This window comes from Anopheles nili, chromosome 3, assembly GCF_943737925.1.
Source record: "Anopheles nili chromosome 3, idAnoNiliSN_F5_01, whole genome shotgun sequence".
Taxonomy (NCBI): domain Eukaryota; kingdom Metazoa; phylum Arthropoda; class Insecta; order Diptera; family Culicidae; genus Anopheles; species Anopheles nili.
This window is the reverse complement of record NC_071292.1, coordinates 33,893,317-33,954,633: the sequence shown is the minus strand read 5'-3', so window position 1 is coordinate 33,954,633 and position 61,317 is coordinate 33,893,317. Positions and strand designations below refer to the sequence as shown.

The 61,317-nt window shown below is 49.8% G+C and overlaps 1 protein-coding gene across 1 annotated transcript; it reads left to right on the top strand.

Annotated features, from left to right (window-relative positions):
- The first annotated feature begins 7,270 nt into the window (after positions 1–7,270).
- On the top strand, positions 7,271–58,605 carry LOC128723442 (metallo-beta-lactamase domain-containing protein 1). The gene is made up of 3 exons (XM_053817184.1): positions 7,271–8,633; positions 13,599–13,766; positions 52,514–58,605. The coding sequence occupies exons 1-3, from the start codon at positions 8,450–8,452 to the stop codon at positions 52,855–52,857; spliced, it is 696 nt and encodes a 231-aa protein (XP_053673159.1). The 5' UTR covers positions 7,271–8,449; the 3' UTR covers positions 52,858–58,605.
- Positions 58,606–61,317: the final 2,712 nt, after the last annotated feature.

Here is a 61,317-nt window from a genome sequence, read left to right as displayed (position 1 = left end):
AAAACGGGGAGCTTTTGCACATCTGTTTTTGGTTCACCACCCACGGTGGTGGCCTCGCATTGAGGGTTTTGTTTTCTGGGTAGTTTCTCGTCGCGGGTGCATCTTGTGGAAATATGTGCAATATGTCCATCGAGAAGCGGTTCCGGAACCAATGACGCACTGATTAACGTGCATTTCATCATCGATAAGAAAGCGCACAAGCGGCGCAAACATATCATGAGCGATAATTTGATTCGGTTTGCGGATTCACGAAAAGCGAGATCGCGTGACAGATGTTTGTCCTTTCATCCCCTAACAGGCGGCCAGATGTTCGTGATCGTTTTTGGCTAATTTGCACCCGATAGCAGCACGTGACCGGACGTAAATGCTCGAGCAATTAATTTCCCTGTTTGTGGTGTGATGTCGATGGTTTGTGAAATTTGTTTTTGTAACAGGCAACCAATTCGATTTGTGTGCAGACCGAAAACAGTTCAAACAGTTCTAACAGCAGCAATACGTTGACTGCCAAGCTTATTAAAAAAAATCGATGAAGTGAGTTATCAGCGATAGCGGCCCTTTTGTGTGGCTGTTGTATGATAAAACAAACTTATGCGGTTTTTACTATTTTCGCTCGTAGTTATATGTGTGCGTATCAGGAATGAGAGGAAAATACGACTGTTTTTTAGATCCCTTTATAGACCAGCAGAATATTTTCGAGAATTCAATTCAGTGTTTTGTACAATGCTTATTGATGTTTGATTCTGTGATATTCTGAAACATTCATTTTACTTTTACGCATTCCGTATATCATATTTGATTGTGAAATTATTTATTTTTTATTTATTATACTTATTTATTTTTTATTATTTACCGCTAGGGTTTTGATAGAAAGTAGTTTTTTTTGTCAATTTTAGTTGTAGTATTTTTTGCGAAATGCAACAACGATGCCAAAAGGTATCAAATGGAGTATTAAACATCTATTTTGTATACCAGTTGTAAACATATTTGATCTTTCTTAAATAGCACATAAATAGCAAATAGCATTGTAAACGGTGAATAAAACAAACAAAAAAATAAATTAATAGCTAATTATAGTCAAGTTGCTAGGGATTCATCTCGAACACGCAATTAAAATCTACAAAAAAGCCTGATATTGAATTTAATTTACTACTTATTTATATTTTAAAATACAATTGGTTTATTGAATTACTTAACCAAATTCGATGACATGGCAAACAACATGTTAAGAGGGCAGATCGCGAGCATTATCATCCCGTTGATGTAACGCGATCACCAGATGAAAGTGTGTGCTGTTGCGTTTCACTTACCGGGACGCGATAATTCGCTCATCATGGCAAATCTCAAACAACGTAGAAAGTACGTGGCTCCCTTTTCGCCTGCGATTCAGCAATTAGTACCTTAAAAGCCCCAAAAAATCATCATCGCTTTCTGTCTCGCGAGTAGTACAGTCTCCACCGTTACGATGATCGATCGACATTCCTCGATTGACTTTTGAGATGGTAAAAATGTGTGTTACACCAACTCTTCAAATTGAAATGAGCTTCTCCATCCGGTAGTAGCTGCAAAAATGCACCCATCGCCATCGTTTCCCACACATATTCCGCAGTGCTTCTTCACCGACTACGGGCGTCCTTTCGATCGAGTGTCAACATAATTTGTTGATGATCGCGCGCGTCTCACCGTCTTGACTGAGCGCTTCCGTCGAGTGTTTGGTGAAATAATTTTAACTCGCAAACTAATGATGCTGCACGGAAAAAAAGGGAAATCTAGCAACGATTCCAACCCCATCCGAAAGAGGAAACTCGCGTAGGCAGCGTGTTTGACGAAGTAAATGCATGTTTTCTGTGAAATCGTTTGCTTTGGCTTGGTGGAAACGCAGCGTCCGTAGAGTGATCGAGCGCGTATTGGAGGGAAATACACGCAAACAAAGCATAAGCCCACCGGAGGCTTGACTATTAGCCCCGAGTGGCTCTTTCGTCACTTTATCGAGGTGCGCATCTTCTGGTGGCTAGCGTTGCACTTGTATGCTCGATCGAGCATATAACCACCCTGTTTTAAGCTTGGGAGGCCTCCATTTCTGTGTCACCGTGACTTGGTTTTTGGTGGAGACTCTCAGCCCCTCGAGGCATTCCACAGAAGCCAGCCTCCCGGTGGAACGTGAAGACAACAACACACCACCGCAAGTAATTGCTGCTTGTTGCTGCTGCTGCGGCGGCTGTTTAACCTTACGGGAGGCTTTTTGCTTTCTTCTGCGGTCGTGTTTTGTTTCTAACCATGCTGAGATATGCTGTGTGAGGTTTTTTTTCTTCTCTCTCTCTCTCACTGCCATCTCTTGTCGGGTTAAGCGCCGGGTTGAACTTTATCTCCCGACGCTTAACCGGCGCTAGATGGCACCTTGATGGGGAGACACTTCGAAGGGGTGGAGGGTGGGGGAAAAGGCCCTCCCCAGGTGCCCCGAGGGTGGCCTCTTCGTACCGGGCGGAAGGTGATGAGGTTATGTGATTTAGAAATGTCATAATCAGCGCGCGAGTGGCACGCGGGTTGCATAATCGTCGGCTCCTCGAGAGTTCGTTTTTTTTGTGTGTGCCCTGTATTTCGGGGATCGCGGGAAGTGCGCGCTTTCTGGAGCTGCTGGTGCGCGATCGACCCCCAAAGAGGCTAGACCTTTCGCTGGGGGACAGAGCGTAAACCAAAAAAAAAAACACACACACACACACCCGGGGGGAAGGTGTCCTTTCCTTTTGCCAGAGCCCATTTGCATTCGTTCGAGCGGTGAGATTTATTCCCGCGGTGCGTTTGGTGGGTATTTTTTTTTGGCGTTTCGTCTCGTTTCGTTTTCATTTTCCTAAACAAGGGCCAGCTGGCATGGGGGATTGCGATCGAAAAGGTCACAAAACCGTCCAGATCGTCACGTCACATCTCTCGACGGTGTGTACTCGCGATAATCGCGAATTGTGCACCGTAATTGCTTGTTTGCGCGCGTTAACATACGACTGATCCAATTTCCCGGCACGGTGTCGAGAGCACGGGTGCCACTACTAACCCGTAATTGATGGTGCAACAAAGTACCCGACCCTTGGGCAGGCTCCATTGGACCGGATTTTCTGTTGCACTCAGCACGCTGGGGATGAAGATCCGGGCGCCAGCACCGAGACGGTGTGCGCTGGAAATTAACACGTTTGATGGTGCGAGCCGCAGAGCTTTCTCGAGCCGAGCTTCCGATGCACGTAATAATTTAGACATCGTTTGCGGGGTACGTTTTAGCACATTTGAGCGAGTGAATCCCACACGACGCGTTAACACTTGGGGTGTCCTTTATTGACACGGGTGCGGTGTTAATGATGTACAAGCCAGGGTGGTTTTGCAGGCAGTAAAAGCACAGTCCAAGGTCGGTCGAAAATGCGTTGAATTTGCGATGAAAATGTCTCAGACGGGTGAATCCCTAAAAAGGCGGGTGAGAATGAGCGATCGCGAACACACCGGTTTGATTAGCGGCTCGCCAGTGAAGAAGTCATCAGTGCGATGTTGCGTCATGTGGCGCCATTTCCGGTTTGATAAACAAATCATCAATTCCCCAAGAAGTGCTCTCGATATTGCTCGCAAAACAACCTGGGATGATCCTGGGAAGATCTGGTTTAAAATACCGAAACCGAAACCACCGGAGAACGCCGGGAAAACGATTATGCATCATTATGCCGTTGCCTAGGAGAAATTAATTCGTTAAATCAATCACGCGTGACCGGAGCGCGGCCAATAGCTAATGCCTGCGCGCCTCCGAAGTATAGCCGAGCCTAGATTGGCCCCCGGTGTCGGACATTTCTCTAGCCACGACGCAAGAGGTTCAGTCACTGAATCGACTGACAAACCTACTGACTGAGTAACATAACAGGGGGTGACCAAACGAGGGCCAACCGAGGGAATCACACCGGAGAAAGGCGCGCATTCCACACACACACACACACACGCATGAAGGCGAAGAGATCCGGAGCAGCACCGGGAAGGGAACCACTTCCCGTGCGCTTCCGTCGCGCTCTCCTCGGCTTTTGCAGCCTTTGCAGCGAGGGCAAAATCGAAAAAGGCCAGCAAAATGAAAGTGATCAACAATTTATGTAACAGGTGGCGGTGTGGTTCGGGGGACCAGCCTTGCGGGACAGGGTGGCTGCGATGGGGCTGAAGCACAGCCACCGCGTCTCATTATCACTCTCCCGGTGATGACGTTTTTGGATCGGGACCGTTTGGATTATCGCACCCGTAACCGAAACCACGCCGGGTGATGGGTTTTCTTTTGCGGTGCTGAAACTGGTTTTGGTCAACTTTCGAGGGATGAAATTTTGCCGGTTGTGGGGATGGTTGATTTTTCTCTCTCTCTCTCTCTCTCTCTCACTCTGTCATTTTCGTGACATCCAACCGACGACGATCGTGTGGTGATCGCATCCGATTACGGAGGCTGCTGTGTGATCGTTCGCGAGGCGTGAACATCTGCCTTTTCAGCTCGTGAGTGTTCTTTTATCAGTTGTTATACGTTGTGTTTCGTTGGTTCCGTTTTAGGCTAGTGTCTTTCGTCCCACGCCAAATTTCGAGTGCATCAAGCTGCATCAGCAATAGACGGGTACGTAGAGAAAAGGGCTACAGATTCGTCCTCTTCCCGGTTTCAACACAAGGAATCACGATTTGATCATGTCACAGCGCGATCACTTCAGCGCAGGATTGTGCAACCATCAATCGGCCAGCGGTTCTGTCCGTAAACGCCGTAAACGCCATAACGCCCAGGCACACCGAGGACGAACTGAGGGCGACTGCAATGCGTACAGGAAATAGCTGCACGATTGCGCGATGAAGCCCTGCGATCCGAGAAGCCCACCGGTGGTGACTCCGTGGCATCGATCGATTGCGAAAGCGGTTCTCCCCCTCGAGTGGCCACACACGGCTGGCTCGCAAGCGCACAAACGCCGCGCACGTACGTTAATTCTATGCGGCGTCCATTACACGGCGCCCAGTGCGCATTGCGCGTTGCACCTTATCGGTCTCTCGACACGGCGCGTCATGAACCCGGACCAAACCATAACCACCCTGGGCCCTGGTCGTGAGGCTCATCCTCGCATAATGTGACGCCGCCGACGACGTGCATATGCAGGCCGTCGTAATCGTGCGCCCTGGCGGCCATGATCCCAAAAATGTGCAGCACCACCGATGGATGGATGCACGATTCGTGCGGGTGTTCAACGGAGCGAAATTATAATTAAAAATTGTTCCATCCTGCAGCTCTCTTGAGTGCTGGTTGCGTAGAAAAAGCCTTGCTTGCGCATCTCTTAAGATGGCGGCCCTGTTGCTTGTGATATGGCCGGGTTTGAAGAGGGTTAAAAATAATTGACTACTTGCCAGAAACAGCAGCAGGTTGTCTATTGAATTTCAATCGCCGTATTGAACCCGCCCGGGACAAGGGCGCGATGTAAAAGCTCACCTTGGGGCGATGGTGTAATCGAGCGTGCTCGCGAGCGTACGTTGTCGCTTGTTGAACTTCAATCGTGACGATGTTTGGGGGGAGGGGGGTCTAAACGGTCAAAAAGCTGATAACCCAAGGACTCTCGGAACGTTCGAGAGCCATCGGTTTTGGGGTGCGTTGCGTTGGAAGTTGGTTCTTTGCTCGGGGTTTTTCGTTGGGAATGTCGCATGTGTGTGATTTGTTTGTGCAGGGGATGGTCGGTTTGTTTGAGATTGAGAATGATAACATCCCGTGGTTGCAGCTAGCGGTTGGTTTAAGGCAAGATTTACGTTGATGTTGGGTTCAGCTTCAGAATGTACAAAGAAGGCTATTTTTGCTAGATGCTTACTACCTGTTGGAAGTATTTTTCCCCATATCAGCAATGTCTGATTGGTGAAATGTTTATCAAAACATGAAATAAGACGGAACATGTTAAACGAATCGTCTCGTCTCCCAAACGTCTTGCGTGCAATTTTAACAGCTTGCACGCAACACTCACTAGCGTGACAGCGTGAGCTTTGCATACGACTGAGCTTCTCACTTTCATCTCACTTGATGAGTGATGAGTAGCCGTGATTCGTAACGAACTGGATAAACTATACTTGATTGTCGTATTTAGCAGCATCTCTGTGTTGAAATAATCATCCATAATGAATCTTTAGGAGTATCTGTGAATGTTATTTCGATTATCATTACGATAAACTTCTGAGAGATGTGCTTTTAAGCGTGAGAAGCATAGCTCATCACAGCGAGCAGCACATGGTACGGTTCGTTCCACTGAACTCAAGCACACATCTCTTGCTCCCCAGTGGCGGTCGGAAAAGTTCGGAAAATTATGCCTACTTCGGATTATGAAGCACCAACGAAAGAGACAACTCGAGGGCTCCATTTCGCATCGGAAAAACATCGCAAAATCTGCGTGGAGGCAGCTCACAAACAAAAAAAAATATGCCAACAATATTAGGCAACAAAAACGAACCAATAAAACGCTTTATTTATGTTTTTTTTTTCGGCGCATGCAAACAACGATGCCACCCGGTGTGCTTGAATAATGCACACCCGCGGCTTCGATGAGGCAGGAAGGGGGGGAAATGTCCTTTTTTCCCTAGCTGCGGAAGACCTCTCTCCAAGCGAACTGGCGAGAGGCGCAAAACAAAAGCCTACTTTTCCGGAAAGCTGCAGTTGCAAATTAATCTGCATTCCATCGCCGCTCGCATTCGAGCAGAAACCAACCCGGTAGAAACCCGCCGCAAACAGCTGTGTTTGTAATTTTAAACCATATTGAACTGTTTTCGCGGCACCGCGTCCCACACACACACACACACACCCCCACACATACGCACATACTCACGCCCGCCCGCTCTGCTTTCCGTTGCAGATTTTCCGTCAACAATCACCGCGCGAGAAATCGCAACCGATCGGGTCCGATAAAACACCGCCCGTCTGCGTCGGCAGTTAACCCTCAAGCAAGGAAGGACGAAAGCACTGCACGCTGAGGTGAGCGATAGATAGAGATAGAAAAGGTGTGGGTGTGCGAAAGAGAACAAACCATGCGTCCATGGCCGGTGCGAGCGGTGAGTGAATCCTCGCTGCGGGAAACTAAAAACCCCCACACGGACGAGCGAGAAAACCGACCCCCGTGTCGACGCTGTGTGCGACGATTTTCCACCTCCTGCGCGCGGGTGGCGAACGCCAACGACGACGACGACGACGACGATGACGACGGAATCGCCGATGCGCCGCCCGTGGCAGGCAGAATTTTCCTTCATTTTCCAGTCAAGGTTGATCACTCGGCAGGAGCGAACGGAGCGACTTGACCCGGAAAACAACCCCGGACCGGGACGCGTCGAACGTTCCGTAGTACGCGTAGCTTGTGCTTGTTTCCCACCCACCACCCACCCACTGGGAGGGAGGCTGCAACACGCAAAAAGAGAGAAAAAAAAGGCAGCAGTGTGAGCGGTTTTTTTTTTGGCGTTCGTCTCGTTTTGCGGCGTGTTTATGTGCGTGACCGGCCATTAGCAAAACTCCGCTAACCGCGAGGGGAAGTGACAACCGCTATCGATGCGGGTGCGGAGGAAAATCATCGCCCCGTGGCCGGGTTTTCGTGAAAATGTGTGTGCGTGTGTGTATATGCGCGCGCTAGAGTGAAAAGCCCCTGTTGGTGCTGGTGCGCCGGCGGGATGAAGGCGAACCTGAACGGCTGGTGTTGAAGGAAACACGCACAAACCCACACACACACGCATGCACACGCACACACACACATACAGAGAGGCTGGCCCAAAACGCCAAAACAGCTGGAACGGAAATGCCTCCCCCCGTCAACTTGGGTTTGCGGAAAATGGTTGTTTTCCGTTGTGAAGTCCGTTGGAAAGTTGAAAAGTGAGCGAGAACGAAGGCTGCAGCACAGTGCGATGTAGTGACAAAAGGAAAACGGAAAGGAGGAGGAGGTGGAGGAGAAGGGGCCACCGGGCCGGGCAGGACCGGGCCCGGACCGGAGGTCACAAGCTACGCGTACTGCGTCACTTGCGTCGTGTCCTTTTCCGTCGGGTCGTCGCTGCGTTTTCGCTCCTGCCGTGGTTATCTTCCTTGAAAACAAAAAAATGGGAGAAAGATTTGTGGAAATGAAGTGGAAAAGATCCCGATACCGGTGGTCGGATTAGCGTTCCCCGTTTCGGTTGGCCCCAACCCACCCCCGGCCACAGCATCCGGTGGGACACCAGCGCCATCAAGGATACGCTTTGATTTGGCGTTTTCGTATCGCGATTCGTGTGATTCGTGTTTCGTTGAGATGTGTTTTTTTTGGCGTTAAAAGAAAAACTCGTTCCCCGGTTGCCACCGTCGTGGTGCAAAATCCCAGCTTCGCCTTACCTTGCTTGTCTTGTTGTTCTATCTCCCCACCGGTTCGACCCCCGGTTTCGGTCGGTTGCGATTGGCCCTTCTTCGTTCGAGTAAGTCGTAAGCAATTAAATGAACGAAATCGTCATCCTAAGCGAGGGCTACTCCCGGTGGGACGAACCGGAACCGGAACTGGAACCAAAACCGACCGGCACGATGATGCTGGCCAACTGCACCTGCACGCTGATCAAAGGCCCCGATTGCAACGTCATCGTCGACACGATGACCCCGTGGGATGGCGATCTGCTTTTGCGGCGTAAGTATATCGTGCTTTAATGCTTCCCTTTTTTACAGCTTTTTTGCAGCCGCATGGGGTGCTCGGTGAAAAGGATACACTCGGGAGCGCTGTTTGCGAAAGTGAAAGAACGGCTCATTATCCTGCCGGTGTCGGGGGAGTGGCCCACTGAACGATATATCCTTTGTGGCGTGTGCCACCGTGCGAGGCAGAAAAAAAAACCCTTTTTGGCACCACACACACCACATTCGGGCTGCAAATTTTCACTTTCCACCGCTGGATGCGCTCCAACTCTGGGCGATCACTTTCCTCGAACCCGACGAACCCGAGAAAGAAGACTTTTCCACGATGTCCTTACCAGGGGGTATCTAATTCCGCTTCTTTCTCTCCTCACACATGGACCGCCAGAAATGGCTCAATATATGCGGCGCGTTTTCCACCATTCCGAAAGCGCATTTACTACGTCCATTGACTCGCTGTTTGGAACACACAGCCATGTGCCATGTATGCTTCTCAAGCGGATCCTTTTCTAAAACGGTTAGCATGCCGTGGCAAGTTGTGCGATGTTCGACGTGACGACGTGTTCAGTTCGTGACGGCACCGTCGGCAAATCGAGCCTTTTAGGAATAGTTTCTCCCCCCCCCCCCGGTGGGCGCAGAATGGGGTGTTCCTTTCGCACAAATCAACCCGCGGCGCAAACATTCCACCATGGCAAGTGCGAACGTTTTCCTTCGTCCGTGGGTTTCGTGTGTTATTGTGTGTGTGGCTCCCGCAAAACCAATCAATTGCCTGTCGTTTTCAGCGGTGGAGCGACGGGAATGGCAACCCCAAAACCGGACGGAAGGAACCCCAGAAAATCCTCCCTCCCAAACGAGAGGGGATGGCAACTAAAACGACGGTGTGTGTGTGCGTGTGTGTCGGCGAGCTTGCGAACATTTCCGGAACGAGGTGAAACACCGCCCAGGCACGCAATGACGAGCAAGTTGTGCTGCCGGAAAAGAACAAGGAAACGATTGCCCGATTGTGGCACGCATTCACCCGACCCCCAGACCCAGCGGTTCTGCTTTAGAACCACCCTGTGACCACCTCGCTCTCTCTCGCACACACTGGGGGTTGAACTTTTGATTAAGCTTTTGTCGTTTTGCAGCACCAGTTCCCGGGCCGGGTACCGCACAGTCCTTGCGGAAGGTCGCGTTTGCGTTTCGTGCGGGTCATTTGCGAAGCGGTTCGCTTCGGACCCTGCCGGTGGTGCCGTTGTGCGAAGGAAATAACAAGCGCACGGAACGTGTGCCGCAAGCAGCGGAAAAAAACGACTGGATTTGGAGAAAATCCGATTCTCCGCGACGTTGAGGAATCGATCGGAAATCAAGTCAACTTGAACGATGGCGGCAACCACCACCGAAAACAATTCCATTCAGTTCATTTAGTGCGGCGAGTTAAAAGGAAAAAGCGGAAAAAAAGGAAAACCGGAAAAAAGCGAAGGAAAATCGAGTGGGCAAACATCCGGCCAGGACGGAAACCTTCGAGAGAGAGAGATGGCGCGCGAAAGAAGAAAAAGTGTAGCATCCCCATCGTCCTGCCCAGTGCTGAAACTAATTTAGAAAGTTTTTCCATTTCCAGCCCAACTAAACCGGATGCTGGAACTGGGGGGAGGCAATGCTGGCACTGCGTTTGAGCGGGCCAATTGATTGTGCGATATTTTCGCGCAACTCCACCGCGACCGGAGTACGATGATTTTCAATTTCAACCGCACCCGAACGGAGCAAAGAAAGAAGGAAAACCCTAGTCTGACGTGGTTTTCGATTGCCACTGTGTGCGCGGTTATGATGAATTAATGGTTCACTGCTCAGAAGGACATCATCAATCACGCGGAAGAACACTGGTTGGTGTAAAAGCCCCGTCGAAAATCAGTCGCTAAAATGTGCGACTCCACCGATCGTATCGTTGATGATGCGATTGTGTGTGGAAAAAACTCCCCTTTGCCCGAAGGGTGGTGCAAAAATTATCTTCAAATTTCGACCACACGCTTCGATTGCTTCGGGCGAGGTCCTGCCCAACCGACTGGCGCAACTTCGTAACGACGCCAATCAAAACCAAACGAGAATCAACTTCCCAAATCTCGCAGGCACGCTGGTCCACAATTAACCAACCAAACGGAACCTTTCGGTCGTTTCGGTTCGCCTTCCGGGTCGGCGGTGGAAGCGAGAGTTTGCGGGTCCGGCGAGTAGTTTTCATAAAGTGGTTTCACCAAACGATGGTGCGCGTTTCGGGGCAGCCAAAAGTTTTCCTGGCACACGCAAAAGTTCTCATCCGGCCATCTAATCTGTTGTACTAACGCGTGCACCGGGAGGTGGGCCAACCCACTACATCCGTTCTTCTCTCGCTTTCTCCATTTTGCCACCCTTGTGCGGAAGATCCAGCAGACCACCGCACCAACGCCATTGGCGCACCCGGGAATGGCGATTTGAATAATCTAACCAAAGGGCCGAGACGACGGGCCGGTCGGTTGGGAACTTTTCCCAGCAACGTTCGGTTTCTTCGGGTTTCAACTGTACCTCACGTTTGGTGATGAGTGGCGTTTTGTTTTTCCCACCAGTCGGTGAGGAGGAGGAGTAAAAGTATGAAATGTTGATGAATATTCATCGTGGGATTCACCTTCACTCGGCGAAACTCGACTGGCGGGCTGTTGCAGGTCGACAGGGTCCACGAGGCGCTAAATTCATTCGGAATCAACGCGCCAAAAGCGCATCTCCTCGGAAGCCGCGACCACCGTCGTATGAATATTTTCGTTCATATCGCACGCCCCGACAATGGCGGCGTGTAATGATGGTGGCCAAGAAACACGCGGCCAAGTCCATTGAACCGTGTCGCAAGTGCCGATCGTTATCCTTTAAAGACCTTTTGCGTTGGTGCCCTGCGGCGCCTGAAGGTATGCTAATTTCCAGAGGCCAGTGTTTCTCAACGCGAGTAAAACGCCTCGCGAAAGCTCGAAGGAACGTCACCGCACTGGACCTTTCTGGCAGACCTCTGCGAGAAGCGGGGTTTTGATCGATAATTTTAATTTACCGCTGGCCCACCGACGTTGCCCTGCGTTACGCTGAAGGAATGCTGGACTAGCTTTCTAATTCGAAATGTGCGGCCCTCTCTCGTCGAAACGCTACACCCGCTTTTCCGTCGATTGAGGCAAATGAAAAGGCAGCTTTGGGCAAGGAGGTTTTTTCCCATCCCATCATTGGCCGGCACACAACATTGACTTACCAGCTAGACATCATCTAATCTCTTTTGATGTCCGATTATCAGGATTTGTGGAGCTTACGTTTTCATTTCTATATCTTCATTCAATTTGGGACCGAGCCGAGCGTTTGGGGCTGCTGTGGGTGTATATCCCCGGAAAATGGTGGCTGTGTGAGAGACCGAGAGAGAGAGAGAGAGAGTCCCGGATTCAGCCAGCCGTGAAAGCGGTCCATCTAGCGCGCCCATACCTGGTCGAGTTTCGGATTTAAGGATCAGTGTGTGTGTGTGTGCACGCTCGTCCATTCCAAGCGTTTGCGATAAAAGGTAGTTTATTGGCTCGAAGCATATTAGAAACCTCGGGGTATGTCTCTCGTTGCATTCGGCAGGGCATTCGCTTGAAATACTAGGTTCCCCGTGACCCAGTCGGTCGCATTCGTGGGCATTTCCGGTGGATACATCCCAAGAAGAACCTAACCACTGTTGGCGCTGTTGTGGAGCTGCTTGTTGGTGGCCATCAATTGACTTCCAACCGCTAAGCTAAGGAGCGTAAACGAGGAAGGTGGTTCTACCTGCGGAGAAAATCGCGTTCCCCGTAAAGGAAGCTAAAAATTCCTGCCCGGAAACGAGTTCCGCACTGATTCGGTGGCTGGCAGATCCCGGGAGATCCTTGGAACACCCGAATGTACCGGTTATTGATTGCCAGCTGGGTGTAGCAGGCAGCCTCCGTGTTCCGGGACTACGTCGAGTCGTTTTTAACCGGTTCACGCGGTGCGGTAACTGAACCGTGAGTTGGACCGTGATGCTGGCCGTAAATTTGCTGCGAACGAACGAAACGTAAAAGCCGCCCGAACGGGGGAAAAACGTGACCCAACCCGGGGGGGGGGTTGAAGATTCGCTCGCTCTCTCTCTCGGAACACAAGGAATGCCGTATGTGGCCCCTCGTTCGGCGAAGGTAAGCTGACGTGGTGGGAGCGACCCAAAAACCCCAAGCAAGCCATTGTGCGATTTATGCGCTTTTGTTGTTTGTTTCCCCGACACCTACCGGAAAAAAAGGGAACGCCGACGAAGACGACGATGATGGCACCCAGCTCTGGGCAAAACACGTGGTACACACTGTGGTGATCGGAACACACACACACACGCGGAGGTCGGGAAAAGCGATAAAAACCACCTTCACCACCAGCAGCAGCAGCGATCCCCAAAAGCAGCGTTTAAAACGCATGCGGAAGCTAAAACAGGCCTCGAAACGAGGAAAATCAATAGCAAAACCCCACCCCGCTTGCGTGCGTGTGTGTGTGGGTGGGTGGGTGGGTGAATTCCCAACGATTGCTGCTGCTGCGGTCGTTTTGTTTCGAAGCGCAGAAAACACTTCCGGCAGGGCGAAGGAAATCCGGCCACCAAGCTTCGCATGATGATGATGCATCATCAAAAGGATCCTCGCCTACCGACGAGCAATTACTGGGCCTGGGTTTCTGGCTGGTCGTTGTAGGGCTGACACACACACACACACACACGCAGACGGAACACAAAACGTACGCCCCCGCACAAGCAGTCCCAATAAAGTGTATCACATTGCGCTCATCGTTTTCATCTGTCAGAGGAGACGGAGACCGCCGAGACGGAGCGTCCAATTTCTTTTGCTACAGATTTCCGCCTTCGCTTTGCCCAGGCCACCTTTCTATTCCATGTTTTGTTGACGCGTTTTGCTTCTGTTTCGTTTCTTTTCTCGCTTTCTCGGTGGGCATGCCGCAGGACTGCAGGAGCATCAGCTGCATCCGGACGACATCGGCTACGTCGTGAGCACACACGGACATTCCGACCATCTGGGGAATAATAACCTCTTCCTGCGGGCGAAGCGGCACATCGTTGGCACTAATATTTCCCACCGGAATCGTTACTACGTCCATGATTTCGACGCCGGTAAGTAGCCACCGGGAGCCGCCGGGAACCACACACGGAGTAGCCAATTCACCACCGTAAACGTGTGTCGCTCGCGTCGGTTGTGTTTTTTCATCTGCCATTTTGCCGCGCGCCCGGTGGGTGGTTGATTTTGGGGAAGATTTTTTGGGGACGATTGGTCCGGATGGTCCAGATTGTGCGCCATTAACACCATGAACCATGCCGCGTCACCCAAAAGCAGTGGGTGACGGGAAAAGCATTTGATATAAACATTGCAATATTTGAACATTTAGAACAGCTGTTATTATATCAAATTTATGATCAAACAGAATGAACGAGTGAACGTAAAGAAAGCCAAAAATTCATCACAAACGTAGAATGTGAAGAATTAGAGCCCGTGCAACCGTGGCTATGAGATATGAGCAAGAACCGCTTAAATCGTGGCATTTTGTGGAATTTCTTAAAAAAAAAACGCTTGACTCTCGAGGTGTTAAGAAGACGTTGGACAACCACAGACACACACACTTTCAGAACGGTTTAAGGATGATGATTTTTATTCCAGCAAAGCGCTCCTTTTGTCTGTCATCGTTATCCGAAATGGATACCGTTTTAGCTAAATTTTTCGCCTCCCCTCGGCCAGAACGCAGCGTATAATGATGGATTTATTTTTTTGCTTCTTTTCCTTCGACGTGTCCACTTTCCTGACCAGCCCTCGTGGGAGGGAGGTGGGTAAACTTATTTACCGAAATAAATAAACAGAAAATTGACACGTCACGGGTGGACCGTACAGATGTCCTGGCGTGTGTCCTGGCCCGTTGTCCTGGCTCGTTGTCCTTCCCTCGCTCGGGCTAACGAATGCGAAAAATCAAGCACCGAAATTAGATCGCCTCCGTGGCGGGGAGCGAACGTGCCTTTTGCCCTGTGTGTGGGCCGTTCCGTGCGGGGGATGGATTTTTCCGCCAGTTTTTCTTTTCGGGGGTTGGGGTGGCCCAAGACCGATGTATCATTCCCAGCTCCCAGAGGGCTGGCCACCCCACGACGGGGAATTGGAATTTTATTTTCTTCGCCTCATTTCGCCCGGTGACATTCTTGAGCGGCTGCCAGTTTTGGGTGCTTTTTCCCATATTTTTCTTTTCTTTCACTCTCTCTCTCTCTCTCTCTCTCTCTCTCTCTCTCTCTCTCTCTCTCTCTCTCTTTCGCTCACCGGATCGCTTTTTTTCGTCTCAGTGGAATGTCTTCCCGATCGTGGCTGGCCAATTCGCTTCACCACAAGACCTGCGGATGGCATTTCCACTCGACGGCGGCGACGCCTGACCCGGCGAGCTTACTTTTCTCGCTTGGCTGACGATTCCCTGGCCCCATTCCCACCCATCATCAAGTGGCAAAGCGGCGTTTGATTGGGCACCGGAAAAATGCCTCCGGATGTCGGAAGATGCCGGATTCGTGCGGGTTCGCTCACGTTCCGGTTCACGAAGTTCCTCCTAAACCCACTTCTCTTGGGTAGGCAAAAATATCACCTTCTTTTCCACACACACACACACGCGCAAGTGCCACATATCTGTGTGGACAAATTTTTTGCAAACTCACAAGCATGTTTTTTTTCTCGAGTGTGTGTGTGCGTGTGTTTGTAACCGGGCGTGGTGGGCGAAATTTTTTACAAAAATCGATAATTTTAATTCAACCCTGATAACTGGCGCCATTCCCTTACCGTCGGGTTTTTAAGCGATGCGCGAGTGCCCTCACTGCGTCAGATAGTGCGGTTGTGTGCTTGCGTAAAATTGCGGCCAGGTAAAACACGAAAGCGGCCCCGTAAAATGCGCCCAAATTAATGGTGCGATTTTGTGCCTCGCCGAGGTTTTTTTTTTTGGTGATTTTGTTTGCTTTATGTGGGTGGAAGCGGTTGCCGAAGACTTTTCAATTACGTTCGCATTTTCGGTTCGCAAGGGGAGGGCGGCTTTTGCTTGCCTTTTGTTTGACGTTGGTGCTTGTGTGTGTGTGTATGGTTGTTTTTTTTTTCATTCTCAGTGACGCTACCGAGCAAAGCTCTTTACCGTTTTCCACTCTTCGGTGGGTTTTTCCACGTGTGCGCGAAAAAAAAAAACGGATGCGCCACGATCGTTCTGCAAACGAACGCGACCGTGACTGACTGCACACTGCGTTTATTAACTTTACCCGACCGGGGGCGCGCGCGCAGTTATCGACGTGCCATCATGCACGTCGAGGCGGCCCGGTCGAGTTTACAGCACGCGGCACGATAAACATCCTGCGGGAAAACCATCCTGCCGTGCGCGAAAAACAATGCCGAAAAGGAAAAATAAACCGCCGGACGATTTTTACGGCACGCCGGCACGAGGATTTAGATAAAATTTTATGAAAACATTCAAGCGGGTGGCTTTGTGTTCCACTTCCTCTTCCTAGCTGCAAAGCTCGCCAGGATATTATTGGCGTTTGACAGGTCGCGTGACACTTTGGGGCGCAAGTTTTTGCGCATTGAAAAGGAGGAGAACTTTCGCACCGCAACGTTCCATATGCTCTCGGTGGGTGGGAGTTTAAAACCACCCAAACACACACGCACACACACACACAGCCAGGACAACCGGGGTGTGATTGTGAGAAGCGCCTGTTTTTGTTTTGTTTTACTTTCGCCGGCGATATTGGGTGCGCGATACCGTCGTTTCCAATTTTTTGGCGTTTAAAAAAATGATTGCGAAACCCCCCAATGTGCGAACCTTTTCTTTCCACGGACGGCGGCACCCTCCCCGAAGAATGGCGAGGCCACAGCGTCAAGTGTCCTCCCCCCCCCCCCCCCCCCCCCCGTGTCAGGATGCAATTTCGTTCGAGTGTGTTGTTTGCGCGCAACAATGTACCAAACCACCGCGCATTCCACCGCGTGAAAAAGGGGTTTTCTTTTTGTTAGCTCGTGCCTTTGTTCGTGCCCACCACAATCGTCAACCCTCCTGTTGCCCTGGGAAACGGACGGTCTGTGGTTAAGGGAAGCGATTTTTCCCAACATCCTAGATGGCGCGCATCCTTCGCCTGCTACGGAGTGACGACGTCGCTTCGCTGTCATGTCAAAAATCACGCAGTTGCCAGGGATTCGGTGTAATTTTATCTCCCGGTGTGTCCCGTATCAATCCCCCATGGCATGTGTGTGTGTGTGTGATTGGCACGTACTCGTCACCCACCATGCCGGTTCCGTGCCAAACACGACGGGTGGGATTTTGATTTCCTGCTACGCCGCCACCGACAGAACCGCTTCGGAAGAGGAAAATTTGAGCGAACAGCAGCATAATGATAGTAGGTACTTTTGCAAGCACACCGACGGCTTAAGACGCCATTTTTTGTCGTGGGAAGGGGGTGGGAGCACACGATTAGGCGACACACGGCGTGCTATCAGAAACAGTGTGAAATTCCACACCTTTTCCCAACACGGTGTGGGGGTGGGTTTTTCCTTCTTTTTTACTCCCCCCCCCCCCCTTCATTCGACGAAATCCATATCACGCTCCGTGTGTGTGTGTGTGTGTGTACCGCACGACGTGACATTTCCATAATCGAGTTGCCTTAACCGAGAGCCGCGATGGCGGCACAGTTGACGGATATGTTCCGCTTGTTTCCGTCGTCCCAATCACCCGGTGGATCGGGGAGGGGGGGGGGAGGGGAAGATGGGGTGTGGGGTGGGTTTTCCACGTACACATAAGTGTGCTTCACCGAGGACGTCGTCGCCGGGTTTTCCGGGAAAACTTTTATTCATTGTGCTGGGCCGTTTTGCGTCACGGATCGATGTTGTGTCCGTGTGCATGTGTGTGTGTGCGTGTATGTGTGTGTGTGTGCCGACTGTGATTCCGTTTGCATCGCACGGACCCGAAGGATGCGCCACGGCACCGCGCGGAAGAAAACGGCAACTGAAAATTCAATTTCGCACGAATGCCCCGGCTTTTGCGGCTGCGATAATATCCTGTGTCGTTTGGTGCGCGTGTGTGTGCGGTTGGCGAACAAATGAACCGATTTGCTCAGTCGATCAACTTCCCCAAAGCGACCAAGGGACGCGCGCGAACCGCGTTGTTACCGAAACTTTCCTCAAGACGGTTATGAGACTCGCCTTGTTGACTCGCGTGTTCTTTTCGTGCTTTTGCTGCAGCCCACCGCCGGGAGCTTTTGTTAGCCATTTGTTACGGGCCACAAAACGGACGTTTCCTTTTGTCGGTGGGGGGGGGGGGGGAGATGAAAAACCGGGCCCGGAAGTGCTCCGGCTGGGCAGCAAAGTTCTGCCGGACGTGGGTTCGTTATCGTCCGGTGACCGGATCCTCATTTCAAGTGGGCTCCCGCTGGTGCTCCCTCGGGGCAATTTTAATGTCACCCAAATTCACTCCCCAGCGCACGTGTGTGTGTGTGTGGGTGTTCTTTCCCTTTTTCTTTTGCCCATCTCTCACCCCCCCCCCCCATTGCAAGAATCTCCCGCTGGCGGGCTCGAGATCGAGCCCATCGAGGTTAGGTACGAAGCACTTCCCGGGCGGAAATTCGATTTCAACTGCGAACGTATCACAGCCTCCGGTGTCGTTAAGGCGAGACATGTGTCTCCGGTTGGCACACACACACACACACACATACACACACACGCGCACATACACGCCCACACACCGAGTCACGCGAGGACCATCTTCGCTGCGTGGCGTATTTTGTTCGCGAATTTTCCCCGGCACCACCTGGCGAGTGGGAGGAATGGGTTTTAGCTGTGCGTGTGTGTGGGTGTGCAAAGTGAAAGATAAAATATAGGTAGCCCTTTTTTTGCTTTTTGCCTGCCCCCGCACTCCCGAACCGGTGCAATAACTGTCACGCTGGCGAATGATAATTGTCGGACCGACGAGTGAGTGGCTTCTTTTTTAACCGTTGGCGGGTGCCCACGCGTGCAAAAAGGCAAAACCTCCATCTGGGGCCATTTTCTTCATTGCCACTTGCGCGCTTGTGAATGGTTTGTGAGGAGGCAGAAGAAAAACAACATAAATGTGGGGGAGCGTGGTGGAGAAAATCCATTTTCCATTTCGCTGATCGAAACCGGCTGACGGAAAAGCGTCCTCTCTCTCTCTCTCTCTCTCTCTTTCTCTCTCTCCCAGCGCCATTCGCCACGGAATCGTTTCCATTTTGTGAAAATATTTATGGACTTTCCGGGAAATTAACTTTTATCAGTCGATTAACGAATTGGCACACGCCCCTCGGCCCCGGCACTGGGCGGCTTCCGGTGAGCGATTTGGGATTAATGCCACCCCCCCCACCTTGGCTGGCACTCGCTTTTCCTTTCGCGTTTTTTTTTCCCCGTTTTGATCATTAAATTTCACGTCGCGGGCGTCGCAAACCGACCATCCACCCGCCACGGCCTAATGCCACATGCCCGGCCGTTATCAAAACCCGTGAATTACCTGATATATTTTGGATCGGCTTCCGCCGCTGTGGCTTCGGAAATTTTCCATTTCCCTGAGCGAGAGCGAGTTGGGGGGGGGGGGAGACGGGGTATGGCTTCTTTCGTATTGGGAAATCTCATTTAATGCCTGCGAAATAAAAGCGAGCATTAAAATCATCGTTTATGCCTCGCCGCCGGCGCATAATGCGATATTCGGTTTCTTTCGCGCTTCCCGCTGGTGAGATTTTCCGAGTGGGGTTTTCCTTTTGCTTTTTTTTTGTTTGCCGGTGTGCTTTCTTTTCAGCGCAACACCTGCACTACCGCACACACACATCCACACACGGGCACACGCACAATAGCTGTTCACATAATGATTTGCGGTCGGTTTGCGGACGTGCGGCTGAGGGTTTTTCTTTTGCGCACTGGGCGGAATTTATTTCCTTTGGCAATTTATATCTCACCGCCACCGCAAAAGTGGCTCGCGGTGTTTTTCTCTCTCACTCTTCCCGTTTCGATTGGTAAACGGGCGTAAATGGGGCCTTCGTCAAGGAGCGTACCACTTCAGACAGCACGACGTCGCCAACCACCCGCCGAGCAGGATTCAAAACGGGCTCAAATGTGACTTTATGAATTTTCCCCAGCCCATATTTCAAAAGCGCTACAAAACGGGACGATCCCCACCTGCTGCGGTTTTGCTGCTGCTGCTCCTTTTGACAACGACAACGACGACGGGGGACGACGTTCTTCGCTTGCGCGTCCTCTCAAGAAGAGGGCTATTTTACCTTTTCCCGGGCACAATTGTCTGCGTTTCGTGTTGTGGTTTTTTTCCCCTTTTTTTCAAGCCATATCTTCCCCCAAAAACACAATGGTTTCGTTGCGCTTGTCACCTAACGTGGGAGAAGTATTTCTTTCCCGATGACAGCTACCTTAATTAGGCGCGAGCGCAATCGCGCAAGTGTCGCGCGCGTTTTCGTTGTCACGGAGCGAGAAACAAAAAAAAAAGGGGGCAGCCCAAGGAGTCGCGCCTGCTGCGATGAAATGGTTGCGCCATTTTCACGGCACCAGGCATGGCGTAGCAGGCGCGGCTTTTGAGGCTTCTGAAGATGGGCAGACCGTCTTTTCTCTGTGTGATTGGGGAAGACGGTTTTGAATTAAGATTCTTTTCCATTTCCACTCTCGGGGTGTGGGATTTTTTATTCGCTATTGGTACTCCTTTTGAAGCTCCTTGAAAAATGGTTCCCTTCTGTAGGTGTGTGTGTGTGTGTGTGCGCTCAGCTTTGTTCGCAGTCGTTGTACGCGCTTCGCCTTAGTGGAAAAAGGTCACGAACCCAGAAACCGGGTGGCTCTAGTGCAACCTGGAATCCTTTCGGAATCCGCTGCCGAGCGCCGCACAACGCACAAAAACCAAACAGCGTCCGCAAACTGTTGCGAGACAACGATGAATAATGGATTTTCTGTGGTGGGTGGGTGCGTGGGTGGAAATATTGGGGAAGCTTCCGTACAAAGTTGCGTTTTGTGCGGATTAGCCGTCGGTGTGGGTGTGCGCGCGAGCTCACGTTCCGGCCCGGTGGTCATGATTAATTATTCAATGGCAAGGGGGCCTATACAAACTCACGGTTTTTGGCGCAAAGTGCACAAAGGGGGGTGGATGGGAAAACCCAACCCAAGAGCGGATAAAGTGGCCCATATGGTTGGTACTTCGCTTGCTCAGGGTCTTACGAATCTACATGTGTGTGTGTGTGCGTGCGTGAGTGTCTATTTATCCTTTCGCGCTCGGCGTGCGCCGCCTTTGCCGGGGTACATTCGGAAGCATTTACTTTCGATTTAGCGTATGTATTTTTCTCTCTCTCTCTTTCGCATTTTGCTCCCCCATTTAGCTGCCACTTCAGGACGAGAACGAGGGATTAAAATAATAATGAAAAGAACCGAAAAGTACATCCCGAGAAAGCTATAAGCCCGCTCCTCCCGGTGTGCCAGATGGAGCAGGTCCTTCTTTGCGCGCGCCTGCTTGATTGAGCTGCCTAATTTCTATGTTTGACTTATGGTTCTCGGTCCCGTTCGCTCTGTTCGAGCTAATTTTTTTTTCTCTTTTGCCGATGGATGTCGGCTTTACGGCTTAGAAATGGAAATGGATTTCCTTTTCCAGGGCGCGCAGCAGACAGGCAGGCAGGCTTACTTAGGCGGGGCCCGTGTGTTTGATTTTGCCGTGCAGCACCAGCAGCCGCGTGGGTGGGAGGATTAGAAAGGACTTGGTGAAGCATCAACAAAAAAAAGTCGAGAAAAAAAGGACACTCCGGTTCCCCGGTAATCGTGTCCTGCAGCAGCGCGTGTACGACGACGTCACAAGAGGAAAATTGATTACCAAACAGGCGAAAGAGAAGGAGTGTGTGTGTGGCTTTATTTATTCGCCTTTTTCCGGGTTTTCTCTGCTCGTTTTAAATAATGTTGCATTTTGTGTGTGTGTGTGTGTGTGTGTGTGTAAGTGTATATCCCCCCTCCCCCCATCCACTCCGGGTTTCCTGTTCGCGGTACGATGGGATTTATTGGCCCCTCAGCGCGTGCTCCAATAAAGCTCAAATTGCCGTCTTCAAGGACGGCAAACACTTACGCACTCGAACCGAAAGCGAGAGAAAGAAAAAAAAACACACACACACAACTTTTTGCCGGTTGTTGTTGTGGAATAACAACTTTTTAAAATTCATTTTTTTTTCTCGTTGTTCTATCGCGCTTATGGATGTTCCCGAGGGGAGGGAAGTTTTAAGATCGAGAGAGAGAGAGAGAGAGAAGGAGAGAGAGAGAGAGAGAGAGAGAGAGAGAGAGGGCTGAGTGAACCAACCCGAACTCAACGACGATGCACTTCCCATCAGGAATGGCACTCAGCGAGATGGTCGTGGAGGGCCCTCGAAGTGTACTTCCGTTCCAATTTGCCGTGGGGGTGGGTTTCTTCTTCGTCTTCTTCTTCGTTCTTCTCCGTTCTTCGTCCTTCTAATAGCCGAATAGGACGACGGGAGTGAAACGAAACATTTTCGCAAGAATCGCAATCACAATGTAACAAGCGCAATAAAGCAAACGAGAGCGCGACCCACCTACACCACCAACTTGTTGGTGTTGTTTTGCCTCTTTGTGTCCTTCGTCCGCCTCCCAGCCCCCCAGCCCCCCCAGGAAGGGGTTGTTATTTTTGCCGGAGGATCGGAAAATTCGTCCACTCAAAATGGAGCCTCTCTCTTGAGCCGGCGAGTGAGTGTAAGCGGCCCCGAAATGGGGTTTTACGGCGGCTTGATTGTGCGAGATTGTGCACAATCGTCAGGATTCGAGTGGTTTCGAGGGACCACAACCCGGGGGTCCTTACATCCTTAACCCCGAATGTGGCTCGATTTTCTTCCGCCCGTTCGGCCACGTCAGCATCGCCACGAAAACTCCCTCACTGCTCACCTAGCCGGGAAAACGGATGGTCTCAATCAGGTGGCCAGGGCCAGGTTTCAGTCATCAACCGCAGCAGTAAAGAGTGTTGTGGGTGCGAGTGAGAGAGAGAGAGAGAGCGAGTGATGGGATGAACAAAGAAGAAGAAGCAACGAATGCCGCGTGGCATGGAAAATTAATTTGTATCCATTTCTCAGCGCTTTCGGACGTTTTGTCTTCGGGGTGCTGACGTTGCGCCAAATTCCCCCGTGGTTCCAGCGGAGGGTTGGAAATGTTTTTTGGCACCATTCTTGCTCTTGTGCTTCCCTTTTTTCTTTTGCTTTCCCACTCCCAACTCAGGTGGGATCACGAAACGATGGACGGTGATGGACGGCCGGTTCGCGCGTTCACTTGACGAATGAGCGAATCCTGAGCCAGCCTAAGGTTGGAAAATGCTGCACGGTGCTCACACCGGGAACCGAGCACCAGGGGCTAAGAGGATTGGAACAAAAAAAAAGCAGATGGCGAAAGGGAAAGCGAAAGCAAAAGGAAAAGCAAAAAAACACACCAACCAACCCACTACCATATCTGGGCCAGGTCCTTGCAGCAGCACTTTGTTCGCCGGGGATTTTGGCTTGGGAAATATTTGAGCAGCAGCAACAAACAAACGCGCCTGGCCAGGTGTAATTGTTTGTGTGCGTCCGCAGCGGGCGTGTGCAAGAGAGATTGAGTTTTGGCCGCAGGCAACAAAGTGCGAAAACGGTGTATGGTCAAGGTGGGGTGAAAAAAAAAAAAAGAAACCGGGCCAAACGTTTAGAGCGAGAATGGCGGCGCGCCCCATTCGGGAACTAGTTAAAGCTTTCGAGCCTGGGCAAAAAGGCATTTGAATCAATGATACCGCACGGGAGTAGCTGATGATGCTGATGCCAGACCCCCCCACAAGGAGAAGGTGACCGAGATGTGGGTGTGGGTGGGTGTGTGTGTGGCAAAGAGTGTTTTTTTTTCTCGTTCGCCATTCGTCGCGATTCGTTCGTCTGCTTGGGTTGGGCTCAGTGCCAGCGACGTTAGTCACTGCTGTTGCTGCTGCTCTTGAGGTGGTGGTGGTTTTTTTTTACTCTCCCTCCTATTTTTTTGTCTCCTTTACCCCTCTTAATGCTTTTTCTTTATTCCCATACGCGCGTGGCCCCTTTTCGGACGCGATTATTATGCGAAGGAGCATTTTCATCATCATCATTCATTCTTGGGTGGGGGCGAAGCTCTTTTTTCATTCTTTCTTTCTTTCTTTCTCCGTGGAAAGTCCCTTAATCTTTCTCTTCCCTTTGCGCGTCTGGTGGTCGCAAAAAAAGTAGAAACAATCACCGCACGCCGCGCGTGCAAGGATTCGCGTGGTAAAATTAATTTAAATTCCCACGACACGGTGGGGTGTTTTTTCTGGGTGTGTGTGTTCCCATCACGACACGCGTATGTCACCCCGCGCAAATCCAATACAAATAGGGACATTCATTATGGTTGACGACTACCTCGGGCCCGCCTTTTTTTGTCTCTCGATTCACCTCGCGGTCGTTTCATTTGTGCTTTATTTCAGGCGTGGTAAAGTGTCGTCTTCGAAAGTAAAAAAAAAAAACGAAACGCCCAAAATTTAGCCCCCCGGAAAGGGGATGCAAAACGCAATCTCTTCGACCCGGGGGTTGGGCTTTTTTTTTCCGGCCGCGAGGTGAACTCATTTTTTATTTCACCGCAGCCTCGTAAAGATGCTGGGGTCGGGGGGTGGATACCTCTCTCATTCTCTCGTTCTCTTTATCTCGCTGCTTTCGCTCGTTCACATTTGCACGGCTGCTTACGAATGCTTGCGAACCCATGGTGCGACCTCAAATCGTGGTTTTATGTGTGCTTTCCAGTGCTCATGGCCCCTCCCGGGCTTACGATGGAGGCGCCTGGTGCCTTTGGGAGTACACGAGGGCGAAAATCGCGCCACCGGGTGGGTTCGTTTTTTTTTTGGGGGAAGACCGCTGGGCTTAAATTGACGCTGATCAAATAAATTTTAGCAGCTTCCACCTTCCAGCTCGTGTGCGAATGTGGTGGGTTTGATACGCGAAGGCGCGTACAGACCCGGCAGGGCCTGGAGCCATCGGCGCACGATCCATTACGGTCACTGCGCCAGTGGCACCCGGTAGGGGTGGGATGTTTTTTTTTTCTTTCTCCCCCTTTCTCGAGGGCACGAGGGATGTTAATGGGCGATGTTCGTTCGCGTGTCGGCGAAAAGCGCCCCGAGAGATGCGATGGGAAATTGTAATAGCTAAAAGTATGCTGATGGCGTGGAGTCATTGTCGTCGTCGTCGTCCTGATCGTCCTCCCGGGCCGTGGTCGTGGTCCTATCTCGCCCACATTCGAGTGTCATCAACTCCGGGAAGGTCTCCTGGAAAAGGAGTCTGCCGTGACACACAACCAACGCCCACCGAAAAAAAAGAAAGCATCCCCGCGCTCGTATTTTGTTCCCTTTTTGTCCCTTTGCGTAACGATCCTTCGCCGTGGCCTTCGTGACTGTTTTTTTTTTGCCAGGCCTTCAAAAACGGCTAGAGGATGTTTTCTGTCCGGCCCTTTTAGTCCGGCCGTGAAGGATGTTACCGTGAGGTTGATTTTGCGTCGTGTCTTCTTCCATCCCGTGCCATGGCAGCAGCTTCTTTTTGTTTTCTTCATCCCACCCCCCAATACCGTCGTGGAAAAAGCTTCCACGCTTGCCTCATTTAAGAGAGCGGATCTTTATCGCGCTGGGCTCGGCTCTTCCATTAGGGAGTGGAAATGCGCTAAATTGTTTTCGAAACAAACATTTCGAGATGGATGGATCTTCGCGTTTCGTGTGTCTGAGTATTGCCCTCGGATCGGTCTACGAAGGTGAGTTTGAGTTCATTTGCCGTGGTGTAAAAAAGTGAAAAAAAACCAGCGCCAGAAAATGTCAACGTTCCCACGCGCGAAAGTGTCTTTCAGACTCGGCAGATGGCAAATAAATGCAAATGTGATTCACGATGGGCGCTTGGGCGCTTCCGGCGGAGGTCCTTTTCTCGAAAGCCCAACGCCAAAGTGGCTGCGAGCGAAGAACTTTCCAGAAAAGGACGCTTGTAATTTACGAGCCGGCACGCTGCGTGCGCTGCGATTGTCTCCAGATAATTGCGTTTGTGGTGGGCTTGATTGACTCCATCAGGCTCCCATTAACTCGTTTTGGTTCGGGTTGAAAGCCAACTGGCGTGTGGCGCACCCAGAGTGCGGGTTGTCCAGGCCGTCCACTCGATGAGCCTCATAAAAATAATGATCGTTTTGTAAGCTCATATTTCATACGCACTTTCGAAGGATCGCCCGCCGTCCCGATCGTGGTGGTGTCGGTGCCCCATGAATGCATATGAGGCCGGGACCGGAACCCTTGGACCGATGTTTTTGGGGTTTTGGGTTTCGATTTTTATCGCTTTTCCAGCTGCGCGTGCAAACCCAAATCAAAATAACGGTTCCTTTCGTGACAAGTGCGAGACGTGTGGCAGTTGATTAATACGCATTTCGGCACCCATCGGTCGTAAAGGACGAACGCCCCGGCGATCGGCGATGGGTTGCTTCTGGCTTGCCCGGGTGTCGACGTCGTCGCCAAGTCCCCGATGGGTATCGGGAAAGAAAATTCATAACCCACCCGACGGCGACACACCTCTTTTTTTATGACCCCCGGGACGCTTATCGGGGCGGCTCAGCCCAATTCCGGAAAGGCATGTTCGCCTTGTAGCGTGTGTGAGTGTGTCCTTTTCCCGGTTCGACCCATCTCGCACAACGTTTGGGGTTTTGACCGGCTGATTTAATCATCGGCAACATCCGGCAACTTAAATCTGCCCAAGCACCCCCTTCAGCATGCGTTCATGCCAGAGAGTTGAAAACTTCGCATCCATTTCGCTCCCGCTGACAGCAAGGCGCCAAATGTCACCGTTTCGTGGCTTTTCCTGCATCAAAGGAAGCCATGGTGAAGTAATCGGAGACTTTTGAATCATCCGATCTCGTGCACACACTAACAACGCGGCAGTGCGTTGGTATCGATTACCTGATCAAAGGAGGCGTTGGGAAGGAGAACCTCCGGAATAGCCGGAAAAACCGGCGTTCGCCCAACACACAACCCACAACCGCACGAATGTATCGAAAAACTCCACCGCACATCGCACAGACCGCGGGGTGAAAACTGTGGGAAATGGAACATGGCGTGGTGTTTGCTTCGGGCGGGGTGTACTTGTGTCCTATCAGTTGCACACCAGCAGGAGTAGCAGCAGCAGCAGTAGCTTTTAATTTCATTCGTCTTCACCGTCGTCGCCATCGTCGTCGTCGTCGTCGTTTCGGTGAATAGAAAAGTTTGTGACGTGTGTCAAGAGGCAACACTCATACTAATTTGTTGGCAGTTCTTTATTCCTTCCGCTGAGGTGGGGTGGCCCATGGGTTGAGGGAGAGGCCGGTTGGCTTTTCGACTGCGCCCGACTTTCCATCGCTGGACTTTTGCGAACAAGTTTCACGGTTGCTTTCGTTTGGCGCCCATGCGAAACAAATTACTTTCCCGGGGCGGTTTTCTGGGTAACTTTGTGCGAATGTTATAATGTACTTTTCGTGTTTTTTACCGGTTTGATTGACTTGATGGGACCGTTTTTTTTATTTATTCTAGTGGAGTCTTTACCGCACCATCATGCTGAGACGATGCCGTCGGCGTATCAGTGACACGTGAGACGTCCACCGAGTGAAAGTGCCATTAATTACGGGTATTTGAATCTCTGCCGCTGTGATTCTTTTGGCAGGCAGTTGGCAAGATAAAAGCAAACCATCACAATGGGGGATCCTCACGTGTGTTGCGGATGTGTGGGAACGCTTTATCTGTTATACCCGGCAAAGCGATCAGACTCACCAATCATCCACAAACGACCATGGGCGAGAATTTGCAAAGTTTTAAACATTATTTGTCCATGCACGTGCCCACGTGCACTGCATAGTAATGCGGTCGTGCATCATCGTTAATAGTAACTATTAGCACGTCCCGGAATTTGTCCCTTCCGGGGGCTGTGTGCGTGTGTGTGTGTGATGAGCACTGGGCGTGTCAAGCTTAATTGATACCATTAGCAAAACACGTCAGTCCGTTCGCAAAACGGTGCGCAATTTAACTTCATCCCTTCGTGGGACGATTTCGGGTTGGGGGTACGGATTTTTTGTGTTCGTTGTTTTCGCTGCAGCGTTTCACCTTAATGGGTCCGTTCCATGCAGCGAGTTTGTACCCGTTTGCCGCTGGCGGGAGTTGAAAATGGCGCGTTTGACAGAACGCTTTTTTTCCCCCGAATTTTCCTCGAACAGTTCCCCCCTGGGGGACGGAGAAATTTTGCATCCTTCGTTACCTTTCGGACAGTGGCGCCGGTGTTTTTGAGAGGTTATGTTTCAACACACAAACGGAGATAAACAACATCAAAAACAAAATAGCTTCCCCAAACAGTGACTTTCATTTGTGGCCCCCAGGCTTCGGCCGCTGTCGAATGCAAGCCACAAAAAGCGGAGACACGGGACAAAACGCATGAGAAATTAGACTTTATCAAATTTGCCACCGAGCAAACAACACCACCAAACAACGGTTCACATTCACCAGGGAAACCAGGTGGGTCGGGTTGTTTGTTTTTGATTTTTTGTGTGTATGTTTTGTTGGTTCGGTATGTTTTGCTGCCGTGAACCTCGGCACGGGACACGCTGTTCGGTTAAAAGGTTAGATTCGAGCTTTCGAGCCCACTAGTGTCCCCTACGGGTAGGCCAATGGTAGGACGGTTGAGACGAGGATGTTTAGGAAATCGCGTCGGAATAACGGTCTTGGCTTGGTGGGTACCCAGGGAAACGTAAAACCAGGAAAAAATGTGGAAATTTGGTGCGATATATCGTATTCAATAGAGGCCCCCTCCGGCAGGCACATGAAAATGCACAGTGTGTGCCAAGAGATTGGTAATTCAATTTGTGTTTGGTGTCCTGCCAAACAGCACGTGAGCAACATGCCAATGTATTGAGGAAGACTTCAACTAGTGAATGTAAACCGAATTGCACGGGAGAATGTCATTTTTAAATACTGTTGGCGTTAGTGCATCCTTGAATTGTTATTGTTTTACTCGTTTTTTAGTTTTCCTATAATTCGAATCACATCAAAGGGCATCGCTATCCGCCCAGCTTGGATTGCATTTTGGGAAACAGCTTAAATTTCACCGTAAATCACAGCTTCATACTTTCGGAACATCAAAATCTGTGGCTGACAGTGTACAGAGGCTCGCGATAGCCTCGAACTGACCAACGTCGTCATCCACGTTTCGCGCGTTTGTAGAACGCCAATGGTACCGTTACCTGGGTTTTCCGTGATCACATTTCCTCCCCAAATCACCTCTCGTTTCATCCTTCTAGCCGGCCTCAGGGAATTCGGTCCACAAAGGTTCACATCCGTGGTCGTAGGAAACTGACGGACGCCGGAGCTGGTCGGTGCAGCATTGTTGCCCCAATTTTTGCGTCCCAACCAGACGTGGCCTGAAACTCATCAGCAAGAGCATTTCACTGTACTCGAGTGTACTGGGGCAGGAGAAAAGGACGCAGGACGCCACCGGAAGAAGGATACGAAGAGTGGCTCATGCAGCGTTTAGCACCGATGTGCAGACTCCGGGAACGGACTCTGGGGCGGCTCAGATTGCTTTTAATGAATGACGAGTGCTGTACCGAGAGGGTGGAGAGGGGACACACAGCAGGACACCGGATGCCGGAAGCGCGCCCGGTTGTCCTGCGGGAGTGACCGGAGTCTGGGAGGCGAGAAACTCGCTGCAAAACAAGCGCATCAACGGCGACTAAAATGGAGCACACACACACATTTGTACCGACTTCCCGTGCCCGATGCCGTGGGACACAAGTGGCCCGGAATTGGACTGATGTTGGGAAGGCTTTTTTGCTGTTGCCGTTGCTGTGTTGCATCACGAGCGTTTGTATTTTTTTTTAGCCAACCCACTTTTAGAGGACCTCCTACACAGCTTCCCGTTCTACGTACGCCGTGGTTCGAGATGGGAAGTTGCCTCATTTCGGAGTTGCCGTATTAGTGGGGCCGTGTGTTTACGTGAGTGTATGTGTTGGTGGTCCTCTGCTCCAACGAGCGCATGTGGATAATTCGCGCAAGGACACCATCCACCGTACGGTCGATCGGGTCAGAGTGAGGCGATTTCCCAGCACCCCCAGGGCCGCCATTGCCGTTGATGACTACGGAACCGAAACAATAAAGTTGACGTCCGGCGATGGGACACGGAGAAGGGTCCTTTTTATATGACCACCCGAACCCGGCTAGCGGCCATCGCACGAGGTACAGAAAAAATCAATTAAAACCAAGTCACCTAATGAAGCGGCTTATCTATTACAGCTAGCCCACTCGCCGGGCGGCCAGGAATGGCCAGCAAACGGGCACACGAAAATGACACCCCAGAGAGGCCCAAACGTGCCGGTTGCCGGTCGGTTTGATTGGCGGTTGTGATGCACTGGCTGGCTGGCTGCCCGGGAGCTCGAATGTGAGCTCGCGCCCCGATGGAATGGACACGTGTTTTGCGAGCTTTCACGGTCGAATGGCCGCGATAAGACACCACCCCTCGGTGCAGCTCACCAACGAAGAGTCCTCGCGATGGAGGCGCATACGAGTGGCAAACACCGCAACATGGCCACGACCGAGGTTCGACAGAAAACGACCAGGGTTCGACTTTATTGGCACGGATCAAGCCCGAACCCGCCGGGCCGGGTCGTTTGTGGTTCGGTGAGATAATACGGACACCCTTGCGAGTTGCGAGTTGCGGGCGATGTTTATCGTGACCGGCCCGGTCGAAATGATTTATTTTTAGTTTGCCAAAAGCCGAACGGAAACTTAATCCCCCCGTCGAGGCCTCTACGCCTGGTGGGTGGGAAGATTTTCCGTCCACTCGCCGTTCCGCACCCGGGTGGCAGGCTTAAGAAGCTTTTAATTGATTGCGGCACCACCGAAGCGCCCGGTTCTGACCTTCTATTGCCTCGGGCACGAAAAAGGAGTGCCGCCGCATGCCTCCGAGTGAGGTGAGTCAGATAAAAGAAATCGACCGTTCGCGTGACCCGCAAGATCGAGGCCGCGAGGCCGTTTTTCGCAAGCATCGTGAACGAAATGGACTGCGCAACAGCACCGAACTGGTGTTGCGGGTTCTAGGATGATGCGCGAAACACAACGACGTCGTACAAGCCGCGGGTTTTCGAACCCGACCCAGCGGGCCAGGAAGTGAACGTCCGTCGTTCCAGGACGAAGCGAAAATCAATCGTGTCAAAACGTAATTCCGGACGAAACATTTCTCGCTCGTTCGCGCGCACCCAGCCGGCCAAATATCTGTATGTGTGAATGTATTTTGATGTTTTGTACGGCACACGAGAGTGAGAGACGGCCACCGAGTAAATATTGATATTCCATGCGAACACACAACGACCCCGCGTGAAAGCTCATTGATTGGATCGAGCGTGAGGAGTCCTTTTGGGTTGTGTCCTCGTCGCGGTGTCCTGGATGTGCGTGTTTTTTAGCCACCAAAACCGCCGTGGACGATGTGGTTGATGGAGCTCGACGGATCTGATGAAATAAACCGCACTAGGAGGATATTGCATTTGTGGGTATTATTTTATTTTGTGGCTTCCTGTCGATTGTTTGATCTTAATATAGGTTCGTTTCGCGCGATGGGTTGTGACATCGAACCTGTCGAACAGGTGAACTGTTGCCATGTTTGATGCTTTTTATTCCACCTTGTAGGTGGCATGGATTAGGGTGCATTCGTTGATGCATTTGTGTTGGGAAATTTGTAGCTTTTTTAATCAAGTTTTCATCTGCTTCCTAGCTATAAAAAATCGACGATTATTTGAGTGGAAAAACGACCAAACATTTGCTGATTCGTTTAGCTCATCGATATAAGATTATGTGTTTTCTTCCATTACTCGTTTTTTATCGGTTCTTGTTGCAAAGTCAAGCAGATGAAACTGAAGCCACTGTTGTGTTTAACGAAAGCTTTCAAAAGCGACAGCCACAAACGGATATCAGCCGCATCACAGATGATCAAATAGCCATCAGTTTGAAAAGGATGCCGTAAAAAGATGTCGGAGTAGCTCGCAGTTCGCTTCGATTTCTGTGGCCCCGTTGATTACTTCCGCTGACAAATGTGCACTGTGAAACAGGCGCACCACCAATCATCATACCAGCCACCCCGAGGGGGGAACCATTAGACTGGGCCGGAAGATAAATTTGCTGTCCGTTAAAGGAACCGCCTTTCGAAAGCGGCAAGACGCGGCAGGTAATAAAGGACAGCCGTGTCCAGTTCATTACGCTTTTGATGAGGCATAACGCATGCTAATCGATCAGCATAACCGAAACCGGTCCCTTCTCGGTGGGTGCGGATGAGAGTTCGGCGCTTGCAGCAGAACCGGAAGGACCGAAAAAAAGCTGGTATAAAATGGAAGAAAATATGTGCCGGCCGTGATTACGGAAGGAGGCCCAAACCGTAGCATAACGAACTTGTCGAAGAAGTTCGCCATTGTTGAAGGATGTCCTTCCTTATCCTGATGCGAAAGTTTTCGCTTCAGGAGTTTCCGGTCCTCGGGTCGTGGTCCGTTATACATATATTTTTTTTTTCGTTCGTTCGTTCGTTTTGTTCGTCCGTTTCGTTTCGCTCCCTCGTGCCGTCTGCCCCTTTTCGGTGCCGTTATTTATCTACGGACATAAATTATCATGAAAGACGAGTCGAATGATTGCGGTGGCCGGCAATAAAGTTAGGAAACAAATTAAGGAACAGCCCCTCGGAAGGTCGCATGGCCGGGATGGGACCGTGTGACAAATATATATATCGTTCGGGACGGTGGAGCAGGGTGCCAAAAAAGGGCAGCTGAAAGTGAAGTGAAAAAAATGAGCATCCTGGAACTGTGAAACAAACACAGCAAAACGTCAAGTCTGTTCTGTGTGTTTTTTTATGTTGTATCTATCCCCACTTCACGTGCCATCCGATGCTGATGATGCATTGCAGGGACAGATATTTAGGGTTTGAGGGTTTTCCGATGACGTCAACAGGCTGCTTTCCCCCCTCCAAACTCTTCTTCCTTTCCGCTTCCTTTATTTGAATCGCTCAACCCACTCGAGAAGAGAATTAAGTTTCGCCGGTTTCCGGGATCTTTTAGCGACCTCCGGTGAAGGCGAGAAAGCTTGCGGGAAAAGTTTGGAGGAAGAAAATTGTATTTGAATTGCAGATAAAAGCGACCGTGTGCAGCTGAGGGCAAAATGAACCGACGAATGGTGACACCGGGTCTCGGTTGATGATGCGCCCGTGAAAGGCGTTGCATCGCGTAGAAAATGAACCTCCCCTTGGCGGGTGGGTGCATTAGTGCAGTTAGAAGTGCATCGTTTTGCATGCTCATTGCTCGGAGTCGGGGGATAGCTAAGATTGCGATCGCACGGTGCCGTGGATGTATGATTCTCTCGAGGATTAAATTAGTCATTAGCATGAGGCTAACGAATGCGTCGCGAGGGAGTTAGCGTTCGCTTTGGAGTGCATTTAAAATAGCAAAGCATCAGTTGGGTAAAGCGTGCTGCAAGCAAAACAGCACGCTTAATTAAAGCAAATATATGTATTTATTTCAAATAATAATTTATGGTAAATATTCTTATTAAATTTTAAGTCCATTTTTTCATCAATATATGTATTGAGCTATTGATATTGGTTTTCATCATTCTCGTATTCACGGTCTAATTCTTCACGTTCTTACGACGCAAAACATTGCTGCATAAATCAAATGTAAAATTATTTCATTAGGTCATATTATTTCGTGTTGTAGAAAATACATGCGAAGATATTTCTATTTGCGGTTTTGCTTCACTTAAGAAGCTAGCCTCCTGCGATTGGAAAACGGTGATCACACACGCTCATACAGAGACATAACCTCTCTTTTTCACCTTTGAATGAGACAACTTATCTATCACACTTTGCTTTGAAAACCGGCACTACACGGAATAAATGGCACGAACATTAGTGGTTAAACCCAGTTCGGTATTGTTCAACATAGTGTTGAGATTTTTCATCAGTTAGAGTTTTGCTTGAAAACTTTTTAGCTCGAGTGGTTTACGCATTCCATACTTGAACAAACTTCTTCTTTTCTTTTTTAAATTGTTTAACAACCATTGTACAACGTCAAGACTTTTCTGTTGCTTTGTTAAGGCCTACTATGACTTGAATTTTGCCTCGTAGCCGGATTTCTCCCGCACACTCTAACGCCTTTCGATTATTGAAATACTTTAATGCTTGAAAAATACTAATGCTAATTTTTTGTCTAATTCAAGTTTTCTGTAGTAAACTGTACTCTAAAACGTGTGTGTTTCGAGGAGATTGAAGTGGATTATTTTTACAACCAGCCAGGCATAAGTCACACTAAAGTTCATCTGTGGCTGATGACGTACCCATTTCTCGAGCAATCACCGCGATTACGATGCTCTAAACCCTCTATATATTGAACATAAACATTGTTAATGCTATTCTTTCGGGTCACATTCAACAGTGGGGTACCCATTTTGCGTCAAAATCACCCCCATTTGAAAGGGGCACCAAGCAATTCAAGACAAACATGTGTCTACGCCCGAGAATGCACTTCGATGCTGCACGTCACTCTATACCCAGCTGCGGTGTACAATTGACTCGTTCCACTCAAAACCCACCATCACGAGGCGAGAGAGAGAGAGAGAGGAAAAGATGGCCATTAAGGAGACGCCAGAACGTTCGAATCCGTAATGCGCACACACACGTGACGCTGGTGTTCATTTGTCATGCGGCATCGTGCTGCAATCGCAAAAGAATGGATGCATTCTTGAGTGCTCGAAAGCTTCCCAGGTTGGAAAACTCCCCAACGTTTCCCATTCCAATTTAACCCCCTCCAAAAAAAAGAAGCACATTCCAATTGGCAGCCGTTACGTGCCGTGCCGGGGATTGGCCCGTGCAACAAAATGTCTCACTTGTTCCCAACCACAACCCGCCAGGGGCATTCTTATGTGTTTGCATTTTGGGCAAAAAAGGAAGCGAAAGTTCTTCTAACGACATCATGTGCCGCCTGGCTGATCTCTTTCGTGCCGCGTGTGGTGGCTCCTTTTTTTTTTGTTCGTTCGTTCGTTCGTTCGTGCAGACAACCAGGATAACACAAGAAAAAAACCCTCGATCGGTAGGGATTAGATTTGCGGGAAACGCACAGCAGCAGAGCAGAAGTATCGCCAATCGTCATCCGTTCTGTCGATTGTGTTTGACTGCTCCGGGCGGCTGTCCCTCGTTATCCGCAGGCTTTTCTTTTGCTTTTTTGTCTTCATATATTTTATTCCAGCACCAGCACCGGCAGATCGCGTCTCGTTAGCGAATGCGCCAACGTTTGGCGCCCGTTACGCGATACGCCCGTGTTGTCATCGAGGCCGGGCAGCGCAGGCTTTCGGGAGTGGAGTGTCGCGATAAAGATACCATTATCGTCCTATCAGATATCATAAATAATTCAGCGGCAAACCGGGGGACGGTACGATTGTAATATCAATTTGTTTCGTTCGTTGTGCGTTTGCTTTTTTTTTCGCTTCGTTTCCGGTCGCTGCGCGTGATGGTGCTTTTTTCGTTCCGTAGGTTATTATTTCGCTCGCGAGACGAAGGCCACAAACGTTTGCGAAAGCGGAAAGCCACCCTCCCTTTTGCGGTGGATTGATTGTGACGAATCCACAGACGAGCTTTGGCGAATTAATCTCTCACGGGGCGGGGTGGCGTCTGTTTTGGGGTGACCCCAAGCGTGGGTGGGATGCTGGTGTGTTTGCATTTCATAATCGAAAATCGCACCCAATGGAAAGAAAAACCGCACGGTAAACATTGTGACGACCGGAAAACCACCACCCCACGCGAAGAAGCACAATTGATTGAGGCGTCGTCGAATCGCGTATTTGAATCACCGGCATTATTTTTTTCTGCCACAAGCGCGTATCGATTCTCGAGCGGAGGCGATCAGTTTTGTGGTCCTTTTTGCGGGGCCATTGGGCACTGGGTGAGGAGCGAAACCCTGGCGCGAAAACAAAGCGATTAGAGCGAAATGGAACAGAATAAAGCATATTTATTTACCCAACCGGACGAAAACGGCTCACCAGCCGCTGGCCAACGCTGGCAGCGGTCCTGGGAAACGCAACGCATGGAAGTAATAATATAAAAATCATGCTGCCCCATTCTCGGAAGTATCGCCGCATCGAAACGGGGTCCATTTGAATGGGGCGTTCCACCCCATCCCCGCGCACCGCAGGATCCGGTATTTTTCTTCATTTTCCTCCCCCGCACGATTACGCAATTCGTGCGCATTAGCAGCGCAGTCCTGGGATGGTGCCGCATTTCCTTTGAACGCGTCCGAGGCGATTGTTATCTTAAGCGAGCGAGCGGTGACTGGAGGACGGTCGTTTCGTTCCGAAAATCTCCGGCAAAGTAAACCAGTGCCGACCTTCGAAGGGCCGTGGTGGTCCTGAGAGGGGTGCCAAGCGGGAGGAGTGATTTTGCAAATGTCAATTTTCTCATGCGAACAAAATGCGCCCGACCAAAGCCGGCCCGGTCCCCGATAACCCGTTTTTCCGGAATGGTGGCGACCCCCGGCGGTGTGGCATTAGTATTTGCCAGCAATCGCAAAACCGGGCCTGTCCGGTTTCGGTTCGACAGCGTCGTCGTCTCGCTTGCTGGAAACCTGCCTGTGGTGGAAACTAACCCTGGGAAAAACCCCGTGAAGCCATGAGCATGAGACGGTGGAAAATCCCACCATGCAATCCTTTTCGCTCGGCTCTGGAAGCTGCAGAACAAAAAGGGAGTGTGCCTGTTAAATAGAGAGCGAAAGAGAGAGAGAGAGATAGAGAGAGAGAGAGAGAGAGAGAGAGAGAGAGAAATTGTGCCATTTCACCAGGACACTGGCAGGGAAAAGCCGATAAAAACGTAAATATGCTGACGCATTCGACAGGCCGATGCGCTAACTAATGCCGGAAGTTTCGATTTTCGAGCTTTTGCGAGCATGTTCGTGTTTTGCGAGGGCACGTGGGAGGAAATAATGTTGCAGCTGCGATGGTGAGGTTGAGGGGGGGGGGCAAAAAACCCACCCACACACACCGATATCGGGCTTTGGGGACGCAAAAAAGAACGGTCACTTCCTGGCGTTCACGTGCCGAAAAACCCTGTGAAATGGAAATTTCAACATCAATTATCACATTTGTTTGACACGGACACGGACACCCAGGGTGTCCTGGCAGGACGAACGAGCAGCGCGTTCAACTACACTATCGATTAGTGTTCAAAGTCCTGGCGCAGCTGCGGTACGAGTGAGCGGCTGGTGATCGCTTATTGGATTCTGCTGCGGTCGACCCGAACTGCCTGGGTACGGGGAAAATGATTACACATGCACAAAAACCCGAATGCACACCGTAACATGACGTTCGGAATCCCGGGTGTTCCCTTTTCCAGCAGAGGGTGCTTTTGCCGGGACTCCTCCGATAAGGCCGGGTTTTGGCGGCCCATCAGAAAGCTGGCCGCTACTGTGTGTAATCGTGTTATTTCGTTTCAGTAGTTAGCGGACATGCCATCGGTTCCCAAAACAGGACATTCTCGGGGCTCGCGCACAATGAGCTAAAGAGACGGAATGGAGCAAACCCACGGGAGCGTGGATTGAGTCGTTTAATTAAAATTATGTAGGCCTGTCAAGTGTACGACGACCTCTCTGGGCGGTGTTTGTGTGTAAAAACAGCACTCTCACTCGCACGTTTGGATGCTATGCGTGTGTACGCGTGTGTGTGTGTGGTTCTTCATCCTCCAATTAATTCGCCAGTCGTCCCTCACACACGCACTCAACTCCCGGGGGACGGCCGGCGTACATACGTGCAATTAAACTCGCCCGATGCCGTCTCGAGTACTGCACCCGGTGGTGTAACCCGAGCGCGCGCGCGAGTACAACACACATTCCATTCGCTTTCCACCGCCTGCTTAGTTTGTGCGAGTTGCAAATATGGCAAATCGTTAAGTCACTTGACATCGGGTCTCTCTGAGAAAGCCCTCCAGTGAGAAGAAGAAAGGTGGCTCGTCGTCGAGGGTGGATTTAATTTCTGCACCTTCTTCAAACAACTTTACTACGGGCGGCGCCTGCCAACGAAAGCACTTCACGGTGGAAACTTGGGTGGATAAAAAGTGGCGCACCTTTTCATTTGCCCCGGTATGTGATTCGGTTTTCTTTTGCGTGCTTTTTTCTGTGTGTGTGTTCCTCATTCTCATCCTCCCCTTTCCATAGGTCGGTTCTCTCGTTGAGATCGGTTTTCGTCGAATCAGTGGGAAGAAGATGTCAATCGTACAGATAAAATGGGAAAAGTGGAGGGAGATAAATTCCGGCTCACCCCTGTTGCAGGAAACGAAGCGCTTCAACAAAGCGGAAAATAAGTCAGAAAATGTTTACCTCCCACCCGGTGACCCTCCCCCCAGGGAGAGGCATACATTCATTTCGTCCTTGTTTTTCTCGCCCGGTTTTCCACCACAGCAAAAGTCCCCCCATCGTGTTCACACGCAATTTCACGCAGCACATCGCAAACCCGGTGAGCAATCCGTGTTTTTATGCTACCCGGGAAGCCGCTTTCGCAGCACAAGGAAAACCCCGTTTCCGTTCCGCTGTGGTGAGGGGGGGGGGGGTCGACGCAGGATGTAAAACATGTCCTTCCTCGAATGCATCCGTGCGCCCACAATCCCTTTCATACGATGGAACTGGGTGGGTTCTGTTTGAAAGTATTTACCCGCCACCCTGTGTGCAGCTTACACACAGGCGCCCCGATTCCGAGGGCCTGGGAAAATGCCACACAGACTATTGGCATTCGCTGCTTGCGTCGGCATTCGGCATATTGCCGGGTGAATTTGCATCATTTGCATCAGCGGGAAAAGCGACCTTTTTGGGGTGGTCGGCCAAAACGGGGGTCGTCGGGGGATAATGGGCAAAATCGAACCGAAGCTGTTATTATTTTACCGTGCCAGAACTATGCGCCCACCGGAAAGGGATGCGAAGGATTATGTTTACAAATGCAGGTACACGTGTACCGGAAAGGTGCCGCCGACCGGCAATGAAAGCGCTTTCGTTTGCGTTTCCCTGCGAAATGTGAATGCGAAGGCGAACCTTTTGAAGTTAAATGGCATATGATGATGTAAGGGAATTAATTACAGTTTCCAACCGCTCAGCTCGGTCGGTTTGTGTGTGCTTTCGTGTTGGGAGTTCCATTGCGAGCTTCCCTGGAATCGATGGAGAAATGGAGTAATAATCATTCATATTCGGAAGCGAACGGCTGTGAGGGAATGTTTTATGGTGGCTGGTTTGTTTCATGCTTGAAATGGGGACTTCATCAGAGGGCTTCCGGAAGGTGGTCGATAAAGGTGGATGAACAAACTGCAATCGTGGCTTTAGGTTTTCCATCAACTTAACCCAATTAATGGCTGACATTATGCGAAAGATCTGAACACAAGATCCTGCCCTTTATAGTTTCTGTCAATGAAACAAAAATATAGTCCTTCTAGAGGTCCTTGCGAAATGGACGCATCAACGCTCGTATCTTTAACTGAAAGGCAATCTTATTTCACCACACAAGCACACACATTCAAAAGAAAACGACCGGTGATGAAAATCCGACAACCAACTCGGATGGCTTTTTACGTTGATTCGGTGGAGTTTGGCGATGCCAAATGAAGCACTTCTCTCGCTTACTGTCCTCAGTCCACTCTGGCCGCGAATTTCTAGATGCTCGTATCAGCCGTGACCTCAGGAGCATGTTCTCCCCGCAATCCGCAACCAGTTCCATCCCCTCTCTCACTCTCTCGACCAAAGGAAAGTGCCGCACACGACGCTCCAGTTCATTATAGTGCTGTAAATGATTTATTCTGGTATTTCGTTGCCTACCCGACCGGCAAAAGGGATAAATTCTGCGTTATATTTTCCATGCCCAGCTTCTTTGCCCTCGGCCGCCACGCCACGGCAGGCTCATCTTGTATTTTTCTGCATCCTTATTTTAATTCCGTCATGTCATGCTTTTCCCTCCTGCGTTGCTGCGAGCACGTGGACATGGTCTGGCGGGCGGCCCTGACTTCTCTGTATGGTTTTCTTCTTCTTCTTCTTCTTCTTCTTCTTTTGTGTCATTTCCTTTCTCACATCGCGCGGTACATGCAGCGCATGGGGATGTATTTTCCACCCCCCCGCTTTTTTGTTCGCCTTCCAAAACGCCACAGAGAACTCTCGCCCGTGATAGCCGTTTGAGCATATGATGCCGTTGGATGATGGGTGGATGGAGGAGGGTTATGGAATTCCTCCCATCCTCCACCCACGGCAACAAAGCGAGCAAGCAACGGCAGGCAATAGTTGTTAGCGGACGGATGGCGGCGAGATTGCTTTGAAGCTTTGGGTGTGCTTTCGAAATTTTCGCTTTCTCGTTGGCCTAGTTACCATATCATCATCAGCGTCACTCGTCCCAACGCTTTCTCTCTCTCACTCTCTCTCTCTCACTCTCTCTCTTTCACTCCCCCCACCCACGGTGTACCTTATCGTGATGGGATTTTTGAGAACCCGGCACACACTTATCCGGCACGCTGATTGTTCTGGAAAATGATGATTCTTTGCAAAGCTGTTCTGATTTCGGGTCCCCGGGAGTTTTCCTTTTCCCGTAGAGGGTAGACTATCCCTCCCCCACCAGAGGGACCGGAAGTGGCAGAAGTTTTCGGCATACGGGGCTTGGGATGCTACCCTGCAGTCCTGCCACCCATTCGTTCTGTCCCGTGCTTAAATGATCGAAAGATCCGTCCGCTGCTTATCCAAACGCCACAGACACAGTGGGGGAGGGCGTTGGTAAGGAGAGTTGGACAAGTGGGGGGGGGGGGGGGCGGTTGATCCTTTTGTTGTTGTCTGCCTGTCGTCGAGGGTAAGGAAGAGTTTTTCCCGGCAGCCGCCCGGTTCGGCAAACCGAGCGTATCCTTCAGCGGAGTCGAGGGGCTTTCGCCGTCGACAGTCAAAAGCTAACACAAAAGGAAAGCCTTTCACCACCTCCGAGATGGGGACAAACCACCCCCCCCCCCCCTTCCTCTCGGAGTGGGGAGCATTCTTACATGAGCAGCAGCGCTCGTGGGCTTCCAAAACTTCCCCAGACCGGAGCCGGCAAAAAACTTCCCATCTCGCCGATTTGATCCGTGTCCGACGGACGGAAAATCGACGAATGGCAGACGAGGGTTCGTTTTTTTTTTATCTTCAACCACCCACCACCACCAGATCCGGGCCACGGGGCCACCGGGAACAAGCTGGGAAGTAGAATCACTTCTCGGTTTCGACTGCTCAAAACCGGGGAACAGGATTTTTCCTTGTTTTTTTTTTTGTTGCTTGGTTTCCCTTACCAGTGTCTTACAGCTGCTTCCCATGACCCGAAAGACCCGTTTGGAAGGTGTCCCGTGGTGCGGAAAAGCTCGGATCTCTCTCTCTCTCGCTCCTTCCCTGGGGTCACCCAACGACTGTGGGAGATGTACAAAAAAAAATGTACGAACCTTTGCGGTTTTCGAACGCCACCGAACTTTTATCCCACTCAGTCGCTTTTATCGTCTTTTTCTTTTTTTTCTTTTGCTTCTTCGGCGTGCTGCGAGGTGATGCTTTATTGCGCGCGCCAGCAATGTAACGAATACCCGGTGCGCCCGGTGGCGTTCCCTTGCGCCAAAGAACTGAAGCGCCCACCCCCGGTGGAAAACCTCTACCACCGAACGGTGGCGGGCGGAAAGTTTTAACGGTTTTGCTTGCATTATTCGACTCGCTGGCTCGCTGCTCGAAGGTGGAAAAACGATACGAAAAGGATGTGGAGGAGAAGAAGAAGAAGCAGAAGAAGAAGCAAAAAAACCCTGTTCTTTTTGTTGCCTCCACCCGACGACGTCATCCTCCCCAAAAAGCCGACCCGGCCATGATTTGTTCGCGGTTGCCGTTTTCTTTGGTGGGGAGTTTTCCCGTTTTCCCGCGTGGGTGGTTTTACCCATCGAACACGGTTTCATCCCCCCTCCCCCCCCCCACTTCTCCTGCACCCACAACCCACTCGTACTCCCATACTTACCCACCCACCCACCCACCGGTGTTTGTACCTCGCATCGCGTCCACGTGGTTTTTACGAGCGCTTAACTCAAGGATCAATTTTGGGCTCATAATTTCTTCAATTACGCGCCCACCCGTCCCTTGCCCAGCTAGCCAGCTCAGGCGGCTATATTCCCGTGGTTTTTTTTCTGGCGACGCTATTTTGCTCGCTTCTCGGTTATCGCTCGGTGAAGTGAGGCGCAAGAAAAAAACGAGACAAAAGAGAGAGAGAGAGAGGGAAAAAAAATACTGAAACAAAACTCCCACTAAACATCCTCCTTCCGGAAGGATTTCCTTTCCTTTTTTTGTTGTTGTTGCAAGGCTAATGCACGGTCTCCTTATCCTGCTTTCGGTGGTTTCCCTTTTTGGACGTGCAAGTTTGTTCCATTTTGTACTTCAGTGTGTGTGTGTGTGTGTGTTTGTGTGCTCTCTCTCTCTCCACACCACGCCTTCGTGGATCATTCCAGTGTGTGCAAACACTGGCGCCATTTTGGGGCGCCGCCTGCTTTGCTTATTCGCGCGTAACTCGGCAGGGTTGTGTTCTCCGGATTTACCGCCGCCAAGGTCGCCACCGTTTGCCGATGGGAAGTTTGGGTCGAGCGAATTTGGATGCGTTAATTGCGTCTAATGCCGCCAGCACCCTAACCGTCTTGTGCACTTCATCTGGAGATCCTACACCGGGGTATTTGTGTGCTCGCGTGTGTGTGTGTGTTTGTAATTAAGTTTGATAAACGACACCAACGGTGCCGGAACTAATGGGTCCCCGTGATTTCGCCCCCTGCCAGATTCGAGGGGTTCGCGGACGTAAACAGGGACAAGGGAGCACGTATCCGCGCGATAAGGAGCGCCCGAGGAGTTTATGCATAAATCTCGGTCGAAGACAACATTACGCGAAACAAAGACAAAACGGAGCAAGAGCGTGGCAAGAGCGGTAATCTGCGGTGTGCGGGTTTGCGCAGAAAAATAGTTTTTCCGCACCGGGTTTAATCCGGCGCATCGCATATCGTTATACGCGAGAAACAGAGAGAGACCCTTATTTATGATGGCCGGATTCGGTCGTGTTCGCGGCGTTTGCATCATCGCACATTTATTTTCTTATCTTAGTTTATGGTTCAATTATGGCAGGAGGGGGGAGATGCGTAAATTCTCCATAAAATACGGCTTAACCCCCTGACCACTCGTGTTTTAGTGTTGGCGATAAGATCGTTTAGATGGTGTTATTGCTGCGCTTCGATCTGCTCGTCCACATCAGGCTGCGTGGGTGCATTTAAATAATAAATAGAACGCGCGAAATATTTCGCTCACACCCGCACCGCATAATCAAAACCGAGTGGGGCGATCCGCGTTGTGACGATGGTCCACGCTACGATGAGTAATTTTGATTGCAGTTTGATAGCTTCATTAAGGGCTGCGGAATTCGCGCTTCGAATCACCCGCCTAACACGACGCCTAATACGGCCGGCATCGATCGACGAGAATCTAATTTATATTTTCAAAGAACCCATTTAATTTTGCATCGCGAAGCAGCTCGAGGCAATGGGTGGGAGGAGGGGGAGGTATGCCGAGTGGCTAATAAATTTCCCAACCTCCGGGGGTCCGGACGGGCATCCGATGCATCCGAGGAGCGGTTTGTGGTGTGCATCGCGGGGATAGTTGATAATTATGATGGAAATCGGGCTCTGGCCCTCCGGGTAGTTGCATTACGTAACGGAGCCACCGAAAATTGATCCACGAGCTGGTACTGCCGGTGCTGGAGCGAGACACACCACCGTGACCGTGGGGCGTGTTGCCGAGTGTACGCCTTTGCATAATGAATTTTCAATTTCACCTAAGCCGGAGCAACTGGAGCTAGAGTTTGCAGCTGGTGGGTATGCAACAGCCAAAGCGAAGATTATGTAAATTCATATATTTTCTATCCCTTCTGTGGCTTTTCTTTACGTTAGTTTCAAAATTGCATTTTATGATGAATGCTTCATTTCGGTGCTACTGTCGGAGAACCACCGGAAAGGATGGTGTTTTTTTTGTGGCAGAAAACGGAACGCAAATCGCTCTTTTGTTTCTATAAATTCGGGTTTGGCCTTAACGAAGGGCTGCAGAACGAATATTTTGCTTATTTACGTGCTGCTCAGGGGTTATTCAAAACAAATGCAGCACCTGACAACGTGACGTATGACACATGCCATCGAAATGACAGTTGCCAATCGGTCGCTTTTCGTCAATAGCTTTGCAGGTTCGAAATAGTGCTTAAAAATCAATTTCAATTGATTGTAGCGCATATATCGCCCGGGAAGCAAATTACGTCACGTTGTGTCATATTATTCCATTTACTCACTCGGCACCGCGCGCCGATGAAATATCGCTGTCACTCAGCAGAAGAAACATGAGTAATGCCCGTCGTGCAGGCGCTGCTGTGATGTACTGGCATCTCGAGGAAAACCGGCTGGCAAGTTCACACAAAACATCTCACTGTCATTTATCACATAATTTTCTCCGCATTCTTCAAGGATGAAGCGCAAAAGGAAAATCGATGAAGCGCACAACACCACCAACCATATTTTATGCTCCTGCCAGCAAAGCGATGCTCTAGAGTGCTGGTTCGCTCTCCACGCTTCCACAATTCGGGTGATTATTTGTGGTAGATAAATTCTGCCCGAGCAGCAGCGTTTCGGCTCGACAATGAACCCCCTCCGCCGTCGTATATTGGTGGCACAGCCCGGGAAACTTTCTCCACATTTTCCGCCAGGTGGACATTTGAGGCGGGCACACGGGCGGGGGCAAATTCGTTCCATAAATATTCACACTTCTGATGCTGCACACATGCCAGTCGCAGCGGCCAGCAGCCGTATCTCTGTCGGTGGGCGATTTCCTTTCAGTCCGGTACGGCCCACCGGACCATCCCGGCCCGGTGGAAAAGCAGGTTCCGGAGTTTGTTTAAGCGTCTTGGGCCGCCTTTGTTGACGGCGATAGCGGCAAACGACGGATATCATCTTCTCGGTTTAATGTCATTTTGCGGTGGCACCAACCGAAGGAAGTTCTCGCTCTCACACGTGCGTGGTGCAAACCCTACACGATTGGAATCGTGCCACTTGTGAGCCGTGTCGTCCGTAGTCGGAGGGAGCCTCGAGGCTTCGGAAGAAAACCACCACCACCACAGGTCCACAGGCTTTCGTGACGTGCCTCTGTTTCGTGCCGACATCCTTGCCCAGTGGGTGGCCCTTTTTCGCAAGCAATTACCTATTTCGAACTTCTTTATTGGCAATGTTTAGACACCGGAAGGAAGCGCCCCGTAGAAGCTCGTCCGTGCCATCGTGCGATTCTACTTCTTTATTTTGCCTTCTCGCCGGCCTCGTGGTCTAAATGCGACCAGGAGACCGGCTTATCTTGCTGGTGGCGGGACGGTTCTACCGACAAACCCGGTTGACCTTACCGCGAGCGTAAGTTCCATTTATATCCGTACCGCCTCCGTCTCGAGCGCATTGACGCGCGAAAAACATCCCCACTGTGATGGGCCACCCGCAAACCGGGGTGCTCGATACACCGGGGCGAAAAGATTTAATTTACGTCAGCAAGCTTCCGCTCAACCGGTGCCAGGGTCACGTATTTGTGGGCCAGCGGAAGGCCCGGATTTTGAGGATGGCACGTGGAGAAGGGGAGGTGGTCTGGCACCGGGAGTGCCTCCATAAATCAATATTCAACCCTCGCAAAATGACACCCGTGTGCGCGCTTCGGTGCTCGAGTGCGACACCATCGGTGTGTTGCCCGGAGCTTTCCGCCATTCGAAATTGAAATGAATCGATCCGGCTGGTCCTTCCGGCCGGCCAGCCAGATATATATATATATGGCGTAGTTTTTTTTTGGTTTCTTTGTACACCATTTGCTCCCTTTTGTGATAACCCGCCGGATCTGCCCGGGGGCACAATCGGTGCCTGGTAGTTGTTTCATCCGGCTTTCCTTTTTTTCCTTCTTCTCCACCCGGAAACGAGGGCGCACTTCAGGCGCTAAGCCATAAATTGAAGCCCAAAGCACTCGGTTGCATTTTATTTATATGGATATCACATTTTTGCACCCAAATTCGCCCCGTTTGTGCCGCGTGTTTTTATAATTCAATCACGCCATGATCAACGGTCAAACCGGTACGTGCGTTCGCGGTCCGGCGAACCGTTTTCCATCAGCGGGTTCAATTTCACGAAAAGCATTCGCCGGAAAGCTGGCTGGATTAATACGTTAACGTGTCGCGTTGCTGCCGCGGAACGGGCCATAAAAGTGTGTGGAACCGACCGGGAAACGACGACGAGATGGATCGGAAATGGGAAAATCGGACTAAATTAATATCCTCGCGATAGCGGAAAAACGAGAGAGCGAGAGAGAACGAACGAGAAAAACGCTGGTGGGAGGTGATTGAACAAAAAAAAAGGAGAAGCTTTTCCGAGAGACGATGGACGATTGGACAGTGAAACGGGTTCCTTCCTTTCCCGAAAAAGGAATGTAATTTGCACGTAGTGTCTTGTTCGTGTAATTTGTTCGCCTTTCGCGTAATGTACGTTCGCACAAGTGTACTGAAACGAATAAATTCGGGCGCTAACAACAAAGTGGAAAATTTCCTCTGAAAAACAACCGGTCAACCGGGCGCTCGCTGTTGGCTGAAAACCGAAGGGAAAACCCCCAACGTAAGAAAAGTAATAACAGTAAAGAAGGAACGCAAGCAAAGCACTGCAACGGATAATTTTCCCACCCATTTCAATGTAGGTTCGCTTTCCCGTTCGAACCCACCCCGGTCACGGGGTTTTGGAAAGTTGGAATTTTTACGAAAACATCCCTCGACTTGCTCTCATTGGAATTCGCTCGATTTATTGTAGCGGCAAAGTTTTTCGTCCCTTGCTTGGTCGCCTGCTTTCGGTAAGGTCGCTCACCGGAACACTTTTTCAAGTGGGATGAACTCGCTTTGCGGGAAATCTTTTTTGTTCCCTCAGCAGCTCTCATGTGTGAATGATTCTTTGCAGGAACCGAAAAAAAGGACCCCAACGATATCCGGTGATGTAAATGCACTTTGCCAGTTCCACACGCTCAAGGAGTATAATAACGCGATGGCGCTCTTCAAACATAATACACTCTCCGGTGGATGTTCCTTTTCCGGTTTCGTGCAAATTGGCAAAGGATAAAAACTCAATCTCGTTCGCCTTCGATGGGGCCTCTTTTTTTGTTTTTTGTTGGCCTTTCTTTCCCCCCCCCCCCATATCGACGTGTGTGGGGGAGGAAAATTTATGGAATATCACGCGGGATAATACTTTCCAGCACGGGCTAATAATTAATCATTTTGGCGTTCGCTTCCGTTCGCGCGCTACGTTTGCGAAAAGCCTTCCCCCACCGATCCGTTGTGGGCCCGTGAGTGGTATTTCAATTGCCAATTCACTCGAGCCGCTCGAGGAGGGAAAACGGCCCGTTTTTTTTTTGACTCCCATCCCAGCCGGGCCGGGAAAATTGAACCATCGAACCAACGCTTCTTAATACAGCTTTTTTTTGTTCGGTTCCTCCCTCCGATAGCGCTGCGGGGACGAATTCTAGCGACGATTTATGTCATCCATCGATTACATAAAATCGTTTTCAATTCATTCGGGCGATTTCCATTCGTAATACGCGCACCGCCGCCCGGGTCGCTAGCGGGAGTGAAAGATGATGGCGTATTCTTGTGCGTTTTTCCCTCGATCTTCGGTCCATCTGGTGGAATTCAATTTATCCCTCATCGCTCACCCAAGCCCGGAAGGGCCCGCCATGGCGAGGAATCATAGATTATCGAGCGCTCGGAATGGGGTCCGTTTTTTTCCGGAGGCCTTATCGAATGTATAATTGGCTGGTTTATGCTAATGGTGGATTCGTCACCACCGTGCGCGTGTGTGGTGTCGTTTGTCGAGCTCGAGCTCAAAAAAAAAGAAGAAGAGAGTATTTTGTAACCAGCCAAAATTTCGCGCGTTTATTCCACCATCAGCCGAATTTTTTGCTACCGTGGGGGAGCCACTTTGGCCCATCTTGGAGCCGCTGGATTGCAGCCAACGCCCGTAATCGGTTACTATTTTTGAAAGCCCACACGTGGGGTTGAATCCAAGCATCTGGGGGCTTCGGGGGTGGCGATAAATCAGCTTGGCGAGTGAAATGAAAAATTGCACCACTCGATGGAGGCGCCTGGTGGCGCTTGCGAGAACGCAACATCCTAATTGGAGATTGAAAATGTTTACACGGACGATTGAATTTCGTGGCCGCTGCTGCTTATGTGAAGAGAAGGAGAAGGAGGCAGAAGGGGGCTTTGTTTTTCGGATAGCGCAAATGTGTGGGTGTGTGTGTGTGTGCCTCTCCGTATGTGTGACGGTTATTCAATTTCCCACGTCAAAACTGGTGTTCGCGTAATGCGCGCAATTGCGAAAAAGCGGTTTGCTATTTATTTTTGCTGTCGTTCTCTCGCCCCCATCCGATTAAAATACCGTTGTGTAAATAAAATACCAACCACCCTTTGAAAGGTTTCAGTCAGCCAGTTTGATTTTGTGTGGTGTTTACCTTGCAGAAAGATAGCGAAACTGTTCGAGGATGCCGTTTTTGCTGGTGTTGCTCACTCTCGGCTTCGCTCTCACCGATAATTGCACCGACATTTCTGCGTGAACAATTTTTCACGCCTCACCACACGCAAATGAATGTAAACCGAATTAATTTGTTTGTCTAATTGCTTCTCCGCCCTCTAACCCACCCACCCATCCACTCCGGGCCGTGCTGCGTGAGCGCTTATATATTAATATTTGACGGGCGGCGGGAAACATCAACGGTCGTCGCGTCTATTTTGCCTATCAACACGAAACAAACCCCTTTTTCAATTAGCTCTATCGTGTTTTTTCGTGCACAACACGCAAAATCCATCGCGTTTCGTTTCGCGATCCCATGGTTTCGCGATCCCCCTTTGCTGGTTGCTTCAGCTTTTGTGGAGTACGTGTTTTTTTTTTTGGTGCACCGAGGGGACGCCGTGGCCTGGGAAAAGTGGGCATGGAAAATTTATTCCGCTCGGAAAAATATTAACTGCGGTGAAAGCTACACCGGTCGCGCCCCGGTGTTCGTTAATTTACGTTTAAGGGTCGGTTGTGTCTTCCCAAAAACACCTGAGCGCCAGGCTCGCACCGAGGACCGTGATGAACTTCACCGTGGGTGGGTAGAAAAGTAATCTTCCACGGCACGGCTGAGCGTGGATGGGGGAGAGCGGTTTTTGTTATTACGAAAGCGATCGTTAAAGCACACCCTCGGCCAACGGCAAGTTTCGATAAATTATGACAAGGAGAAATCTCCTTCCCCCGTCGAACGATAAAAAAGAAACTTTTTCTTCCCGTTCCCAAGGTTAAAGCTTCGCCCTCCTCCCCTGGTACACTACCACTGTCCCGTGGGGTACCTGCGAAGGAGATATGGCCTGGCGTCTGGCTGCGAGGGAAATGTGGCCCCGTGGTGAGGGAAAAGGACTTCGCGTTTCCGGACGTTCCGAACGTTGCGATGAGTTCGGTGCGGGGGGCAGCGTTTAAGAAGTGAACTGGGAACTGAGGTGAACTCCCCCCCCCCTCCCTGTCCCCCATTGACCTCCACCCTGCGCCACCGATCGGCAAATAGTAATCAAGATTTTTTCGACAACCGAATCAGTTACGCCCCCACCGGTTAGCTGAAAATTGCTCCCCTCATGGGCAGTTATTTTTGGAGGGCAAAAAAAAAACACACACACATGCGTGTCGAAGGGGAAGTAATTTTCGGGTGTAAATAAAAAAAAACAACACACACACACACACACAGCAAAAGGGAAGAAGAAAAGTAAACGGTACATTCGAGCGGACAACCTCTGTTCTAACACGTATTTATCGCCGGCGCTATCATCAGCAGCAAATAAAGCGAATTTCCGCTTTCAGAAAGGGAAGCTTTTTTTTTTTGGATGGGGATCGTTTTTTTTGTGTGTTATTTTTGTTCCCTCCTCCCTCACCCCAGAGAGAAGGTGAGACCGAGAGCGCCGAACGGTGGCTCCAGGACGAGTACAGCACGCTCTAAGCTGTAGGTGAAATATTAATGCAATCGTTGTAGGTCGGCTTTTAGAGAAACATTAATATTTCACTCTTGTCCCTCGCGTCACGAAGCCGTGAATGTGGCTGGGTGTGGGTGGCGTAATGGAACCGGGTGATGAAAACCCGGCGCTGGAAAAGCCCCGAGTTCCTGGAAATGCGCCGGTTTGGATGGGAGTTTACAGTTTACAATTTAATACGCATCACTTCACTTCAAAGCAATCACCGCTTCCGTGTGCGCAGTGTACCAGTGTTTGTGTGTATCTGTGTGTTTCGACGCCATCACCGGACGGTATCGGTGGGGGTGCCACCAGCTGGCCGCCCCTTAGAACGGGATCAATTTTCATTCGAACGGTGCGGAATTAGCTTTCCAGCGTCGAGCTTGGAGCCGGACGAACACCGCAAAAGGGGCGCTTGAGCACTGGAATGAGTTCGAACCTGGTGAAGCTTTAATCAACCGGTCGGTGCCACTATCGGTTCTTGCACAAATCGAAGCTCCACGCGTTTGTGAGCAATTGTCATCGTCACCAGTCACGCGAGACGAGGCGAGTTTTCCTTCCCAACCACGACGCCACTTGCAAACGAACGAACCAATCGAAAACAGTCTCTTTGATCGAAAGCCCACACATTAAAAGCCCTGCCAACGCAAGATGATGCACACGGATAGCCTCGGAAACGGCAAATCCAACTCTCACCCCGGGCAGGAGATTGCTGAATTTAATTACACCCGCCAGCAAGCGGAAGAGAGGTGCCCCAATCCCCGGGCAAGAAGAACGGACGCCGAGCTAACTTTGTAACTGATTACAAATTTCATTACGAGTGTTAGGGTCACCTCCGTTTTTCCCACCCCAATCCCGGTGGGTGGTTGTCAACAGCGGGAACTGGGAATGAGTTCCAATCGCACCCGACGATCAACGATTGAATCACGAACGTGAAATCAAATCAAATCAAACATTCACAAGATGGTAACGCAGCCGGACGGCGTGTCTCTCTCTCTCGGTGGCCATCGGAAGGCTATGATTTTCCATGCCCTAAAGGGGGCGGGAAAATTATACGCCGCCAATAATGGGGCTCTTCGGCTGGCGTACGGAGCCATTTTCCTCCCATCGGTCGTGGGTGGGAAGTGCATTTAATGGTAATACGATGGGCGGATGGATGGGAATTTCCATACGGTCGCGTTTTGAATGCAATTATCGTGAATTACCGCTGTCCATCTTTTGGCGCACGTCCACGCGGCCATTTTCTTTGCGACGCACCTAATGTCCGAAGCGTTCGGTGAAAAGGTGTTGCGTTGATTGACAACACAGCACGTGTTGCACCGCGTGCGGGAGTAATTGTTGAATTCGATGTGATGGTCATCTAATCTCGGTGATGAGCTAATTCCTCTCGGGGGGTTTGAAGGTCGCACCGTTTGCTCATTAACTGGTGCCGCTTTAATCAACGGCTAATCGTGGCGTGATGCTAATGTAAGCAAAAGAAAAGAAGGGAAAAAAAAGCCCAATGCGATGATTAGAATATTTAATCAGCCAAAGCTGGCCAAAGTATTCAATTTCCATCATTTGCAAAACACCACCACACCCCCTACGTCCGGACTGCGTTTCCCTCCGAAGGACCGCTTCCGAAAGGCGAGCGAACGAACGGAAACCCAATTACGGTCTCCGGCTTGCGGGCATTCGCTTCTTCGAGCAGCGCTCGCAATGAACTTTGCGATGTAATAATTTGTTGCAACAAAGCCTGTAGACCACGGACCCGAGACAGCAGCAGCAGCCAATGGTTGATGAAAAATCCCCCACCGAGCAGCTAAGGCGTGGCGCTTTTCGACTGTATGCAAATGTATGCACTGCGGGCATCACGCGGGGATGAGCACGGAACCCTCCTGCAGTGCGGGCTGAAAGTTCACCGAAATGAACTTTCGACCGTATTTGCAGGTCGTCCCCCGTTACTGGCAGCGCGTCTTCTTTTTTCACATTTCCACGAGGGTGTGGTTTTTGGCCTGGCTGTTGGGCTCTGGGAAAGCGGACGCGCTTCATGGACGGAACGTGAATGGAAAGCACAGTTTCTCGTTACCGTTATCGGACGAGATAGATAGCAAACGGATCGAAGCGGATCAGCGGACCCCGTTGGTGGTGCACTCGATGGCAATCTTTCGGACGGTGCTGTGAATCGTGCATCGAATCGTCCCTGGTTGTTGGCAAAAGCACTCTGAAGAGCCGTCCAAACCGAACCGAATCCTGCTGATGGTCGTTTGATGTTGCGTCAAGTCGAGTAGGGAGTTGGGCATAAATGTTTACGGGGAGGAGGTCAAACAAAGAAGCACTCTACTCGTCAAATAAATATCTCATTGGGTTGGGTGTTGATGAGTTTTCGGGGTGGGACGTGCACACTCTGACGTCGTCATCGTCGCAAAAAGGACACGTGCAAATGGGGTGTGCTTTTGTCCATCGAAAATGCAACGGTTAAATCATCTTAACGACGCGTTATCACTTGTTAAACATGTGCCGGGTTGTAATGGGTCATCGAAACGCTGAAACATACCCCCACATAACCGTTGGGTGGTGAAAAATGGCCGAAATCGGTTCCGCTTTTTGGCAGGGCGAACGTAATCCGGGTGTTATTGCCTGTTTTTGGCCGTTGATAAAAAAAACGAAATAAAAAAGTTCCACTCTCATTGGGATCGTTTTTCTTTTTGCTATCCTGTTCGTTTTTTTTTCCAGCCCCCTTTCGACTGACGGATGATATCGAAATTCAGGCCACACCAGGCCACACAATGTCCTGCGTGACGGTGCTGATCGCCCGGACCAACCTGTCGATTGGCGTCCCCGATGGACTGCGAGTGGCGGTCGTTGGGGATTTGTTCGAGCGCCAGCAGGACATCGATGACGAGCGGCTGTGGCTGGACGCTGGCAGCGAGAATCCACGTGCTCAGCGGCACCATCGGGCTCGGATCGCTGATCTGGCCGATTGGATCGTCCCCGGACATGGTGGACCATTCCGGGTGGATTCGGAGATGCGTGAAAAGCTGCACCGGCAGGTGACGGATTCGGTGGGTGAAATGTAACGCCAGAATGGAGAGCAGCCTGGTAAGAAGCCTGTGGTGGGAGAACGGCGGCAGGAATCGATGCTTTTTTTACAGCCTGATTAATGAAGTTACAGTTTCAAGGTTTCGTTTTTGCGCGAAGTTGTTTCGTTGTTTTGCACACGCGCTCGCTTCACGCGCAGGCGGCATAGTTTGCGCAAACCAGTTCCGTTCCGCTTTCGGTTTCAAGCGTTGCATCGCAACACCAGGAGAGGAGAGAAAAAAAAATTACACAACAAAAAATAAAGCGAGAAGAAGGAATTAGGAACCCGTAAGAACTAAACGATGTTAATATGATAAGTGACTAATTAATACGATTATGTGTGTCAAGGCATATTAGCGAAAAGTCAAGAGACAAGAATCAAATGCTATCATTGTGCACATTATACCGATTATCGATTGTTCGTTCATAGTGTTGTTCATGTAATCGAAGCGATCCAGGCGGGGGTTTGATTCCCGATCATAAGGGCATTAGCTGTCGCTTGTCCCGGTCGTGATGTGTTTAAAAAAAAAAAGAAGAAACGCATACCGTTAAAAAAAGGGGTTACACCGACCTAGGGACAAAATTTCCAGTTACTCATTGTTAGCACAGTTGTTTGTTGTTTGCGTCGACAATTTTTCATTTCCTATCGTTGTGGCTCGGTTCGTTCTGACGAGCCGGGCTCTTTAGCAGTTTGCAAAACCATGCGTTTAACCCGTTTAACAGGTTTGGCTGAGCCGCACGAGCACACCACTCGTTCTCGGCGAGGCCGGAAAGGCCGAATGGACCGTCTAGTGAAAGTAAAAACACACACGCGTACACGTATAATAACGTTCGCACGAAAGAAAGAAAACGCCCTTCTCTCTGGACACACAGCTCGCCTATTTGCAAGGCTGCCTGTGGTGTTGAGTGGTCGGTGTTTGATGCGAACGATACGAGAGAGCTTTTTACCGCTTATTTCCGTATCCTGAATCCGGTTGGGCGGATGACCGCCCGCGTTTCGATCCATCGATCGGAACCGGTGCATACCGTTGGATACCGATACGCAGGGATACGTATGGAATAAAACCAACCAACCAACCAGAAAAAGAAAAAAAGACACCCAAGATTTGTCTGTGTACACGCCGGCATGGCACGGACGTGTGCGGGAAAGCAGAAATTTAATGAAGAAAAAAAAACAAAAAACAAAAAAACCCAACCAATGCTCTTAAGAACGGCCGGCGTTCGTGCTGGATGTTGGAAGACGCAAGCTTTATGGCAACTTACATAGGTATGCTTTAGGATAAGAAATGGAACGGAGCCACAGTGGGCGTGTAGACGATGAGGGCGGAAAACAAAAACAAACCTAGCTTTCCGAATCGAATCGACGCGTTAAGAAAATTGAGCAAACAAGATAAGTAAAGAAGAAGAAGAAGAAAAAAAAAATACATACACAATTTACATAATACACGATATTAATAAGCAGTTTATTGATCATACATGTAAACGTTAGTGGACTTAGAGTTTCAAAATGTTTCTTAAAATGCAAGCGAACAAAATGGTCAGAAAAACCAACACTACACACACACACATACAGCAAAAGACACACGTACGGAAGGACACACATCCATTCTCACTTCGGAGAAGCTGCGATGAAAGCCAATTTACAGAGAAAGCAAAACACACATATTGTAACGTTTAGACCAGTTCTTAGGCGGGACACACGCAAAAAAAAACACACACACAGTTGGAACAGCAGCAGTCGAACAGCGAGAAAAACCAATGGTACCAATTTTGAAAAGGTTGTGCAAAGTAAACAAACAAACAAACAAACAAAAACTACCCATTCCCGCGTGTTTGGGGGAAGCGCTAACTTGCTACCATTTTGATCCCCGTGCATCGCGTGCAAGCGAGAGCAACACACATTAAAGGCCATTTTCGCGGTCAGTATTTAGGTGGTCTGGTAGTGGTCACACCCCCAACGTGCAATACCCCCCCTCCCCTCTTCCCAATCTCTCCCCCACGACACATGCAATACAGATATATACACGTTTGAAATCTATGGGCTTACGGACCAGGGTTCGGTGGAGGCGCCCTTCAGTTCGATTCTTCTGCTTAAACAAGGGAACAGAAGGACGCTGAAGGGGTCCTGACACACACACCTGATGCCTTTCTTTAAGATGCTTCTACCGGAGATTTGCCAACTTTTTGAGACGAATGAGACGAAGGTGGAAGAAGAAGAACGAAAAAAAAACACCCACACAAACACAACAACATCAACAGCAAACCAGCACATAGGCAATGGGGGCGGATATTAGCCAACCGCGTAGTTTTTTCGCCACACACGACCCCTCCCCCCCCCCCGCTCTTCGCCTTCCCATACACTGACACACATACGCCAACAGGCACACGTACACCCACAGAACAATGGAAAGCGGGCAGGCTGCAGAACACTAGAACACACGTGGGGCCAGTGGGGACCCGCGGCAACACACCCACAAAAATATACAGCAAGTAAATGCATTAAACCAAACGTATAATGGATGTTTAGTTCTTAATGCGCAGCAAACACTACTGCGAGCAAATTACAAGAAGAAGCAAAAAAAAAGTAATAATAATCGATTAAGAGTTATACATATATATATATACATATTAAACAAAGGAAACAGAAACAAAAAAATGAAACAAGTAATCATCTCATGAATCACCCGACTCATCAAGCGTAATTAAAACTAGATTTAGCGAGAGAGAGAAAAAAAAAGCAGATAGGCGTATAAGCACGCACGCGCGTTCGCGGAGAACAACATCGGCTCGGCGCAGAACGGCGGAGAAACAGAAGAAGAAAAAAATTCTACACCACTTGGATCCGAAAACTTCTAGTCGATAAGGTGACCGAAAAAACCTGGCAAACAAACAAAAGACGAGCGCGAAAGGAGGCGCGTTACGTTTAAGGATAAGCGGCGAGAAAGCAGTAGCAAATAGACGTTACACGCGTATAGGTTATCGAGGATAGAGTATTTTCTCCACACCTGGCACCGTGGAGAAAGGCCTGGCAAACACGATTTTCTACTAAAACTATTTATTCATACAAACATATATATATAGATATATACACACAAATATGAATATATATACACATATATGAATATACAAGAAAAAAAAACAACTGGAAGGAAAGCCGCATGATGTGTAGTGCTCGTAGTGGAAAGCGTACAGCAGGGAGAAGAAACGAACGCGCAAGAAAAATGTTTAATTGTTTCCTAAGGACAGAACAAAGCTAGAAAAAATACACAAAAATCACACACACACAGAAACACAGACACACCGATACGGTATAAGTAAGCAAAGCATCTTACGCAAAGCTGATTTAATGATGATGATGAGTATGTGAAAGATGAAAATGCTAAAACTACCGCGAAACATAACACGACACGTGACCTTCATGTTCCGGCCATCATCGACCACCGGGTGAAGGAATGTTTCGCGAAATGAAATGAACAAAAGATGCAGGAGAAGAAGCAAACAAAAAAACATACTCACACACGCTAGTGGAACTGGAACACGAGAGCTAGAGCAAGGACATTTAGGTCACAGGTTCCACTCACAATGGGTGGTGTTTCGCGGCGCAGAAGGATGCAATGCATACAATGTTGGCATCCGGCATGGCGTGTGTGTGTGGAGATCAGGAGCAGCCTAAATATAGGCCGGGGGCTGCACATGCACAGAACAATAATTTCTGCTGACCGTTGAGCATTGTGTGGTGGGCAAGGATATGGATACGAGAGCGCGCGCCTATGAAAAAGGACATTCGCGCGCTGGAGCTTTGATGTTTTGACGATAAGAAGAATACATTTGCTGATAAGTGTGAGGCGAGAAGAAGCAGCAGACAGCGGTGAGATAAAATAATCAATAAACTCATATTCACGCCCTAGCCGGCGAATAGCAGTAGTTTAGCGGAGCAGCGTACGAGAAGCAGAAGCAAACTAATTCAAAACTCTATATGAATAATAGTAGTAGCAGTAGCATTATCTTATCGGTTTGGCAATGAGAATGAGTAATTTAAGTGCGATGTAACGAAGCGAAGATTGGGTTATTGGATAATAATGTTGAAGATCATTAAATTCAACACAAAAAAATTATATATATATATACACACACACACACTCATATATGAATGAATACAATGGAAACCAACACGCATACATACATATATATATATATATATATATACATATATTATACATATAAAAACAAACGACAGAGAAAAGGGGGTGAGCAGTGCTCGAGTATTAAGAACGCATTTGTTTGAGAAACAAACTAGAACAAAACAAAAAAGAAATGATGAAGCAAAACATATTAAACTACATAACAACATTATTATCTATACCGCAAAACAATAGAATGAACTGCTATATCGCAAACGAAAAAAAAACCAGATGAAATCTTGTAGCAACGTGAGCAGCAGAAATTGATACATTATTTAAGCTTGTACTTGTTAAACGCGAGGAAGCGCAGGCCTGGCGTGCCCTGGCCTGGCAGCCCTCAGATAACACATAATGCATACATTTGTAGGCGTCCGCATTTGCTGAATGTGCGCTGGAAACGGGGGGTGTAGCGCGTGAGAAGTAGGAGAACCAAAACCATACAAAATGAAACACACGAAACAAACAAAAAGCATACAACAACAAAACCAGACACCCATACACAGGAACGCGCATTTACAGCCGCAGAGCAGACGAGACCACTTAGCTATTGCACATTACCTACTTTGAAATGGAACGGAGCGGGAAGAAGATTGCAAAAGCTAGTCGCTAGGATGCTAGGGCCAGGATGTTTGAAGCAGCTTCCGGCAGTGGCTTTGGTGGTGGTTTTTTTTTTTTCGAGGGCGCATGTTACGCTAGCTGCAGCATCGATACGTTTGTGTGAAAGCGCTAACACACTGGAATAGCGGCATTGGAAAGAAAGCAGAAAAAAAGAACAAAAAAATAGATCAGTTCTGGTGTCGAAACCATGAAACCGCCAACCAGCAATAAAGCAATTCGTTACAGCATGAAGCTAAAAGGAGCCGTTACGACGGCGTAAGGGCAAAAATAAGAAACAAGCCACTTTGGGGAATAAGACAAAATCCAGCGACCAAAAAAAAAAACAATAAAATAGCCAGAGAAAAATGACATAACGCAACATGGGAAGTGAAACCAGTTCAAGAGAGGGAAAGATTACGTGACAAACGACACACGGCCGGTCGAGGCGGTTGAGAAGCAAAAAAAAAACGAAAGCAGGTGATGATAAAAATAACATCCATCAAGTGCAGATTCAGGACGAACCAATATAATATGTTTGCTCGCTGCGGTGGCTAAGGATGTCAGGACATCAGGCAGAAGAAAAAAAAAAGATCGACACAAATTACTTGCACGTGGTTGTATTAAACAAAAAAAGCCAACAGGAAAAAGGTAATAAGAGCAAACTAAAACGAAAAACAAGGGAACGTGAATGTGCGAACATCAGAGTAATGAAACACGCAGCAAGACCAAATGTGGGAAGCAAAAATCAGGAAAGAAGGAGCAAAAAAGTGATAATAAACAACAGAAGTAAGGCATAACATGCAAGCGGGCAAGTAATATAAAACGAACATACAAAAACTGGTACTGGCATTGTGATCGGGGGCTTCAAGGGACTCAGGCAAAGGGAGCAAAAAAAAAACAATGCAACACAAGCACACACGAAAAACAAAACGCTAAATAAAAACTAGTAACAGTGAGATGGGAAACCAAGGCACAAAAAAGAAAGCGAAACCAGCATACAGGAGCATATATTACAGGAATATACAAGCTAACAAACACAACAGCTACAAGCGAGCGATAGCCAAAAAGGCCCGAAAATGGAGAGAAGAAAAAAAAAGGACACCATAAGATGTTGACACACATGCACACGATCGATCGAAGTAGGCAGTGATTAATTGAAAATGCCGAACGCATCCACAAACGCATACAGCCACAACGCGCGCGCGCGCGCGCCACACATTGCTATAGCAACGAAGCATTTAGCGGAAAAGCCTGGACCACGAAAGCACGACGGCCGGAAGTGAGTTTTTGGTAGGGACCCGAAGCGAAGCTACAGGGACACAACGGATGCGGCTAAATAAAATCATAGCGCCCACATCCGGCAGGCCATTGTAAAAGCGTAAAAAAGCAAAGCAAACACAAGGACAACCGAAAACAACAAAAAAAAACAAACAAAACAAAACACAACGGCAAACCCTTACTGTGAGTGCGTTTCCTTTTTCTTTTGTTGTGGCCTATTTTTAAACTTGATTTAGAAAAGGGGTGCGATGCGTGCCGTGTCCTGCCTTATCGTTTTTGTCTTTGGTCAGCTCGTCGGCGGGCGCAAAAGGGTCGTGTGCCTTTTTTTTCTTCTTTCATTCTTTCCCTTTTACAATCCCAGCTCACGCATCGCTCATTTGCTGCCAGGGAATAGAACCGAGGGAAGAAAAAAAAAAAAGGATCACGTGCCCCCGTTCCATGGCACGTTCGTGTGGCAAATGGCATGGCGGATTCGCTTCCGACAAACACGAACCTCCTTCCGTCGGATTCCCGGACTGACCGGCGGATGGAACGCAGTTCATCATTTATTTAACCGTGCCGTTTTAATCCAACAACCTCCAGGGATAGCACTGCGGATCCTTCACGGAGAATGTCTGCTCGTGCGTGTGTGTGGGTGTGTGTGCGTGGGAGGAAAAATCGCGTTTTCGGAATCTGAAATGGCACAGCGAAATGAGAAAAGCGGCGGGTGCGTTTGTGAAGTGAGTTTTGTCCGATTTAGGGACGGCCTGCTTTGAGACCCCGGCCCCCCCCCTAAAATGGGTGGGCGGGCGGGCGGATGGGACAGTGGCCAGAAACAAAGCGGCCCAAAGGACGCCTCGACCAAGAGGACGGTTGATTGGAATGGGAATTTGGCCCGGAATTCGTCCGCTGGCCATTCGTTTCGCGAGGCGGGAGCCTGGTTGATTTCGATCGCCCGCTTGGAAAAGGGTTTTTTTTTACCGCCGTTGAAGGGTTTCATCAACGTTAATGAAAACGGGCGGTTCGTGCGGAGTCCTAGCTGGCGGATGAAGAAGGACCTTCTCGTAAAATGTAGCGTTCTTTGCCTCACTTTACGCGGTGCCAGTGCGCAGTGAGAATCTAGTTTTTATGTGACCGTCCACGAGGAGCACGCTTTTTCCCCGAAAAGCCCCGAAATGGCGTTTCCGGATCGAGTTTCTGTCGAAAAAGGAAAAAAAAGCCAAAACCACACCTGTCCGCCAAGTTGTGTTGTTCCCGTTTGCCCGTTTGCCCGTTTGAAAATGGAAATTCCAATTCCCTTTCCCATTGGCTCACCGTGGCCGGGGACCTCTTCCGTTTTTTATGACCATTCGTTTCCGTTCGTTCGAATAAAAGCTCCCTCTCGAGGTCCTTCTAGCCGGGGGTGGGGTGGAGCTTTTTTTTTTAGAGTGTTGTCCCTCTCGCATCAATACTTTGTAGTTTCAGTGCCCCTTTTTTTACGACGCCACGGTTCGCGGCGAAAGCACACAGCTCGGGAGTGGGAAAAAGTCTTGCTTTCGAGAGGCAGGCACACGCATCGAACGCGAGGTCCTTCTCATGGGGTTCTTTTTCTTCCTCTCCATCATGCCCGCAGCGACCCCAAAGCAGAGAGACATAAAATTTCATGTCCCTGTTCATGCTTTCCGTAAAATGGAAGCGCCCTCAGGCCTCTGGGCTAAAAGCTCAAGGGCCACGCGAGCACCGTACTCCGATCGCGTGATTGGCTTGTATTACAAATTATCACATTCTCATTAGGCTTTCGGCGAGCGATTGCTAATCGGCCATGGCCCGATGCGGAGTTGCGCTCACGATGCAAATGGCGCTTGTTCCGGGTGTCACGGTGTGCACCGGTGTGTGGGTGGTGTGCGTGGAGCAACACTCATTGAGTAATATCATCGTTAATTGGAATTTACATCGCGTCGTAATGGGCGTCCTCATCCTCCTTCCCGCCAATCGATCGATCGAAATAAATGAAGAGTGGTCGTAAAATCCTCCGTTCTGATCCGTGTACTTGTTGCAATGGGCATCATGTGTGTGAGAGAGAGAGAGAGAGAGAGAGAGAGACAGAGAAAGAGCGAACAAATGTGCTGGCATTATGTAACGCAAATGCGTGCATTTGTTTCGGAAAGTGAAAATAAAGCTTAAATTACATCGAAATGGATATTGACGACGGAAGCTATCGGGTTATTTTTTTTTCAATGGAAAATGCGTGTGTTCGTTCGCGCAAATAACACAATTTAATGATTTAAATATCAAATTCCTGCTGGAATGAAATCAAACGGCTTTGAAACTGAAACCACCTACGGGTAGGTGGATTCGCCGCAACATGACGCGCCATTTCTCGCAGCCACTTTTCGCGGTTCCTCTCACCCCACAACCCATCCTGGATCCGTTAATCCGTTCCCG

Excerpts from the sequence above, each read along its gene's own strand:
- LOC128723442 (XM_053817184.1), top strand. The coding sequence starts at position 8,450 with ATGAACGAAATCGTCATCCTAAGCGAGGGCTACTCCCGGTGGGACGAA. Across the intron at positions 8,634-13,598 it reads TGGCGATCTGCTTTTGCGGC|GACTGCAGGAGCATCAGCTG; the intron begins GTAAGTATATCG and ends GGCATGCCGCAG. Across the intron at positions 13,767-52,513 it reads CGTCCATGATTTCGACGCCG|CCCCCTTTCGACTGACGGAT; the intron begins GTAAGTAGCCAC and ends TTTTTTTTCCAG.